This window comes from Mustela nivalis (genome assembly GCF_964662115.1).
Source record: "Mustela nivalis genome assembly, chromosome: 6".
Taxonomy (NCBI): Eukaryota; Metazoa; Chordata; class Mammalia; order Carnivora; family Mustelidae; genus Mustela; species Mustela nivalis.
In genome coordinates, this window is record NC_139025.1 from 89,602,379 (window position 1) to 89,674,467 (window position 72,089).

At 37.3% G+C, this 72,089-nt stretch overlaps 1 long non-coding RNA gene across 1 annotated transcript; it reads left to right on the forward strand.

The window, feature by feature from the left end:
• The first annotated feature begins 20,242 nt into the window (after positions 1–20,242).
• Positions 20,243–54,426, forward strand: LOC309867195. Its single transcript, XR_014313036.1, has 3 exons — positions 20,243–20,378; positions 20,505–20,664; positions 54,307–54,426. It is a non-coding gene; the product is annotated as an uncharacterized lncRNA (long non-coding RNA).
• Positions 54,427–72,089: the final 17,663 nt, after the last annotated feature.

The following is a 72,089-nucleotide window of genomic DNA, read 5'->3' on the forward strand; positions in this document are numbered from 1 at the left end:
CAGTTTACATTTGCTTTCGAACCTTATTTGACATTCTTGGTAGAAAAATACAGGCAGAACACTCATTAAGGATCTTAATAAAGGACAGTCTCCATAGGGCAGTTACCAAAAAAACCAAAGTCGAGGTATGTATAAAAATGTTCTTTTGGACTTGACTTTATGTCATGCTGCTTCATTTTCAGTTTTCTAAAAAGGAAAGCCCTGAGCCAAAATGCAGATTTAAGGTTCTGTTTATAAAAATCTTTAGGCATCAGTGTAGCCTACTAATAATTAAAGTAAAAGCACATTTTTGAGGGTAGGAATTTTCACACAGCAACAGGTAAGTGCTGCCATGCCTAAATAACTATTATTTTTTCATAAATTGTATATTCACATTAAAGTGAAAATTAACTTGCTGGAGAAGTATAGTACAATGTTGTGATTTTCTGCAAACCGTTCATCCGTGAACAAAAGTGCTTGGAAAACCTTATGTAATGTTATGAAATATGTCATCACACATAGATTTATGGAAAATACCATGTTATATTTCAAAATATAGATGCGAGGATTAAATATTTGCATTTCGTCTAAACTGAGTTTCTTCTAGAGGTTTGTTCCACGTGAGAAAGGCCAGTGCCTTCCATAGTGAGAGAGACCCCCCCCTTCCACTTGCATGTACAAATAAGGAATGAAGAATTCACCTCCTTTTGTTCATTCTCAAAAGGTATTATATCAAGAGGAAAATAGTAGAAAGATAAAACGAGATACATATTTAGCCACTTTGTCATGTCTTTTTCTTCTTTGTAAAGGGGAACGCTTTGATAAGGTTAGAATGTACAGGAAACCTGAAGGGACACCCTGCTCCATGCCTCGTGGTGCTTTCTTATTAATCGGGTTCATGTAAAACTCCCTAGTTAAGGAAATTCCTTAGCTGTAGACATCATTGAACTGAGCCTTATAAATAGAGCTCAAATTCAAAGGTAAGAAAACAGACAAGAATTTTACACCAACCACCCCTGATAAGATATGTTTTCAAAGCAAAAAAACATGTCTACAAAGTGTTGTGGTATGGAAATGTCTGATTAAATACTTAAGAAAACACGTTTCCCACACCAGCAGCCTCTTTTTTTCTTTGCATGAAATAATTCCTTAGAATAACAAAAAAAAAAAAAAAAAAAGTAACTTGGAGCAACTGCGGGAGCTTATTAAAATTCAGCAGACCACTTTTAAACCTGAAAAAGAGATTTCTATAAAATTATGGCTTGATACATTGCTCTCTGTGAACTTGAGTACAATTGAAAAGAGAAGATGATACATTTGGGCTAACAGTAATATTCATCAAAACTGTTGAAAAAAATACAAATTAAGGCACTTTGGGGGGTTTCAAACAGCTTGCTACCAAAGAGTCTTCTAAGAAAGTAGGTTTGTAACTTGATCAGTGTTTTTAACTAGTTAGAGATGTTACTACAGCTACCTGAAAAACATGCTGTAAACAATGCCTCTGGTTAAAAAATTGCTACAGATGAGGTTTTTAAACATTTGAAGCTTTAAATCATCCTATTCCTTAGGCTTTGCAGTGCAAAAGAATTGAATTTTTATAATAAATTTATCAATTACTAATTAGTTTGGTGGTGAGTGCCTAATTCAGGTTTCTATATAATATAAGGCTGGTTTCAATTTCTTCTAGCACCGGTTTATCCTGGCCTATTTAACATATGAATTAAGCCCAAATATCTTGCAAAATTCAGTGCTGTACTTATTCCTGCCAAAATAATAAAAAATAATTTATTGTTGTAATCTCGATTTATGGTTTAGTTAGGCAGAGTGAAAATATGACCTCTGTAGGAATCCCTGTAGCCCCTTAAATTCCAGTTTGCTTTACAATGAGTTCGTGTGCTGGTGAAAGTTGGCACAACTAACATTGAATATGTCAATTTAAAAATAAGCTGCTTTTGATTTTAAAATAATGTTTAAATAAAAGAAGAAGCAAGACCTGAGTCTCCTCAAATAGATTTTGTTCCTTGTAACTTTAAATAACCAAAAAAAAAAAAAAAAAAAGAGAGAGAGAAACCAAGTCGTCTGATAAATATATTACAAGCAGAGACAGATGAGACATTTTTCAAAATTAAACTGCTATGACAAGCAGTTGTAAAGCAGTCTGCTTTCTTATTTTTTGGTGGGGGGCTGGAGTTGGAAGTTAGGGGTAGTATAATTGAAAATGCATACCCCCAGCAACTCAAATCTTCTTTTAAGGTATTCAAGTTCCTCTTCTCTTTACCAAATATACACACAATTTTAAAAAATAATTTTGCTGATCTTTATTTTCCAATTTTGGTTTTACGATGTTTTACAACATTTGCATTACGTATTATATATTTTTGTCCATAAAGCATTCTCCAAATGGTAGTTATTTATGTGAATAATAGAAAACATGAAAATATGGCTTTTCTCCCTATTCCATTATTGAAATGGAATATGATCATTAGCCAGGGCTGTGGTTTAGTGGCAACATTTTGAAAAATAGCCTATAATAAATAGGTGTCAAATTAATCAAGAAAGGACTATTATCATTATTTTTAAAAAAGATATATACCATTAGGATTTTTTAGCTATATATAATTGTCATGAAGAAAATAGAAGGTTGTGTCTTTTAAAAATTAGCATACTCTACCTCTTCAGAGTGTTGAAAAGATTTGGTACTCAACTTGGATTTGTGAAAATCGTGATTAAGGAACTGTTCATGATCCTAATAAAGTTCTATGATTCACCCTGAATTTAGAAGTTGTTGATGCGGCAATAGACAATCCTGTGACTAACGCAGTGTCTATCTCTTTCTTTTGTAATTTGGAAAAAGTGTTTCTGAATCAGCTTCCTCGCAGCGGAGGTGCCTCACTTTTGAGGCAAAGAAGTTTACTTTGTCCAAATTCCTTCTAGTGCTTTCACTTTGTTACTCAAGTCAGAGACAAAGAATATTTTCTCAGGCATCGATTTTTTTTTACCCTCTTGTGGTTAGTAAGAATTTATCACGTAGAGGTCCTGCAGGTTGAAATGCATATAAAAATCAGTTTTGATTTCCAAAAACCATTTACAGTGAGAGCAGAAGGAACTTCAATCATTTTATCATGTGGTTCATATCATCGAGGTATACTTTTAATTAAACACTGCTCCATAAATAAGCAAATAATAGAAGTTAGCAGAGAAGCACTTGATCTAAATCATGACAGGTGCTCATTTATCTTTGTCCTAACGAGACAATAGGAAATGACACTACGCTGTTGTTTTCTATGCATTAAGATTTCCTTCTTAAACAAATGCAATTGAGGCCGTGTGTTTTCCGACAGCCCGGCACACACTGCCAGTGGCCAGAGTTTTGTCTCGTCTTCATCCAGAGGAGGATTAATCTTGGGGATGGTGCAAACAAAATGTATGTCTGGGGTCAAAGTGCAGACTGCCTTTTGGGATCTGCATTACATTAATGTCATTTTTGGGTTCCTGACGTTAATCAAAACCAACACCATAAAGCGTCACTTAGCTAATTTGTGTATTATTGTCAATGTTACCATTAATTATGCGTTTGTGAGGAAAAAGAGGATTAATGAGATGTCACAGGTAATTTACAATGATCAGGCTCCCCAGGACATTAAGAAAACACTAGCTGGGTAAGATTACCATGCAATCATAATAGTATGCAAGAAGCAAAAGTCTTTGTTGACGGACCACACTAATATTGTCCATTGTTAACAAAACCTCTCTTCACTAGAGTAATTCCTAACTTTTAAATATCTTGCATGAAGTAAATGTTTGTTTTGGCCCAAAATGTCATGCACTATTGTACTCATTGTGAGACTTCCCTGGAGGTGTGTCTCTCTCCAAGTTCCAAGGATAAGCTATTATTTCTCTTGAAAGGTAGGCAAGTCACAGAGGATTAATCCTTACCGTGCCCCCTGAACTCGGGTTCACATGTATTATCTCTATGAAACCATTTTAGGTTGTTTGAGTGGTTGTATTTAAATCAGGCTGGGAAAATGATCTCTTAAATCACATCCTTTTCTCCAGACTAGTCCTCACTTAGAGCCCTGTAAATAAATGATTTTGCTCTCTGTCATCCCATTTGGGGAGTTGACTCAGTGAGGAGAGACAGAAGAGTCTAATGTAAGAACTGTACCAGCCCAGGATGCCTGGGGACAGATGCACTGAAGTGTAGTCCTCTACTGTAATCTGAGAGACCCTGCAGGAGCAGGGGTGTTGGACCTCAGTTTCCCTCTGTTGCCCACTTGCCACGTGCTGACTTGGCGGTCTGCTCAGAGAACAATCTGGAGCTGCTGGTGTGAGGAGGGGTGGGGATCAGCATGGTTGGTCCAACCTGTTATTGGAAAATCAGCCCTGATACAGATGTTCACTTGGAGCCCAAGAGGCTGCTAGGGGAGGTTCTCACAGCTGGAGTGGAGGGAGGAGCCAGAGTTAGGAACCAAGGAGTACTCTAAAGGAATCAGGAGACAGGAAGATGGGATATGTTGAGAAAGCAGGCAGTTATTTATTTCATAGATATCTGTTGATCCCTACTCATGCATGAGGCACCATGACAGAGTTAGGGATATAAACTGGGGAGCAAAACCAGACATTATCTCAGGGAATTCAGAGCTCAGGGCTTTGGTAGCTCAATCTGCTTGCTTTTAGAAATGATCACAATGCTATAGGGTTGAGAAGAGATCAGAAGAGGGTGTGGATGGTTTATGGAAGACTTAGTAGAAGGGGACTATTTGGGGCAATCATGTGCTATTTCAATTAGAATTTTCACTGACCCGTTTTAATTTTTGTCTTAGCCTTATTTTTGTTTATTTGAGGAATTACTTAATGAAAATATAGAATTACATATTTGCTTTCATATTCATATCTGAAATCTAGGTTTGAATTCCAGCGCTGAACCTGTTATTTAACTTCTCTATGTGTCAGTATCTTCATCTGTAAAATGGAGATAATTAAAATGCCCAATGCAGTTACGAGGATTAAATGAGATAATGAATATGAATCACTTAGCATAGGACTCAGCACACAGGGAGTGTTTATCAGTCAGTGGTTTTCAACATTAAATTTGTAACAGCAATATTTGGAAATTTAAAAAAAAAAAAAGACAAGTAAAACAAAACAAAACAAATACAACATGGCCGTACTCCAAACCTATAAAATCTGACTATCTGAGTTTGGTCTCGATGAAAATTATTATTATAAATGAAAATTATTATTATAGTCTAGATGAAAATTATTATTATAAAGATTCAATCTTTATCATTTATTATTAATTGCTACTAGTGTTAATGTATGCGTGGAAACTTAAAAAAAATGTACCTGGTAGTCCAGAGGGTACATACATTTTTATCATGCATTTTATCAGGTACTTATACAGATAATGTTTAGGGCCATATCATTTGAATTATGGTGTATAAAAATCTATGAAATAGTGTTGTATTGCAATTACTCTGTGTGCGTATATACATGTGTGTGTATAGATCTATTTCCCTGGGGTGAGCGCAGAAGTTTGAGATGGCTAGTGTTATATGAAAGCTGTATTTAAGAAAAATTGTCCATGTACTAGAATAAGGTCAAACCACAAGTGAGCTGAACTTCGCCATCTATTAACAAACGAAAATAAAACATTTATTACATTGTCCACTCTTGCTTTTTTATATTTATGGTATATACCAAGGAGATTTCCCTGTTGGGATAAATTTCAGAAGCAGAGAGGGGAAATCAGGGGGAAGTTTAAATAAAAATGTTTTATTATTGATTTGGTTGTTGCTGGGGCTGACCATATAGATTGTGGAAATAATATAGTTTATTTCTTTTTTTTTTATTGGCTCTACAAAGTAATAGCTTAGCATAGCTATTAGTTTATCTTGTAACTAACCTTTGAACTACTTCTGAATTTGTTGTTTTCCAGAAAGTGGTATACTCAATAGAATAAACACCGAATGATTTTTAATAATGCACTGAAGGAGAAGATGCTAAGGAAAAAATCTGCTTTTCCTCTGGTCTATGACATTTTATGGATTTGAAATTTCTTACTTTATTATTGGTCCTTGTAGTAACAAAACCCCTGCTCTGACTAAAATTAGGGCCCATGTATAGCGTTTATTTATGTTCTGAAATTAAATGGCTAGGGTGCTTTGTCTATTCAGTATAATGTCATGTAGGAAGAAAAAGCTTTATCAAAACACTCCAGACTGAAAAAAGTTTATCAAATGATTAGATGCAATATGTAAAGAACTAGCCATTATTCCTTTTCTATGTAAATGAAGATAGGTGTATAAGATCCACTGAAATTATTATTCAAGACCTCATAAATATGTATATGTTTATGGTCATATATTTTACATAAATGCATTGTAGTGATCAGAGACCCTGATATTAGAATTGCTAAGATCCAAGTAAGGAGGAGAAAATGTTCCTCAAGTGACCACAAAAATTCTTCTTCAAAATAATTATGAAAAACTTTTCAAGATTAAGAAGCTTCCTTTGGCATGTCAAGCAAAGCTGGATAAGTAAGTATCACAGCATTTCTATCTTTCCCACTGCTGGTCAAAATATCCTAGTAACTTTATGGACCTATATTGTCAATCAGGCATTACCAAACCCATAATGTGCTTATGGAGTATAAATTCATAAATAGTTGGGCGCCTGGGTGGCTCAGTATGTTGGGCATCTGCCTTCAGCTCAGGTCATGATCCCATGGTCCTGGGATCGAGTCCCACATCAGGCTCCCTGCTCAGCAGAGAGTCTGGTTCTCCTTCTCCCTCTGCCTGCTGCTCTGCCTACTTGTGCTCTCTCTCTAGCTCTCTGTCAAGTAAATAAATAAAATCTTAAAAAAAAAAAAGTCATACATAGTTAACATTTCCAAAAGAATAATCTTTTCAACACCAGTCTACCAAAAGGGCGGGTATCCTCACGTTCAGTACCTTTGAAAAATAATGTGTCTATATTTCCTCTTTGAGATTCATAATATTCAAAGATTATACAATGTTCTTTCTGTAAATAACACTTTTTAACTTCAAAAGTAATTTATCCCCAGTAAAACATTAATATAACTCAGAATTTCTATTCCATAGAACATGCTCTGGTTCTATGGAGCATGGTCATTACAGTGGTTCATGATCTACATGGTACACTCTATAATTTCTGGCTCTATCATCTGGGCCAAGAACAACTCAGTGGGAGATGCGAAGTTTTAGGAAGTATGTCCAGCTTGAAGCAGAATAACCAGAGAGAACCCAGGGTTATAGCTGGTACATCAATGCTGGTTGTCAGGTCTGCAGGGTCTCATGAAGAAAGTCAATAATGTGGAAAAACCTAGAAGTTTTGAGGAAAACATAGAGTGAAGGGTGAGAAATGGGAGTAGGCCAACTTCTGAATCAAACTGCAAGAAAGTTCTAGAGGTTCTTTTTGATGTGGTATCTATGACAGGTCATAGGGGAAACCTTTAGGGCACAGAGATTGAGGAAAAATGGTTTGCGCATCACCCCCAGCATTTCACATGTTGAGTAGACCAGGACTTTGGAAGCTTCTGACCAAGTCTGATGACCTTGAGAAGTTCTCCAACATCTTTTGATGGCATGATTAGAAATCTTTAAATTAGTGGTGCTTCTGTTGCCATTTCTAAGGAATAAGTAATAAAACTGGTGTTGGCCAGTTGGTGTACAGAGTTATATTAAGGAAATAGTTAGGGGGCATGGAGGCCTTTTGCAAAACATGCCAGCAGAAAACTTTAATCTCCATAGATCAAGGAATAGCAATGAAAATGCTCTGAATGGCCATCCACGAACCTCTATATAGTGGGAACAGTGTTTCTGAAGAATACATGCCACAGTTATTGGAGGCCTTCAACTACTTTAGCTAAGGACACAAACTCGTTGAGGTTGATAGATGAAGAATGGATCCCAAACAATAAATTATTGGTTATTTCAACTTTGAGGAAATGGTCTGGGCTAAAGAACAATTTATCTTTGTAGTCTTGGAATCTAACTTTCCCAGCCCACAATAAGTAAGAACTCAATAAATGTCCATGAGATTGAATGAATATTTAATTTATGAGGTGATCTGAGTAATATAATTACAAGCAGGAAAGATAAACTAAGTGTATTAAAAATATCCAGAAACCATTTTTTTTTAAAGATTGTATTTGTTTATTTGACAGAGAGAGACAGAACGAGAGAGGGAACCCAAACAGGGCATAGTGGGAGAGGGAGAAGAAGTCTTCCCGCTGGGAGCGGGAGCCTGACTCGGGGCTTGATCCCAGGACTCTGAGCTGAAAGCAGATGCTTAACAACTGAGATACCTAGTCTCCCTGAGACTTTTTTTTTTTTTAAGATTTATTTATTTATTTTAGAGAGAAAGAGAGGGAGAGCAGTACCTATGTGCGTGGGTGTGGGTGGCAGAGGGAGAGAGAGAGAAGCAGATTCCCCTCTGAGCAGGGTGCCCCATGCAGGGCTGGATCTCAGGACCTGAGATCATGACCTGAGCTGAAATCAAGAGTCAAACGCTTAACTGACTGAGCCACCCAGTGTCCCTCCAGAGGTTATGTTTTAACCATATGACAAAATTGTGACAATTAGGTACACATGAAATTAGGTCAGCTTGATAGCTTGATGTGCATTTGTCAAAAAATTGTATAGTTTTTTTTGGACAACTGATCTTGTTTCTGAGAGATAGAGACAATGTAAGATTCTATACATAGTGACTGTAACAACAAATTAAAGAGCAACCTTAATGAATTTACGGTGGGATAAAGACCATTTTTTCATCTGTTAGTCTTTTCTATATAGACATATATATTGGTCAGTTCCATCTTTGAAAATGGAAAATATCAATAAAGCAAATAGATCCATATCCTTCATACTTCAAGATGACCTATGGGTTAAGTAGGGATGAAAAGACTTTTAAGAGTATACCTTCCTCATTTCCTTTTTTTTTTTTAAGATTTTATTTATTTATTTGCTTAAACAGAGAGTGAGCAGGAGGAGGGGCAGAGGAAGAGAGAGGGAGAGAGAGAATCTCAAGCAGACTCTGTGCAGAACATGGAGCCCCACGTGGGGCTCGATCCCCTGACCCTGAGATCATGACCAGAGCCAAAATCAAGAGTCCGAGGCTTAACTGACTGAGCCACCCAGGCGCCCCTCACCATTTCCTTTTTAACTGTATAATCTATCTGTACTGAAATCTTTTTGTATTTCAAAACTCTGTGAGTAAGCAAGTGGCCTGAGAAGGAAGGATTTTTACCTGTGAAACATTCCTATGGAGATAGAGACACCATAAAATGTTGGTACAGAGAGATTTGTATAAGACCCAGATATTCTCTACATCTTCACAGAGGTGGAAACACTGGGCTTTCCTCACTCTGTGAACGTTTCCTGGACCTTTGTCACCTATCCTTTCTTTGTTACCCAATTCTGGATTTTGGTGAGTCTTCATGTTCATTTTGTTTTGTTTGCTCTTAATTTCAATCAGGGGTTCTGATTCTGATTTTTTTGTTTAACTCATTTATTTGTCAGAGAGAGAGAGAGTCAAGCAGGGGTAACAGCAGGCAGGGGGAATGGCAGGCAGAGGGAGAAGCAGGCTCCCCTCTGAGCAAGGAGCCCAACTCAGGACCCGATCCCAAGACCCCAGGATCATGACCTGAGACAAAGGTGGACCCTTAACCCAGGCATCCCTGATTCTGATTTTTAATAACACTCTTATTTAATAGTTTGGTTTTATATTATTGATGAAGAATTGGTCAATATAATTTGATTAACCCCATAGAGACCTTCACTCTCTGCCTGTCTGTGAAAAGACTTCCTTATATGCCTGCATCATATCTCTGAGGAGCAAAGACCGAGGAGCTCCCCAAAGAATCCCTTTCTTATTTACTTTCTCCCTGTGGCGGCTCCTCTTCCACCTGGTCTTCCTCCTTTTCCCCCTTCTTTCTCCCACTCATCTCCTCCTTTCACCCTACCACTTTTCTTCAAATCACTGGGGCTACAAACTCATTAAATCTTGGGCTCTTTAAAATACATCAAAAGTGAATAAACGTGTTCTAAAATTAGTTAGGATCAGTTAATGGATCAAGGCACCAAGGACAAACACAAGGAAGACAAAGTGGCAACTGAGAAAATGATGGTGTTCTGAATATCGTTCCTTCTTTTCTCTTTTCTGCCTTGAGCTGTTCTCCCTGTATCTGGATCTTCACACACCCATAGCTCACTGCACTATCCTTCAAGTCTTTGTCTAAAAGTTAAAATTTCTTGGGGACATCTTCCCTTACTTTCTAGACTTAGACTTTTATTATACTCTACAGCTAGAATGTCTCAGATTTAATTAATAATCTAGACATAGATAAAACACGAGAGTCAAATGCCAGCCATCCAGAAATTTTGTATAATCCTTGGGCAATTAGAAACGTGTGCCAAATTCCTTCCATACAGAAGGTCACTGTGGTAGGCAGCCTGTCACATGGCTTTCTGGAATCCCCACCTTGCGGCATCCATGCCCTTCTGGAACATGCCCCTCCTCACCTTGGGTGTGGGCGGGATATCGTGACTCACTTCTAAGGAACAGAATGCAGCACCAGGGATGAGGTGTCATTTCTGAAATTAGGTTGCAAGAAGACTGACTTCCACCTTGCAGGCTCTCTCACATTCTCTCTCTCCCTCTGAGCCCTCGCTTGCCTGGAGGGAAGCGAACTGCCATGTTGGGAGGAGCCCTGTGGACAAGACAGTGCAGCAAGGAACTGATGTTTTTGGCCAACAGCTAACAAAGACCCCAGGCGACTCACCAGCCACGTGAGTGACCTTGAAAGATGTTCCCCTGGTTCAGCCTTGAGCTGCAGCCCCTGCTGACACCTTTAATTGTAACAATGTAGAAACCTTGAGCCACAGCGCCCAGCTGTGCCAAGGCTGGATTTCTCACCACAGAACCAGTGAAATAATATTTGTTGTTTTAACCCACTAAGTTTTGTGTTGTGGGGTAAACTGTGGTAGAGCCCTACATCACTAATACAGATTTTGGTATCTAGAAGTGGAGTGCTGTTGTGACTGGCTGATGGGTTGAGGCTGAAAAGATTTTAGGGAGTGTGTCCCAGAAAGTCTAAGCTTCCTTGAACACCTGGCCAATTTCATCCACATCTATAAATGACAGCTACCAAGAAAGCATTAATAGTAAGCTCTAGCAAATGTAACCAAGTACATTTGATTGTGTTCTCACAAAAAAATTGCTCGGATCAGGGTGTCTGAAGTATCATGAAGAGGCAGGCTAGTGCATATCTGTGATTTAACATATCGGTAGCCTTTTACATGCATAATTTCCATCTTTCTCAGACAGATAATGTACACCACACACAACGGATGTGTATGGTGATTTGATGTGGGGCAGGATGCTCTTCTATAGCTTTTTATGAGGTTCTGAATCTGCCCATTAACTTTTTATAGATATCTGGCTTGAATCTGTGCCTGTGAATAAATGATCACACATTTTTTTTTTTTCTCTAATAGAGGCAATGCATGGCCATCCCGCTTCAAATCTTGATTCCATTTACTAAATAATTTCTATTATAAATACATTTTAGGTTGTATGTAATTTTCTCAGGAAAATGGGATCTTTGTGCATAGGTAAAATCCCTTGTACAAAGTATTGGACTATTTAAATCTATTTAGTGTTTTTGCTTTACATGATTGGGGAAAAAAAAAATTGTTACCTACCCTGAAGAAATTCTCACTCATGGGTAATGGAGAAAGAGATAAAAATGGTTTAAGTGCCTAAGGACATCTGAGTCGAGATAGCTAAGAGCTTAATGTTGTATTGTTTTCTAGATGGCATTTCTTTGAAAATAAACATAAATTTCTTTTTATGTATTATCAGTAGTGTATATGTATGTATGATGTATATATGTATACACTCTCTATATACATATATAATAGTATATATTCACAATAATATATAATTATATACAACATATATAATAATAACAAAATATAATGTACATTTATATATATAAGATCCCTTGGTAAAAGAAAACATAAGTCCAATCAATCTGTATTTTAAAATAATGTTTCATCTATATTTGGCTGTTTGGAGAAGACATTCCTTTGGTACAAATTCACTTCTCCCATGCCACTTGAGAAAGAGGATCTTTGTAAATTCCTCAATTAAGTCTCAATGGAAAAAAGAGGTAAATAGGGGAAAATGTTCCTGGTTCCACTGGCATGTGATTATTTAACAGAATGTGAGTGACTTAGCAGTAACAGGGTCCAGCCTCTTAGAATCAATCCGTTCAGCCTCAACCACCACAAAGGACTTATATACATACATATTGTAAAAATTGCCTTTATAAATGAAAATTTGTGTATGTCCAGTCTTGCACATTAAGTAAGGTAGAGTGCTCTTGGGTGCTGTGCCTTGAAGAAAAGTCTCTCTGATCAGAAATATCTTCTTCCATGGCATTCTACAGAGGTCCAAATGCCAAATATTCACGTCACCTTAGAGGTCTTTCAGGAAGCTATACATTTCAAGTAGGTTTTGCTATCATTCTAGGAGTAGTTACCAGTAACTAGATTGTTAGCAAGGATTAATTAGTCTATATGAATAATTGGTGCTCATTGTTATGCAGCAGAAGAAGGGCCTCAGGCAGTTTGACACAGATTAAATCAGGTTTGATGGCAGTGGTTAGAACCAACGAATTGTATTTAGTGTTACTGAGAGTAGTTACCTCTTTGCTCCCACTGTCTGTTGATGAGGGCTCTGGAAATCTAGGAATAGGGTAAGAAAGGAGAGCAGGGTGGTGCCACAAAGAGGCATGGCAAGTCTTAAAGACACATTTTATTTGTATCAGTCTTGTCTAAAGCTGAAATGCGTTAACTTTTTCCTTTTTTGTTAAATATAAACAATCCATAGACAAAGCTTTAAAATATAATCTGTGTAAAGAAAGACCCTATTGTCTTAATAACCTAATTAAAATAAAGAACTCTCATGTTTTAGATTAATTCTGATAGTTTTCAAGTACATATTTTATGATTTCACTGCTAGAATCTTTTAACATTTTAATGGATATCAGATGTATAAAATTAGATCACATAATCCTTGGTCATCATGAGTCCACAAATAACTAAGTTCCTTCTTTCCTTCCTTTTTTCATTCCTTCCTCCCTCCCTGCTTCCCTCTCTCCTCCCTTCTTCTCTCTCTCCCCCTCTCTCTTCCTCCCAGGCCATATTTGTTCAAAAAGTCAGACAGTTAACCCAAAAGTGGAGACCTTGCCAGGAGCCTCTGTCTAACTCTGTCCCTCTGTGTCACTTCACCCCATCTTTTCCTACCTGACATAACCACTGCTGTAAGTCCTGTGTTCCTTGTTTTGCTTTTTATATCATGTTATCCCATTTAACTATATTTATAAAAAGTATATGTCTATATTTTATTTTAGCCATTTTTAACCTTCAAAAACAATAATGCTTTACACAGTCATCTGAGACTTTTTTCATTTCATATAAATTAAATGTATTTAATTTATTAAATTAATACACATTTATTTGTATTGTTATACAAATAATTAATACAAAAATTACTTGTATTGTTGCATTGTGAACAAGTATAGTGCGCATTCATTCATTTTGATCACCATATAATATTTTTCAGATATTTTTATATGTGACTGAATAATTTCCCTCCTCTTTTTTCCTTGCCTCTTTTCCTTCTGTCTCTTTTTTCTTCTCTCTAGTGTCTCTCCCATTGGTCCTCATATCCAGGACCTTTTTTTTTTTTAAGAAGATTTTATTTATTTATTTACTTGAAGGTGGGGAGGGGGCAGAGGCAGAGAGAGACTCTCAAGTAGACTCCCTGCTGAATGTGGAGCCCGACATAGCTTGGTCTTAGGACCCTGAGATCATGACCTGAGCTGAAATCAAGAGTAAAATGCTTAATCTTAACCTACTGAGACCCCAGGCACCCCTCCAGGACTTTTTTTTTTTTTTTAAGATTTTATTTATTTATTTTATTTATTTTATTTTATTTATTTGAGAGAGAGACAGTGAGAGAGAACATGAGCGAGGAGAAGGTCAGAGAGAGAAGCAGACTCCCCATGGAGCTGGGAGCCCGATGTGGGACTCGATCCCGGGACTCCAGGATCATGACCTGAGCCGAAGGCAGTCGTCCAACCAACTAAGCCACCCAGGCGCCCAACCCCTCCAGGACTTTTTAATTGCATCTACTTATTACACATTTCTACCTGCAAGTACTGCAGACACCTTTAACTATATTTCCAAAACAAATTTTCTCCCCACATTCCTTTTCTTCTCACAACTCCCCATCAGAGCCCTGGGACAAATGCCCAGCATTCCAGAGAAGAGAATTTGAAAATAACTGCATAAAGCAGTAACCAGATGCAGGCATATATTAGGGACTTTCTCTATTAGTTCACTTCAGTGGTTCTCAAACTTCAATGTGTACCAGAACCATCTGGACAGCTTGTTAAACCACAGATTGCTGGACCTCACCCCATAGTTTCTGATACATTAAGTCCAGGTGGAGGCTGATGATTTGCATTTCTGAGTTCCCAGATGCTGCTGGTCTGGGACTTTGAGAACTAATATATTTAAAAACATTTTTTTTTTTTTTTAAGTGCTCCATGCCCAGAACCGTGTATTAGTCTCATAGTCTCATCTTACAGGATGGGTTTGGAAGCTCACGTGCTGTGTGCCCAAGATCAGTAGTCTGGCTCACAATCCAATAATCTCTCAATTATGCAGGAAACAACACTGGTATTTCCCTTGAATTCTACATATAAATTTAAGTTAATACTTGCCTTTCTTAAATACTGTACAAAGATATCTCCTGAAATTTAAAAAAATGAGCAGTTTTAAAGAATTTTTATTTTCATACTTTTATGGAATACCTTCTGATTATACTCTTTAAATTCTACTTACAGATATACCTCACTTTACCTAATAGATGTGATTTTGATAGATTGCATGTAGGTTATGGATGTAGATAAAAAATAATTTTTTAAGTGCACTAAGTGAGCTACTTCTTTAAAAAACACTTAGGTTTATAAAGTCCTTCTGGATTGTGCATAATTATCCTCCAATTTGTATCTACTATAAATTTAGGATTCTCTGTATGTCTTCTTGAACAAGAGCATGCATGCACATGAGATATGGAACTACCATTTAGATGCACGAGAAAGGTATGCTGTAAGAGAAATAGTGACTTCCCTTAGATACCCATGTGCAATTTTAATGACAAAAGTTGTGCATTTTCATTGTATGTCATGTACAACTTCATGCTATCTTCTTTACCAGCTCATAAATGCTACTGATTTGCATCTTCTGGGCTGCTACAATATCTCATAAACCTCTCTTAGAAGAAACACAGCTTCCGTCAAAACAAGTCTTTAAAAATATTTACCTAGCTGTAATAAACAACACTCCTCAAATCTGCTGTACATAAAAAAAATAACCTCTTGAGGGGAAACACTAGTTTTATTTTTACTCATTAGGCTCTGAACCTTTGCCAACATTAGTAAATGATGTGGTCAGTCTAGCTCATGAAAGTAAGGCTTTTTTTTTTTTTTAAATTTGAGGTGATGATTTATATTCCTTTCCCTGTTGCTTCAGATAGATAAAAATATCAGCTTTTCAAAATCTGTTCCCTTGGCACTGTGAATGAGAATCTATAGTTAAGTAAACGGAAGGGTACCAGATCAAAGTATATTGCCTTTAGCAAATAATAACAATGTTAGCTCCTTGGTACTGACCAGGTCGTTCAATACATTTATTAATTTGTGTTCTTTTAAAGTAAGCATTCAAATAGTGGAGTAAAAATTTTGTCTGGAGTGGGGAATGGATTATTGCTCTACCAAGAGGGAGGACAGCTTGGAAGCTTGCCCAATATTGCTGTGGGCTGGAGATGGCCATGAACTTAGATGAGTCTGCTAATAACAATGGTGCATTGATTGTGTTTGAGAAATCCATGTGCAGATTGGTCCGCTCCATAGATGCAAAAGAAACTGAAGCATCAGGAGTAATCTTGATAGGAATTAAGCACAAATAATAGAAATAACCACAAATGAACAATTCCTGATGCTCTACTTTTTACATGAGTATGTGCTAGTTTAGTTACGGATTTCTGAAAATCTCTGAAAAGCTCTTCATATTTTCTCATTTTTTTATACTGCTGGGTATTTTTGCCCTGTGTATTTTACCTACCCATTTCTTTCTTTCTTTCTTTTTTTTTTTTTTTGCCCATTTTTTTCCTCTCTCATCTCTTTTCTTCTCTCTTTCTCTGCCACACTTTGTCTTTCCTATCTTGCCAGTCTTTTTTCCTTTCCTTTCTAGCTCCTTCTCTATACATCTTCCTTCTTGTTCTTTCTCCCTTTTTGTCAGGCATTGTCTAAGTACTGAACAGAGAAAGTAAGTGATGTACAGATAAGCTGACATAACCTTCTAACCGGACTCACTCTTTCACAAAGCAGGCTTCACTATTTAGTACCTGCAAAATAGTCTCTTAATGGTCTCTTCGTTTGCCCTTCTAGTGCATGCTTCCCACAGCTAATCTGCATTCTTATCCTATTTCTCACCAGCTTAAAATTCTTACTTTCAGTCAAATCACTCATCCATCCAACCAACTATCCATTCATCTAACCATCCATCCATCCATCCATCCATCCATCCATCCATCCATGTACCCAGTGATGAATATGTTGCTTCTTTCTGCCTGTAGAGGGAAGTAAAATCCCCTTAATGTAGCAAATGTATCTATCCCCCTCTGGTCCATCTTTTATCTTTACCCTTCCCTGCGGTATGGTGGCTCGCCTCCTTCTATCTGTCCATTTCTTATTCATTCTTTGAATTCACTTAGATGTACTTTCTCCTGTGAAGGCTTTTCTGACTCTTTGCTCGCCTCGAAGAATCTGGTGCTTCTTTGCTTTTGAAGCCTTAAAAAAAATGTGTCTTGTGACACCCACTCTTGGCGTTCAGTGTAATGCAATTATTTTATTTACATTTTTTTGAAAAATATTTTTATCTTAAAGTTAATATATGCTTCTTTATTGCCTTTGGAAGATGCAGAAAAGGTGAATAAAGGAAAAGACTGTTCATAGTTCTACCACTCAAAGACAAATGCTGTTAATATTGGGATATGTTTCTTCCAAAATATCTTTCTGAGCATAAATTTTATAATTTGTTATATCTTTCCAAAGGTAAAAAGTTTCTACCCTGAAGGTTTGCTAAATTTTAGTTTATATTTCCTTTTTTATGGCTTGCTTCTCTTTCTTTATTTTTTAATTTTTAAGTTTTACAATATATATATGTTTTTAAAAGTCCAATAATAGCCAACCTTATATAGAACTGAAATTTATTTTGGATCCAAGTTAATTACAAATTACAAACTCAAAATAGCTAAAAAATACCTCCAATACATATATTGACTTTTTCGTCATTGCCTGGACATTGTACTGCATTCTTCAAGTGGGCTACTTGGAATCCTCACATAACCCTGCATGACGGATGTTTTGATGTCTGTTTTATATGAGGTACTCAGAACTCTAAGAAGCTAATCACTTCTCTAAGGTCAAGCAAGTTGTGGTGATAAAATGGGGCTCAAATTTTGTTTTAATGCCAGTAGTTACAGTCTCTGGTTCACTAGGAAGCCTAAATGTAAGGTTAGTCTTCTTTCCTTATTTCTTTTCAAAACTCTATTTTTGATTCTTGCCTGATTTTTTTTTTTTATCAACTTTAGAAAGATTTTGTTAAGGTTTAAAAAATATCACAATTGGGGCGCCTGGGTGGCTCAGTGGGTTAAACCGCTGCCTTCAGCTCAGGTCATGATCTCGGGGTCCTGGGATCGAGTCCTGCTTCGGGTTCTCTGCTCAGCAGAGAGCCTGCTTCCCTCTCTCTCTCTGCCTGCCTCTCTGCCTCCTTGTGATCTCTGCCTGTCAAATCAATCAATCAATCAATCAATCAGTCAATCTTCAAAAAAAATCACAATATAATTCTGATTGGATTTGTGTAATGTGTACATATGAATTAATTTGAGAAAAATGGGAATCTTATTATATGTTGTCTTCTATCCAGAAATAGTTTATCTTTTATGTAGCTCAACAAATGTTTAAAATGATTTTTCTCATTTGGATGTTTGGATCCAGCATATTTCTCAATAAGGCCATTAATTTTTTGTTGTTAGTGCAAATGATATCTATTTCATTATATTCTCTAACTAGTTATTGATTATATATGAGAAGATATTGACTTTTAAAAATACTTGTGTATACATGCTTAAGTTTTAGGAATCAAGCATTGTAATGTTTGTAGTTTTCTCTTAAATGCTTTAACAAAAATAAAAAGAGAAAATATACAAACACTCAGATATATGGATAAAATGAGAGAAAAGCAAATGTGGCAAAAATTTTAACACTTGATGAATCTTGGTTTAAAAAATACAGATAGTCATTATATTATTCTTCTGACTTTTTTGTAGGTATAAATGTCCAAAATAAACAGCAGAGAAAATAATCCTACATTTGATCATTTGATTTATTTTACTAATTCTAACAGTTTTGTGTTGATTCTCTTATGTGGTGATATCCTATCCACTGTAAATCATCATAATTTTGTCTTATATTTTCTAATGTAACATCTCTTATTTCTGCTTTATATCTTCTTGAAATTAGCCAAAATTTCAAGAATGATGCTGAATGAAAATAGCAGGTATCATTTTGATGCTGTTCTTCCTATATTTGACAAGAACTAAATTTAATTTCCCTTTTTGGTATAATATCAATATCTATGTATCTGCTTATCATTATTATTTTTAAACTTTGTTCATGAAGTTATTTTTCTATTTTTTTATTCCCAGTGAGGTTTTTTCCAGCATGACTGTGGAATTTTATCAGTGTATTAAATAATACATTCTTTTCTAATATTACTAATATTTAATTTTCAATAGTCTCTTTTTACCAGAAATTAGCAAATGGTCTGAGCAAAATGACAGGGACTTAGTAAATGCACAATAAATATTTGTTAAGTAAACAAGAAAAGGCAAAACAATGCAAGGAGAAAGATTACAATGAAGAAGAGGAGTGTCAAAAATAATTTGCATATTTTACCCTTGATGCTGTCTTTATTCTGATTTTTATTTTATTTTATTTTATTTTATTTTATTTTTTAGAGTGAGAGAAGGAGAGCGAGCACAAGTGGGAGGAGCAGCAGAGGGAGTGGGGAAGCAGGCTCCCTGCTCAGCAGGGAGCCTGATGCGGGACTCGATCCCAGGATCCTGAGATCATGACCTGAGCCCAAGGCAGAGGCTTAACCCATTGAGCCACCCAGGTGCCCCAGTCTTTGTTCTGATTTAAGAGGGATTGGTTTGATTAGAATTCTCGATATTGCTATGATTCAATTACATTGACATTTGGAGCTGATATTTTCCTTCTAATCCTGTGCAATGAAAATAAAGATCTAGAGTTTCTCAGACCATAGGGAAGGGCTGCAGAGAAACCCTGATACTTTTATGATCACTCCTGTGATCCTATGTTAATATATAGAGTATTATGACCCTGAAAGGAAGCTGTTCAGCTAGGTAAAGAAACTCAAGGTCATGTACTATATATACTATCGGGAATTCCAAGAGAGACAACTTCAAACTTGAAAGCATCAACACCGTGGAGATTAATATTGTTTACTTTAACCACAGTGATATGGGAATAATTATGCCCTCTATAAAAATATTTTTGAATGTCTTAAGATGTTTCATAATATCGTCTCAACAGTTTTTTACTTTCTTCATGAAAGACCATCTGGTAGTTGAGAGGCAGCATGGTTAATGAGAGAGAGCTTGAAATCTGAAGTTGGAGCTAGCCCACACCACTTATTACCTATGAGGCCTTGGGAAAATGGCTCCACTCCTCTGAGCTTCTAATTCTAATTAGCTTGTAATTTTTGTGAGAGTTAAAAGCAATGTCAACGTCGTAAATGCTGGCACATAGGAGCTCAATGAGTGTTGGTGTCTTATCTTCACTTTTCTTCTTTTCTTCATATACAGTTTCTTTACCAGGTATAAATGCTCATTTACTCTGTTTTGGACAGCAAGGACATCATCACAGTGGAAGAAAATGACAGCCAAAGATTCTACTTAACATTACAGTCTCCAAGTCATACAAACAGAACCTGTAAATAATGCCTCAATGGTTGTCCAATGGTTTTCTTTTCTTTTCTTTTTTTTTAAGATTTTTATTTATTTCATTTGAGAGAGAGAGAGAGCACAAGCAGTGGGGAGCAGCAGAGGGAGATGCAGATTCTGCTGAGCTGGGAGTCTGATCTGGAGTTCCAGCCTAGGACTTGGAGATCACAACCTGAGCTGAAAACAGGTGCTTAACTGACAGAGTTACCCAGGTACCCCTGTCCATTGGTTTTCAATGACTTTCTCATTTCAATATGCTTAAAAAAATTAAGGTAATACCCTTAACAGTGATTATCTAAGCCAAATTACTTCTCTCCCCTTTAATATATTTTTCACAGAATACCATGTTGAAGACAAATTATAAGAAACTTAAACTTTGAGATTTTAAAAAATGAAAGAAAAATTAAAATGAAGACAAGTTAGAAAAAGAGATCAGAAAAATTGCAGAGCTGCTGTAACATGCTGGATGAGGAGGCCATGTTTTCAAATGTTGCAAAGGTAAGGAAGATATCCTTTCATTATTTTTTTGCATACTGTTTAATTTTTGTCAACCTTATTTCCATTTTCTAAGAGTCTGTGGAAGAACAGCTTAAGACCACTACTGAGCTGGGTGTTCCTACCCTTTCAGTGACCTGAAGAGTGGGAGCTGTAGAGCAGACCTCGGTGATCAAGCTAAGTGCTCCAGTCCTCTGCAGGGAAGTGCTGACTAGGAACAGAGGACACCTGCCCAACTCCAGACCCAGATGTGACCTCAGGTTGAGTATTAGTGTAGCTTAGGAGCTGGAGCTGTCCACTCACCTTGAAATTCCTCCTGGTCATGGTCTTTTCTGCAGCCGTCTGCTCTTCTTTTCCAATCTCTTGGAAGTAGGAACTTTGTGGAAGGAGAGATGAGGCATGACCTTCAGCTGGATTTCATAGGATGGAGCCACGAATGCTCAAAACTTCCCCAGTCTCATATCCACCATCTCAGACCAGCTGAGTGTGCTTTCTTGTTAGGGTATGGGCTGGCAATGCCTACATAACACACAGGAGAGTCTGTGTTGCCAGAGGCAATGGTAGGCAGGCTAACATAAGGCTGGTGGTCAGCCCTGGGATCAGTAATGTTCAGAAGACACAACTCCAGGATGGCTTCCCAGATCTGGTTCTTGAAGCTTCTGGACGCTGAGCACTGGCAGGAGGACTGGCTCTGATAGCAAACCTTTAAGAGCTCCCTGGCTAGTATTCTTGGAGGATATGATACTAACATTATTGTGGCAACAATGGCACAAGCTGCCAGCAGGAGCATTGCCTAGGTCTCTTGAGATTGATAAGGTAATGCCATGACTGTTCCACTTGGAAATCAAGCTTGGTGCCACCTATGTGGTTTTCGGTAGCAAGGAACCTGGGAACATCTTTCTTCATTATTTGTAGGACATCATGGTCTCTAGTTATTATACAAGTTTCCCTTTAAGTTATGATAAAAACCCAGAACAACATTGTATGGACTCTTCTGGGTGCTGTAAAAAAGCTACTTTAATTTTGTCAGGCTTTTTTGAATCCATCATAAGAAAAAATGAGTAATTCTTTTAAAACTCATTTTTAAAGCAGTGTTTTAAAAGGGAATAAATGATATTTTAGTGATAAACTAATACCTGAAATCTAATTTCACTTGAAATTATTTTTATTATATGAAAAATTACACTTGCAGAATACTATCTATCCATTGAAACATTTCCATTATTAAAGCAGCAAAACTAATAGATGAGAGCTATTCTTTTAGCAAACATGTGCTTTCATAAGTCTTGCCTGTCAACCCACAGCTAAAGCTCAATGGATGTAGGACAATGTACTATTGACCATAAAAGATTTAAGATGTTGTAAATATTTTTTAATAAAGATTTACTTATTTAATTTAGAGAAACAGAAAGAGTACACATGCAAACAAGGGAAGGAGCACAGAGAGGGAGACAAACAGACTCCCCACTGAGTGGGGAGCCTGGGTGCAGGGTTCCATTCTAGAACCCTGAGATTGTGACCTGAGCTGAAACCAGGAGTTGGATGCTTAACTGACTGATCACCCAGATGCCCCAAGGGCAGAGAATGTTGCCTCCTTTTTTAAAAAATTTAAATTCAATTAATTAACATATAGTTAACATATAGTATATTATTAGTTTCAGAGGCAGAGTTCAGTGATTCATAAGTCTTATATAACATCCAGTGCTCATTACATCATGGGCTCTGATCATGTCCATCATCTAGTTATCCCATCCCCCAAACCCCTCCCTACAGCAACCTTCAGTTTGTTTCCTATGATTCAAAGTCTCTTATGGTTTGTCTCCCTCTCTGATTTCATCTTGTTTTATTTTTCCCTCCCTTCTCCTATAATCCTGTTTTGTTTCTTTAATTCTATATATGAATGAAATATAATTGCCTTTCTTTGATTTGACTTATTTCACTTAGCATAATACCCTCCAGTTCCATCCAAGTCATTAAAAATGGCAAGATTTCACCTTTTTGATGGCTGACTAATATTCCTTTGTATTTATAACCATATCTTCTTTATACATTCATCTGTTAATGGACATCTGGGCTCTTTCCATAGTTTGGCTATTGTGGGCATTGCTGCTATGAACATTGGGATTTTTGGATCATTACATTTGTATCATGGGGTATATACCTAGTAGTGCAATTGTTGGGTTTTAGGGTAGCTCTATTTTCAACTTCTTGAGAAACCTCTGTACTGCTTTCTAGAGTGGATGCACCAGCTTGCATTTCCACCAACAATGTAGGAGGGTTCCCCTTTCTCCATATCCTCACCAACATCTGTCAAGTTTCCTGATTTGTTAATTTTAACCATTCTGACCTGTGTGAGGTGGTATCCCCTTGTGGTTTTTGATTTGTCTTTCCCTGATGGCAAGTGATGGTGAGCATTTTTTATGTGTTTGTTGGCCATTTTTATGTTTTCTTTGGAGAAATGTTTGTTCATGTCTTCTACCTATTTCTTGATTGGATTATGTGTTCTTTAGGTATTGAATTTGATAGGTTCTTTATAGATTTTTGGATACTAGTCCTTTATCTGGTAAAATATTTCCACATATCTTCTCACATTCTGTTGGTTGTCTTTTGGTCTTGTCAACTGTTGCTTTTGCTGCCCAAAAGATTTTATCTTGATGAAGTCCCAATAGTTCATTTTTGCCTTTGTTTCCCGTGCCTTTGGAGTCAGGTCTAGCATGAAGGTGCTGTGGCCAAGGTAACTGAGGTTGCCACCTCTGTTTTCCTTCAAGATTTTGATGGATTCCTGTCTCACCTTTAGGTCTTTCATCCATTTTGTGTATGGTGTAAGAAAATGGTCCAGTTTCATTCTTCTGTATGTGGCTGTCCAATTTTCCCAACATCATTTGTTGAAGAGACTGTATTTTTTTCCATTGGATATTCTTTCCTGCTTTAGTTGACCATAGAGTTGATGGTCCATTTCTGGGCTCTCTATTTTGTTCCATTGATCTATGTGTCTGTTTTTGTGCCAGTATCATACTGTCTTCATGATTACAGCTTTGTAATAAAGCTTGAAGTCCAGAACTGTGATGCCACCAGCTTTGGTTTTCTTTTTCATCATTCCTTTGGCTATTCAGGGTCTTTTGTGGTTCCATACAAATTTTAAGATTATTTGTTCTAGCTCTATAGAAAGAGTTGATGGCATTTTGACAGGGTTTGCATTAAATGTATAGATTGCTCTAGGTAGCATAGACACTTTAACAATATTTGTTCTCCCAATCCATTAGCATGGAATGTTTTTCCATTTCTTTGTGTTGTCCCCAATTTCTTTCATTGGTGTTCTATAGTTCTCTGAGTACAGATCCTTTGCCTCTTTGGTTAGGTTTATTCCTCATTATCTTATGGTTTTTGTTGCAATTGTAAATGGAATTGACTCCTTAATTTCTCTTTCTTTTGTCTCATTACTAGTGTATAGAAATGCAACTGATTTCTGTGCATTGATTTTATATCCTGATGCTTTGCTGAATTTCTGTGTGAGTTCTAGCAATTTTGGGATGGTCTTTTGGGTTTTCCACATAGAGTATTATGTCATTTGTGAAGAGTGAGAGTTTGGCTTCTTTGTTGATCAGGATGCCTTTTATTTCTTTTTGTTGTCTGATTACTGAGGCTAGGACTTCTACTACTATGTTGAACAACAGAGGTGATAGTAGACATCCCTGTCGTGTTCCTGGCCATAAGGGAAAATCTCTCAGTTTTTCCCTACTGAGAATGATATTCACTGTGGGCTTTTTGTATTTGGCTTTTATGATATTGAAGTAGGTTGCCTCTATCTCTACACTGTGAAGAGTTTTAATTGAGAAAGGATGCTATACTTTGTTGAGTGCTTTTTCTTCATCTATTGAGAGGATCATATGGTTCTTGTCCTTTCTCTTATTAATGTAGTATATCACATTGATTGATTTGTGGATGATGAACCATCTTGCAACCTGGGAATAGATCCCACTTGGTCTTGGTGAATAATCCTTTTAATGTGCTGTTGGATCCTGTTGGCTAGTATTTGGTGAGAAATTTTTGCATCCATGTTCATCAGGGATATTGGTCTATAATTCTCCTTTTTGGTGGGGTCTTTGATTTTTTGGATCAAGTCAATGCTGGTCTCATAGAAAGAGCTTGAGAGCTTTCCTTCTATTTCTATTTTTTGAAACAGTTTCAGGAGAATAGGTGTAATTCTTCTTTAATGTTTAGTAGAATTCCCCTGGAAACCTTCTTGCCCTGGGCTCTTGTTTATTGGGAGATTTTTGATTACTGCTTCAATTTCCTTGCTGGTTATGGGTCTGTTCAGGCTTTCTGTTTCTTCCTGGTTCAGTTTTAGTAGTTTATATGTCTCTAGGAATGCATCCATTCCTCCCAGATTGCCTAATTTGTTGCCATATAGTTGTTCATAATATGTTCTTATAATAGTGTGTATTTCTTCAGTATTGGTTGTGATCTCTCTCCTTTCATTCATGATTTTAGGGGTTTGGGTCCTTTTTCTTTTCTTTTTGATAAGTCTGGCCAGAAGTTTATTGATCTTATTAATTCTTTTTAAGAACCAGCTCCTAATTTGATTGATCTGTTCTCCTTTTCTTTTGTTTTTTATTTCATTGATTTCTGCTCTAATCTTTATTAATCCTCTTCTCCTGCTGGGTTTGGACTATATTTGCCATTCTTTCTCCAGCACCTTTAGGTGTAAGGTTAGCTCATGTATTTGAGACCTTTATTGTTTCTTCAGAATGGCTTATATTGCTTCCCACTTAGGACTGCCTTTGCTGTATCCCAAAGGCTTTGAACAGTTATGTTTTCATTTTCATTTGTTTCTGTGAATTTTTAAAATTCTTTCTTAATTTCCTCATTGACTTATTCATTCTTTAGTAGGATGCTTTTTAACCTTCATGTATTTGATTCTTTTCAAATTTCCTCTTGTGTTTGAATTCCAGTTTCAAAGCAGTGTGGTCTCTAAATATGCAGGGAATGATCTCAATCTTTTGGTTCCAGTTGAAACCTGATTTGTGACCCAGTACGTGATTTATTCTGGAGAATGTTCCATGTGTACTTGAGAAGAATGTGTATTCTGTTGCTTTAGGATGGAATGCTCTGAATATATCTGTGAATTCTATCTGGCTCAGTGTGTAATTCAAAGCCCTTGTTTCCTTGTTGATCTTCTGCTTAGATGAGCTGTCCATTTCAGTAAGTAGGATGTTAACACTCCCTGCTACTATTGTATTATTATCAGTGTGCTTCTTTAATTTTGTTTTAATTGGTTTATATTATTTGCTACTCCCATGTTAGGTGCATAATATTTACAATTGTTATATCTTCTTGTTGGATAGACCCTTTAATGATGATATAGTGTCCTTCCTCATCTCTTATCACAATCTTTTGCTTAATACCTAATCTGTCTGATATAAGGATTGTTACCCCAGCTTTCTTTTGATGTCCGTTAGCATGGTAAATGGTTTTCTACCCCCTCTCTTTTAATCTGGATATGCTTTGGCCCTAAAAAGAGTCTTGCAGACAATATACCAATGGGTCTTGTTTTTTAATCCAATCTGTTACCTTGTGTCTTTTGATTGGGGAATTTAGTCCATTTATACTCAGACTAACTTTTGAAAGATATGAAGTTAGTGCCATTGTATTACCTGTCAAGTCACTCTTTCTGTATATTTTCTCTGTTCCTTTCTGGTCTATGTTACTTTTGGGATCTCTCATTCCTAAAGGATCCCCTTTAATATTTCTTGCTGGGCTGGTTTAGTGTTCACAAATTCTTTTAGTTTCTGTTTGTCCTGAAAGGTTTTTATCTCTCCTATTCTGAATGATAGCATTGCTGGATAAAGTGTTCTTGACTGTACCCTAAATATATCATGACAGTCCTTTCTGGCATGCCAGATCTCTGTGAATTGCTCTGCTGCCAGTCTAGTGTTTCTACCTTTGTAGGTTACAGTGCTGAGCTGCTTTCCAGATTTTCTCTTAGTCTCAAATTTGCAAGTTTCACTATTACATGTTGAGGTGTTGACCTATTTTTACTGATTTTGAGGAGGAGTTCTCTGTGCATCTTGGTCTTGAATGCCTGTTTCCTCCCTCACATTAGGGAAGTGGTCTGCTATAATTTGTTCCAGTATACCTTCTGCACACCCACCCCCCTTTCTTCTTCTTCTGGGGTCCCAATTATCCTAATATTGTTTTGCTTTATGGTATAACTTACCTCTCACATTCCCCCCTCCTGATCCTGTAGTTGTTTATCCCTTTATTTTCTCAGTTTCTTTAATCTCCATCATTTTGTCTTCTGTATCATTAATTCTCTCTTCTGTCTCATTTATTCTAGCAGTTAGAGTCTCCATTTTTTCTTTCATGTCATTAATAGCCTTTTTTTTATTTTGACTTAATTAGATTTTAGCTCTTTTATTTCTCCAGAAAGGGATTCCTTAGTGTCTCCTATGCTTTTTTCAAGCTCAGCCAGTATCTTTATAAACATTTTTCTAAACTCTAGTTATGACATCTTATTTATATCTATAGTGATTAGGTCCCTGGCAGTCAGTACTCCTGCTTATTCTCTTTTTTGAGGTGAGTTTTTCCATCTTGTCATTCTTGCAGAAAGTCATCACTTTTTTATTTGTAGAGTTACACAATGCTTTTCTTAGCTCTCTAGTTAAGTTCACAGGTCTTCAGAATGATTTGATAGTTATCTAGCTGAATTCCTGGGACCAGACAAAACCAAAGTCTCCTGCTCCTCCTCCCTCTTGTCAAACTGTCCATAATGTAGTAAACATTTTGGATATTATATTCCATCCATCCATCCATTCATCCATGCGAACACCCATACTTTTATGTTTAAGAAAGAAATTACCTAATAATTTTTTGTGCTTTTATTTTTACAATAATAAATTTGATTCTCTAGGCAAAGTTATATATTTTTTTGCCATTGAGAAACATACATGGGTCCAAGGCAATGTCCCTAAAAATAACTCTCTAAATATTGCATGGATAAATACCTAGGCAGTAGAAATGATATAGATCTGATTGTTAATTCATATTACCTATTATTTTCTATTTTATCATTTTTTTTTAAAAAGTAGGGGTTTGAATTCATGACCCTGAGATCAACACCTGAGCTGAGATTAAGAGTCACATGTTTAACTGACTGAGTCATCCAGGCATACCGCTAGTAGCTATTTCAAAATAGTTTAATTCTAAAATTTGAAATATGGTTGCAAATTCCATTCAATTGTTTGAACCCTTTTAAGATGAATCTACCTTGTCATAGTATAGTTTGGAAGGAATTTTACCATCTTGTTGATGATATAGAGACAGATACTGTTAGTAATATTTTTACCTATTTGAACAATGTTCCCAGATTTTTCATTAATGAACCAATATCAAATTGGCATGTCTCCAGTGACATGTCAAAATGTCCTAGATACTTCTACCTCAAAGTTCATATGACTAATTTGAATGAAGACTTAGACAAATTATGTTTGTAGAAGTTGCAAAACTGTGAGAAATATACAAAAACTTTGGACCCACTGAATCAATTTGGAATAAAATCAATGCAATGAAGTTAAATAAACACACACATATGCACAGACACAAACACACACAGATCCACCCAAAATGTAAGATAAGGTATTTATGGAACCTTTCATTTTAGTCAACAGTATCAACTGAAATATATTTATCAAGATTATTTCTTTTTAAAAAAATCTGAAAAAATATCCGAGCTCTATTCTAATAAAAATTAAAAACAGAGTAATATTTGTGAATGAACAGGTTCATTACATAGGTGTTTATAATAGTGAACTATTCAAATAAGTAAACATCCAAATGAGATCAGTTATTAGAGTCATGGCATATTCACATGATCATGCTTCCATCAAAATGAAACTTATGAAGAGGTAGTTTCCAATGATATGGTAAGACACCTGTGTATTAATGCTAAAAACCCAGAGCTGGATGATCTTCATCTATATAAACAATTGAAATTCTATGCAAGTAAAAAATGCAACAGATATATACCAAATACTATCTTTGTCTTTCTGATACATGCTGTCTCTTGGTTTTATTTTTTGTTTCAGCTTTTTATGCTGGATATGTATTATTTTTTATAATTATATAAACATTTTTAACTCAGTTGCATAAGTACTAGATTGAAGATGCCTGGCTTGAAAGCAGTTAATGCTGATAGGCAAATGACAGTCTCCATTTGTTGAAAATCCTGGTGCTTTCCATCCTTTACCTAACTTAATTCTTACACCAAACTCTAATTCACTTAAGATTTGCAAGACCTATACCAGGCATGTATCAGCATTCTCATTTTAAAATTCAAGCTTAGAGTCCACTTTATTATTATATGATAGAAATCATGTTCTGAAACGTTAAACATAAGCCCACAGTGAAATTAATAATAACTTCATAAGTTATGATAAGAGAGATAATACATGTAAAGTACTTGCTTCAGTATTAATAGATAGAAAGCTCTTATAATTAGGTACACACATGGATGTATGCACACACACACACACACACACACACACACACAGGTAGTGGTGGTAGTAGAGGCTGTCATGGTCATTTTACAATATTTAAAGAGTTATCACTTGGAAAGGAAAGACATTTGTGTGTGTGTGTGTGGTTTTCAAAGGATTACACCAGGACAAACATGGTGGAAATTACTGCATGCAGATATCCATTAAAGGTAGAATTTCTAAGGTATTGGCTTCCTTAGCTCTTTATCTCTGGAAATATTAAAACAGTCTGAATGTTCATGTATCAGAAATATTTTATAAGGGAGATTTATACTGAGTGAAGGCTTTTTATTAGATCTTTTATTTATTTAAAGCTCTGGAGTTCTTTTAAACTACTAGGTTCTATACGTTATATTTTATCATCCTTAATTCTTAATTATTTTTCCATATTCTTCATGCATTCTATGACGAAGTACATCCTTTCTTCTACTGCTTTGTTTCAATATAGGCACTTGTTCCTGGAACCAAGAGAATGTTCTCTTCACCTTCACAGGTAGAAACTTTTTCACATTATTGCTGTCTGGGTTTTAAATGGCCATTACAAACAAATGTGAAATTTGCATGAACCTGATAAGATGGATGTTTTCCAAAGAAATCAAATATGATCTCCTTTCCACAAGACAGGGCAGGTGGTGTCTCAGAGGCTTAGTCTGGGCAATGATTTAGAATTTGGAGCCAAAGGAGGCGGAGACAATTAGCAGAGGCAAATCTTAGGGGTTTCCAAGGTCAGTACACAAGGTAAACAGTGTGGGAACAGTTGCCAAAGCCAAATGGAACAAAACAAGGAGGATAAACCAATTCTCAAAGCCAAGAGGGTAAAGAGCAAGAGCAGATGATTTCTGAAATGGCTTAGAGCAATGTAAAAAAGGCAAGAGTGGAGAAACTCTCCAATCTGAATTTCAGATTATGCCACACCCACAGCCTCAGGGAGTGTGGCAGGAAAAGGCAGATGCCTGAGCTCTCACTAAATTGATGTTCTGAGACAACATTAGTTTATTTAAAAATATTTAATGAACACATGAGTAAATAATTTTGCTAAGTACAATTAAAATAAAAAGAAAGAAATGGGCATGGCTCTTGTTCTCAAAGAGCTTACTTTCCAATGGAAGGGAGAGAAGTAAATAGAAATATAATAAAAAATGTAAAAATATATGTTATCCATAAATTATTCAGTAAAGAAAAATGGAATTGCTTTTTGCCTGGTTAGGTAAATATGTAAGTGAGCAAATATGAGAGGAAGAATGGAAGCAATTCAAAAGAAAACATTTCTAAAACTTTCCATTACACTATTTTTTAGATTTCTCATTAAGTACATTTAACTTGAATTTAATTTATGAAAACAAATACATGAAATGACAATTCAAAACTTTCAAGGTTAGGAGGACACTGCAAATCAAGCAATCCATGCATTCTGCATGAAGTCACTGTGGACCAGAGTTGTGGAAGGATTTGCCCAAATCTCATAGTAGTTTTATTTGTTAAGTTCTACTTGTCTAATTAATAAGCATTCACAGGAAATGATTGTTTATGTGAGTCCATATTAACTAGTGTTAAACTACCCTTTATTAGGCACTTTTATAAACTAATTAAATTGTATGTTAATGAGTTTGCTTAACAGCTGAAAGCATTAAGACTGATAAACTTGCTAAAATTGATACACAGAAATTTATACAATTCTCAAGCTATGTGATGGTTGACTGATGTATACACTAACACTGTGAGAAAATGCCTTTTGGATTCAATATTGTTTCTTTTGGTGTTTCTTCAGTAGGTAGTATTAGGACATGTTTTAAAAAAATCTTTATTATTTAAAAACATTTTTTATAGATTTATTTATTTGTATGAAAGAGCAAGAGAGCAGGGGGAGAGGCAGAGGAAGCAGGAGAGAGAAAGAGAATCTTTTTTTTTTTTTTAAAGGTTTTATTCATTAATTTGACAGAGAGAAATCACAAGTAGACAGAGAGGCAGCCAGAGAGAGAGAGAGAGGGAAGCAGGCTCTCCGCTGAGCAGAGAGCCCGATGCGGGACTCGATCCCAGGACTCTGAGATCATGACCTGAGCCAAAGGCAGCGGCTTAACCCACTGAGCCACCCAGGCGCCCCGAGAAAGAGAATCTTAAGCAGACTCCATGCTGAACGCAGAGCCCAGTGCTGGACTTGATCTCATAACCCTGAGATCACGACTTGAGACGAAAACCAAGAGCCGGACACTTAGCTAACTGTGCTACTCGGGTGCCATTAGGACATGCTTTATTACAAATATTCTATCTATCTAATCAAATGGTAGTGTGAATCATGCCATCCATCTCCTTTCCACTGCCTTTAGACCTAGTTGTTTAATGTTTTCTCTTATGACAAAATGCTAGCTATACAGAATGGTACTGAAACTTGTATTCATCTGTGATGCTGTCTACATTTCTTTTCAAGAGTCACTGAAAAAAACAAGTCACTGAGGACACTAAAATATAAAATATGATCTACTTAGAGATGCACAATGGCTTTTGTTTTACAGTATCCTACTTATAACTTTTTTGGTAATGAACTCAGAGGATGAACGGCACCATTTGCTTGGATTTCCGTGAGAAATCTCACACACAGAAAGGTCACAGTGTGTTAATGACAGAATCACCAAAAAACACAGATGTGAATTAAATACAAGATTTTTTCCTAGAAGCTCATTCTTTTCCAATAACTATGGAATTTATAAAGCTCAATAAAGACATAAATTCTTTGTAGCCTTCATTTGAGTTAGTATAAAAAACTATTTGCAGAACCAGCAAGGTTTTAAAGGAAAAGGGTATTAGTATTATGGATATATCTGCCAATGCAAAGTAATCTTGGGATTAAAGTTTTTCTATTTTCAGCCATTTTCTTAGACAACGCTTCAATATTCAAAAACATATGGTGTTTACAATTTTACCCACAGGCTATTTTTCCAAAATGACTTCACTGATGGGCAATCACAGGATTTTCAGAATAGATTTTCATTTCTGAATTCTATTTCCTCCCCTCTTGTTTGACTCTTAACCCTTTGCTACAATCACGTCATTCACCAAGATAAGTTAATGAATTTATTATATTGTGGGAGTAGTAAAATCGCATGTTTCCTTTAACAACCTATGTAAAGTAGGAGTAAATTAATAATTTTATTTCTACATATAAATATATAAACACAAGGATGTTGTGTATACATGTACAACTACTTGTTTTCTATCTACAAATAGATATTTTACGAGTCTGTAAATTGATGGAAGTTGGACCAGTTTTACTTAGTGTGAAAGTCTAGCACAACATTTTAGCCATGAGAACTACTCATAATAACAAAGAAGTTTAATAATCCAGTAGATATATTTTCATGTATTTTGAGTGCCAAAACATCTATGATACTACTCTTGGAGTCCAGAGCATTTCTAATTGGTCAACAGACGTGGATTGATGGTTTTGCTGACATTTGGGAAGTAGTAATTTCTAGCTGTGCTTTTGTGAACCTGTGCTCTTTCTGAGACACATGAAATGCATGTTAGTTAATTTCTATATTCTGCCAGCAACACAAACTGAGCATTATTGGGGACTAAGCAATGTGGAAGCAAAGTCATTTGTCCATTACACAGATAGGAGACGCTGGACTAGAATTTGAATCCAGATCTGTCTGAATCCAAAGAACCAAAATAAAGAGACTGGGAATGACAGACTTGTATGGCATATAGTGATGCTCTATTGAGGTAGCCTATTGATTATTTCTACTAGGCCACTATTGATTATTAGAGTGCATATTGATGATTAAGGAGTTGGAAGATTGTCTTCACTTACAGGCATGCAATCTGTCCAAGTGCCAGTAGAGCAGAAGGGATTCGAGGTAGTTGATGCACTATTTCTGGATACATTCAGATCTAGGTTGGGACTCTGGTTATGTTGCATTTTAATTACACAAATGGGCAAGTTATTGACCTTTCAGTTTAAACATTTCTCATCAGTAAAATATGCTTCTTAATAGCACCTCACAAATATGATTAGTGAGCTTTTTTGAGATATCCCATGTGAAGTCCACTGTAAAGATTGCTTAGTATACCTTAAAGCACTAAATAGTGTGGTGTTGTTATTGTGAAATTTCAAAGTTATAAAACCATGGCTTTATTATAACACAGAAATAATAATAATAATAATAATAATAATAACATAATTTTTAAATAGGCTCCATGTCCTGCCCAGCATAGAGCCCAAGGTGGGGCTTGAACTCATAACCCTGAAATCAAGACCTGAACCCCGATCAAGAATCAGATGCCTAGTCAATTGAGCCACCCAGGCACCCCTAACAGAGAAATTATTGATCTTAAATATTCCTAAATGGGACAGAAGTCCACCAAATTAGCATAAGGGATAATTACCATAAAAGATAAGTGAGTGTTCAGGATTGGAATACCTTAAATGGCAGTTGATGGAACATAGTTTAAAATTCACGTTTTGTGCTCTGTTCAAATGGTAGAAACAGTAGACAGCTGCTTTTAGCAGCCCTGCCTAGTGACCTGGCACAAAAGAAAATTGCTTGATATTCTAAGGTGGCTGGAAGGAAATGAAAACCTAATGAAAGTGCCTATTTTTTTAGTGGAAAACTTGAGTTTCCAGTAAATTTAATAGCCTGCCCCAAGTTTTGTAGGTGGCAGAGCCACGATTCCCGCTCAGGTCTAACCTGCCCCTATGCCTCTGTCCCCTCTATGATGTCATGAGTTTAAGTGAACTCTTAACCTGCTTGTGGAAGGTACCTGCGTGTGTCAACCCAGGTCAGTTTCTAGAAGTGTGCTTAGCCTGGGGGCAGCAAGTGCCAGCGAGTTAACCTTTTAGGATAGCCCCGCAACCAGTGTGGGACAAGAGTTAGTGGTTAAATAGTCCAGCTTTACCACCGACGGTGACACAATTTTAAGGCATGTGCCGCAATGTCTCTGAGGTTCCCCAGCCAAAAGGAGCCTCATTTTTCCACAGCGGTAGCCCCCATACCAACGCCTCTATAGGTTTTCATTCTCTTCCCCATTGTTTCTCCTCCATTTCCCTCACAGTTCTTCCTAGGCTCATCTCCAAATAAAATGCCTGCGCCCACATCCTGGCTTTCTTTTGGAAGACACTAAAAGATCCAGTGTATAACACGGTTGAACGTGGCATTGCGTTAGCAGAAGGAGCTGCGCATGCTCAGTGTCCTTGTTCTCCTAAGGAGTTTCCTCTAAACAATTGCTGAACCAGTCATTCCATTGCATTTGCGGTGGAAATTCTGGAATGGATGATCCCTGGGGTCCACCCAATTTTAAAGCCATCATTCTGTGGGTTTTGTTATTCATCTCAATTCTTAGAACTTGTCCTTGGTAACCAGAAGAAGCCTGCAAGCTTGTCGTGGGTGAGTACAGGTCATTGAAGTAGCACATTCAGTCTTATGAGAAATAAATTGCCTTTTTTTTTTTTTTTTCAATTCAAAACCAGGTATAGTCTTTAAACTATTTCCTTAGATAAGTCAGTTAAGATCGCTGGGCCTATTCTAACAAAATGCATTAAGTTTTTAATAAAAAAACTACGCCAGATGGGATTTCTTTTGGTTCCAAGATGTATGATTTTAAAATTCCTCAGGATATCCAATTTTGAAAGTTTTAATATACTTTTTTACATTTATCTTTTTCTAATTTTAACATCAATCTGTGTTCATTGTAAAAAATTTGGGAATAACAGGCACTGTTGAAGTAGAAAATAAAAATAGTATTTTTTCTTTCCATTCCATTTTATTCCATTTCCATTCCATTTATACTTGTATATATAGATATAGATCATCACATACACATAAATACACATATATAAATATGTACTTAAAATTAGAATCAAGTTTATAAATAGTTTGTATCATTTGAAAAACTTAACATTGTCTCACTGTATTTTCCAATATTAATCAATATTCTTCAAAACATTCTACCCCACAATTGATTTGATCCTTTTTTCACTTGTGAACATTAACCCCATTTCTTATATGTCACTATTATATTAAAAAACTTTTAGAAATGTTTGTTTGAATTTCTGATTTAGAATAAATTTCTAGATACAGAATTACTGGCTCCAAGGGTAGGAACACCTCTGTTTCTCAATACATTTTGATTTGAAAAAAGTCAGCATATTCCAACTAGGAGCGTATGAGGTAGATTTCTTTTTTAATAAATAATTTTAATAGCATTGAAGAAAAAGATTAAAAAGTGAACCCCATAATTAGCTGAGTTGTAGAAAGCTGTGCCCAGTATTTTCAAGAGCTATGCATTCTAAAAAAGTCACTGAGAACACTGTTCTGAGCTTCCTTTGCCTTTGCTGTTGACGTAAGCCACAATTTAAATTTAATGTTCTTTCCCGGGGAGGACCCAATTAGGATGCACATCCTAAAAGCATTGTGGTCTGGTAGAATTGTAGGGAAGAATTTCTTATTCACACATTTTTGTTCATTTGAGGAGGAGGCCGAGTTGGCGCTCGTTCTCTGTGACCCTGGAGGAAAGCAAGAGAGCGATGGAAGCTTGACCCTCTGCTTTGGGCCAAAAGAAAAGAAAAAAAAGAAAAAAAAAAGACACAACTTGGTGTTGTACAAGCAGGTGGCTGAACATAAAACACAAATATGGAGTTACAAAATTTTCTTTCACTCTATAGAAAAAAATTTGCTGATATCTCATTTGGATGTTTTCTTTTTTTATTATCGTATTATGCATGGAAAATGGTACTTAAAAAGCCATAATCCATTGCTAAAGGCATTAGTTTTCTTTTACAGTTCAGGCACAAATGCAATATGCCACGAACGACGTGTTACCTTCCTCAATGTTTCTTCTAATAAACAGGGTAAGATAGTGGTCCTTGGGAATTTTGAAGCTCGAAATTTTCAACTGGGAACTGTGGTGAGGAGAGAGAGAGTTAAAACCACAGAAGGAACTCCAAACCCGGCTAACATAGTCCATTATTAAAGGAGACACTTTCCTACATGAGAATAAACTTACTAAATGATTCTCTCCTTCCGTGAGGTATTTAAGGAACCGTTTAAGTGCACAAAAAAATATTTTGTGGTATCAGAAAGCCTTTGAACGTTTCAGCTGAGAAATTTAATAGCCACCTTTTTCAGAGCCACTCAGGGATTTTTCAGCAATTGGGTTTGAACCTGTAGGCACATGTCATGTGGTGAGCTGTCCTCTGCAGGCCCCAAGTCCTACCCTGTAAACCTCAGTATTTTGTTTCTCCTCCCTTCTTCCCTCTGTCTGCTCTGTTTATGTATGTGGGAGAGGCCTGTTGAGTGTGGCTGATGTCTCCCAGCTGTGGCCTCTCCACTCACCCTAATTTCTTTCTCCATAGCTCATTTGGACCCAAGCAGTGGTGAAATTGCTGACTGGTGAGTGTGTCCTGCCACGGAAGCCATAGGCAAGACATGGCCATCACCAAAAGAGCATGAAGGATGGAAAACACCATCTGGACCATGCAATTTAAATACCATAAACCTCTCTTTTTTCATTTAAGAAAAATCAGCCATGCAGCCTTTTGTTGCTTTCTGCTGTGGCCAAAAACCACTTAGGTTGCAATCCTCTGTTAGTGAAAGAGAAAGTCCAAAGGGACTCTAGAAGATGCATTGCCCTCTTTTCAAGTTTTATGTGCAGCTTTTTTTGGCCCATATCTCTGTGGACCTTTACTCTGCTCAGAGCATGGAAAGTGCCTCCCAACTGTACATCTGTCATCGATCACCCTGAGAGAGCTCACTAGGCTTCCTGGGAATTTGTGTTCCAGTTGTCGTGAGACCAGGAGAGTTTGTTTTCTGTTTATGTACAACCAATAACCCAAGAACAAGCGGGGCATTTTGGAGAGTTCTATGCATTTATGGAAAAAAAAATCACAAAAGTGCTCCTTTCTGATTCTTAACCAGATTTAGTCATTCATTGGCTTTTATTCCAGAGAGTTATGTTATTACATTTTTATTTATTTTTATTTATTTTTTAAGATTTTATTTATCTATTTGACAGACAGGGATCACAAGTAGGCAGAGTGGCAGGCAGAGAGAGAGGGAAGCAGGCTCGCCGCTGAGCAGAGCCCAATGCAGGGCTCGATCCCAGGACCCTGAGATCATCACCTGAGCCAAAAGTGGAGGCTTTAATCCACTAAGCCACCCAGGTGCCCCGTTATTATATTTTTATAGTGGTATTTTTATAAAAGATTTTATTTATTTGAGGAGCACCTGAGTGGCTCAGATGGTTGGACACCTTGGCTTTGGCTCAGGTCATGATCTCGGGGTCCTGGGATTGAGCCCCGCATCAGGCTTTCTGCTCAGTGGAGATTCTCTTTCTCCCTCCTCCTCTGCTGCTCCCCATGCTCGTGCTCTTGCTCTCTGTCAAATAACTAAACTTAAAAAAAAAAAAAGATTTTATGTATTTGAGAGAGAAAGAGAAAGAGCGAGCCTGTGTTAGCAAGGAGGGGTGGGTGGGGGGGGGGAAGAAAGAATCTGAAGCAGACTTCCCACTGAGCATGGAACCTGACATGGGGCTTAGATCTCACAACCTGAGCCGAAACCAAGAGTCAGATGGTTAGCCGACTGAGTCATCCAGGCACCCCTATAGTGGTATTTTATAACAAACAATGATCTGGTTGCTTTTTTTAAATTGACATTTAAGACTGAGTTCTCTAGCCATGAGGGTAATTCAATAATGGTTTTCTCAGTGATTGGGTTCATCATAAATAGCATTCATCTCTGTTGAGGGAGGTAAGAGAAATATTGCCCTAAAGTAAGGATAATACTGGACTCAGGGTTAGAGACGCAGCTCTGTCACCAACCAGATGTGTGACCTGAAGGAAATCACCTAACTGTTTTGACCTCAGTGCCCTCATCTGTGAAAGGAGAGCTGAGATCCTCTTCCCTTCTTTTCTATCATTATGCTCAGTTGGCCCACATACAGTACATCATTAGTTTGACAAGTCATTGGTTTTATATAAGACCCAGGGCTCATCACATGTTGTGCCCTCCTTAATACCCATCAGATCTTCTTCGTTTCTGCAAACCCAAACTTCTTCCTAAATCTTCGGAAGGCAGGTTGAGAAGGAAAGTAATAATAAATAGTTGCCATTAGATCAGGCCTATGAAGTGCCAGCAACCTGGAAGAATGCGTGAAATGCTCTACATGCATTGTTCTTTGCTGTCATTAAAGGGAGCAGGTACTGCTATCTTATCCATTATAAGTGATGAGATTGAGACTTAGGACATTTAAGGGATTCCCTAATGTCACAAGAGGTAGACCTGGAATAAAAGCTCAAGTCTCTCCAGGACCAAAGCCTGACTCCTCAAAATTGTTGAGCATTTATTATGAACACTGGTTTCCATACATTATCCCTTTAATATTCAGAATAACGCTAAGTCTAATAGCATCATTCCTATTATGGAGATGAAGGAACTGTAGCTTAAAAATTCCAAAGCCTACTAAGAGTGACATGAAAGGTGTAGAGTAAGAGAACCAGGATTCCTTCCTTAGCAGCCACAATCTTTCTGTCACATCAGAAGATAGCTTGGACATACTCTATGTTGTTGGATAACTAGCTAGCATTTTGTTTACTTTTAAATTTTGGCTTTGATTTTAGATGGGCATGTTTGAATTCATTAAGCCAAAAGTTAGGTAACATCATGGAAAATGTTATTTATTCTCATCATCTTTGGACAAGACAATAGAACAAGTTTAACTTAAGCTCCTAGACCCCAAACAAAAACCTTGGAAGACCCAAAGGATTGACAGGTGGGCTGGTGGGGAAGAATGAAATCACTAAAGTCAGATTCACGCTCTTCATTTTTCTAGAGTAAACTTCTGAAAGTCAGATAACTTACTATCTTGAAATCTGGAGAATATGACAGAACATTTGCTCTCTCTCTCTCTCTCTCTCTTTTTTTTTCACCATGACAGTTTTTATAAAGGCATGAATGAAAGTGGGTATTGTATATTGGAACCTTATCAAGTGATCGCTATCAAAAAGGGAGACTGCAGTGTGAACATAATGCGTTAGTATCAGCCAGAACTTGGCTACTTGGTCAACAGTTGGAGCAGCATTTATCTCTCATTGTTGATGGTTTCCAAACCAAAACAGAATCATTTGCGAAGTGTGAACAAACTCATATTCCTGGGCCCCCACCGGTTATACTGAATAAGAATTACTAGTGGGTGTGCCCAGGGCACCTGCATTTCTAAAAAGCTCCCACTGACTATACACCGATATGCCGCCAGGTTGGGGAACCACTGAGCTAGGTTTGCAATCCAGCCTCTAAGCAGTCTGTCTCTGTCTCTGTCTCTCTCTCTTTAAATTTAATTTATTTATTTTTTCCTCAGTGTTTCTAAGCAGTCTCTTGAAGGAGGTCTCTGAGAGGCAGTAGCGATGCTGTTCTCAGCTACATTTTGATATTTTAAGGAAGGCTTAATGAGAAAAGTCACCAGGAAACTCATTTAAATGCCACTATTTAAGACTGAGACCTGAGTCACAGAGAAATCCCCAAAATTTTTGTAATTTTTTTTTTGTTTTGCTCAAAAGCATAATTCTTCCATTTTTTTTTCCTTTTGAAGGAATAGGCACTAAAAATTTAGTCCATGCTTTCTATTTTCTGTAGATGGAGGAGAATGGAAACAAAGAAAATGTTTTGCTTTTCATTCTGAAAGTATGGTGCATTCCTTTTATGAAGAAACTTGGTTCAGAATGCACTGTAAAGAAAATTAAGCATCAGTTTTCATGAATTCTCTAGAGAAATATGTTTTAGAAATGTGTGCACCATATATCAGAGTATTTTACTTCCTTTAAAGTCAAACCATATATTTTGATATGCTCTCAATTTAACAAAGTGCATCAGTTCTAAAGGACAAACATTTCGGTATTATTAATTTGCTTTAGATTTATAATGTCTTTTTTCCATTATGGATATGATTTAGGTTTTAATTTTTTTCCCATATTCTTCTCTTAGCAATTAAATAGGTTTGCCATGAGGTTTTTGTTTTTTGTTTTGAGTTGATGAGAAGGGCAAGAATTATATTTGGGTCAGTGTGTGCAAAGAAGGAATAGGAATCCTCTGTGGATTATAAAAGAATGAGTAGATTTTTACAAAATGAAAGGAGAAACTAATATTGCAGATGTTCAGGATAAAATCAGTTTCTGGGAAAAACCTTAAATCAAAGATTGTAAGTTCTGTAAATTTTTGAAGTCATAGTATACTTCATTTAAAATAAAACTTTTTTTTTTCTCTAGCTAGTTATGGTTAGAGTTATTTCTTATCAATTAAGTCAGTTAAGGAAGTACTAATGGCAGGTCTAAGGAAAAATCATTCTTTTACCACTTTTTTTGTGAACAGTTTGGTTTAGCTGCTGTGTCTTTTTCTAATAGCTGCATATTCCAAGATCAGTATCTAATTTATGTGTGAGAAACATACTTTTTTTTTTTTTAAGGCAAAGAGAAAATCAGAATGTTATGCGTCTATTCCATTGATTTCAGAAAAATAAACATACCGACAGCACAAAATGCTGCCAGAAGAGTGAGGGCTAATGACTGTGGGTCTGTTTGCTTTTAATCATTTAAATTCCATCCGGGAAAAGTCCACTGGAAGGAGTATTAAAATCCAAGCTGAAATTGTCATTTAGAATCAAGTTCTCGGGAAAGCGGGTGGGCAGGGTAGAGATTGACTATTAAATGGCGAATCATGGAACATTGATTTAAGATTTAACTGGATTTTATACTTTCCAAGAGGCCGTTTGGATCAGAGCATTTCTTTGGAGAAAGCGTACCTTGTTTCCCAGGCCTGTATCTGCTCACAGTTGGCTGGTGTGGTGATCATAGCACGTCTTGGGTGTTCTTCTGTGTGTGTTTGAGGAATGTCTCTCCAGTTTGCTCCTGGCTTTCCAGCCACATCGCCACAGAGCTGTGAGTCAGGAAAGGAGATTTTACTGTGCTCAGAGAAGATACTCTCCTGTATATTCCTGAGCAAAGTGACCCAAAGATAACGTGCACCTTTAACTTGGGTGAATTATGTCCTTTTACATTAAAGACGTTCCTTTCCCTGAGCTTAATCAAAATACTTTTTGATATGAGTTCCCATGCAAGCCTCACTTTGCTCCAGGGTCACATCCTCAGCTAACCATAGCTAGCTTTTTTGAAAATTCTTAACCAGTCTGTATGCTATTCTAGGGAGCATGTTAGTCTAAGAAAATACTCATCCTCAGCTAACCATAGCTAGCTTTTTTGAAAATTCTTAACCAGTCTGTATGCTATTCTAGGGAGCATGTTAGTCTAAGAAAATATTCATCCTCGCTACCAGTAAAGTCACTTATTAATTTGTGTTCCATGATTGCAAATGATATTTTGCCAGTAGGAGGACAACGTGGAAAAAGAAATGTTATGTTTAATGAATTCTGATCAATCTTGTGATGGATTATTTACCAAAAGGATGAACCCTGAATGCATAGAATTTTGAATTACTTGAACTACCTGGGGAGCAGTTTTCCTCTGTGTTGGGATCTGGATGACCAGGCACCTTCTACTCTTTGCATGTGCTTCAGCCCCAAGTGAGCTTCCTAACTCAGCTCACATCCCTCAGATATGTTCAAAGTCCCTGATGAGGACATGATGATTAAGCCAGTATCTCAGCAAAATAAGCCAATAAATCTGTGGAAATGACAAAATCGGCAAGGTCATGGTGCATCAGGTTTTGGGTTGGGCATCTATTATTGAATCATTATGCACATGAGAATCTTCTGGACTGTAGTTATGCAGCGGTTCTCTAAGTTTTCTGGAGAATGATGGATGGTCCCAGCAAAATCATGAAGAATTCACCTTTGATGAAAATATCACACTTGTATAAGTTCAAGCCCTTACGTATTAGAAATATATAGATAGAAATTTACACAGATCTCTATAGAGAGTTAGTATTTATTGGAAAGAAGAAGAAAAGAGAACCTTGATGTCACCTCCCCCCACTCCCGGAACACTCTGTGAAGGAGTTCAGGCACTAAGTCAGATCACAGAGCATTTTTCCTGTTGAAGACTTTCTTTTTCCTTATTTTATAATTCCAGTGTTGGTGCATTCCAAGTGATGTGTTCCTTTTTTCTACAAGGTGAGACCTAAATGGAGTTACTGTTTGTGTAAGTGTGCATGCGTGTGTGTGTGTGTATGTGTTTTAAGAAGGGAATCACCGTATACTAACTGTATAGTTAGGAGGTAAATGAATCTGGAAAGTGCTTCTTAGACTTAGTGACAAGGAAAAGTTTAAAAAAAGCATAATCACCATAGAAATAAAAGTAGAACGCTGAGATGGTTTGAGGTTTGTGAAAAATTTAGAAATTGATAAAGCATTAGGGAATTCTGTCTTTTTAATGGAAATAAAAATGAAGCAAGTGGATAATGTGGCCAAAGATTCAGGGCTATGTTTTCCACTTTCAGCATTTTGGTTTCCTTATTTTTAGTGTAACAAATTATTGTGGTTAAGGCTTGAGTATTGGTATTAATGTTTAATGAAAGTTATATATTTTTCCCTTCAAATATATAATTTGAAAAGACTTGCTGCATGCTTAGGTGTATAGTCTTATTACATTGAAGAGCCATTTTTTTTTTTCCCCAACAGAACACATCTGTGATTATTATATGATGGGAAAACAGTTCAGAGGAAAAGTGTTTTCCCTCAGTAGGCCTATCCTGAACAGTCCTTCTGCTTGTATAGCCTCTGCTCTGGGAGGAGTTGTTGTAGGGAGTAGACCACACTTTATCTGGTCTGTTCATCTGAGCAAAGATGCACTTCTTAAGTGACTACCTCTAACCAGAAAGAAGAAAGACTATAAATAGTGACTCTGCTTAAAATGATATTCATAAAGATCACCTATGCACTTAAAAGAAAGTAGGTGCTAAATAAATCTTCCAGCCTGACTCCACACTTGCCTGCTATATATATACATTGTAACTATGCGATATAACCCCAAATAATAATAACTTGCTTGTACTCCTGACACCAATTGATTTGTTTAGAGGAATAGGGAGGTTACAACAAACTAACTTCTTCTTTTGGGGTAAGTATATTTTGAAATGCTCTTCACATTTTATTATTATTCTGCTCCTAAATGATCAGTTTTCTTCTTCTTCCAAAACTATTTTTTTTTCCTTTGGAGAGGGAGAGAAAGAGAGAGTGCGCGTACATGCGATCAGAGGGAGAGTGAGAGGGAGGGGAAGAACAAGAATCGCAAGCCGACTTCACTCTCAGGGTGGAGCCCGACTTGGGGCTCGATCTCGCAGCCCTGAGATCGTGACCCGAGCTGAAATCAAGAGGCAGCTGCTCAGCTGAAAGATCCATCCAGGCACCTCTCCAAAGCCATTTTCTTTTCTTTCTTTTTTTTTTTTTTTAAATATTTTTATTTATTTATTTGAGAGACAGTGAGAGAGAGCATGAGAGGTGAGAAGGTCAGAGGGAGAAGCAGACTCCCCATGGAGCTGGGAGCCTGATGTGGGACTCGATCCCGGGACTCCGGGACGGTGACCTGAGCCAAAGGCGGTTGCTTAACCAACTGAGCCACCCAGGTGCCCCTCCAAAGCCATTTTTGATTCCACAATATTCTGAAGTAAAAAATCAGGTTGAAAATTAATTAATTATGGTTACCTTACAGAGGGTATTGGTTCTGAAGTCATGAAGCATATAGTTCTTTTAGGGGGTGTGGTTTAAGCAAAAAAATGCATATATATATATATATATATATATATATATATATATATCCTTTTGAAAAGCAGATAGAAATATCAGAATACATGATTAGTCTCAGGGGAAGTAGCAGGCAGGATGATGGCCCCCAAAGATGTCCGTGTCCTAATTCTCACAGCCAGTGAATGTGTTACCTTAAACTGTGAAGATTAATTAAGGTTGCAGATGGAATTAAGTTTGTTAATCAGCTGACCTTAAAAGAGGGAGATTACATTAGATTATTCAGGTGAGTCCAATGTAATCAAAAGAATCTTTAAAAGTGAAATGGGCAGGGAACAAGATCAGAGTGATGTGACAGGAGAGGAAATTGACCCACCACCACTGGCTTTGAAGATAGAGGGAAAAGCCACAAGCCACAGAACAGAATTGGCCTCCAGAAGCCGGAAAAGGCAAGCAAACATATTCTCCCCTATAGGGAATGCATCCCCCCCCCCCCCGGAGTATCTAGAAGGGAACACAGCTCTACTAAGTGAGATTTTAGCCTTGTGGGACCCATTTTGGATTTCTGACCTACAGAACTGTAAAACTGTGAATTTGTGTTGTTTGGTGCATTGTGTAGTTTGTTACAGCAACAGTAGTAACTGAATGCAGGAGGTGTCTCAGCTTCAGATCTGGCTTTGCTAATTCATTTCTCTCAGGTGTGATGTGAGTGGACTGTGATTTAGCTAAAGGCGAAGGTACTAGTATTCATCTTCATCCCCTCCAATAACTGGCACATTCTTAGCACAAAGGCATTCAGAGTTGTGAATATGTCCGTGAGATTTATAGACCTCATCCTTGGCTACATGTTCATAAGATTGAGCTGCACATTCAATTTCTTAATAGATTTGGGGAATATGTTTAGTGGCTTTACTTACACTAAACTGTACAACTAAATGAATTATATTTTCAAAAAACGTATTTTGAGTTGAAATAATTTTGTCCCACTCAATCAACTTATGGTTGGCTAACTGGCAAGGAAAACAATCCATTTCTAAGACCAGTGAGTTCGCATTCTGCGTTTAGCTGTGTAAATATAATGAGGAAGGGAGAAGGGGAGTTAAGGAGAGAGAGAGCATGCAAAGGAGGGGGGGGGAGAGATTGATTCTCCAAAGGTTTGACAATTAATATCCCAACCCCAGTCAATCTTGGTGGAAAAATGCTCAATTATGCAGTACCAGTTGAGGAATAGTTTTGCTGTCAAAAAGCTTGTACTTGTTGTGATTGAATGTGATTCAGGTAACCCCAGTGGAATGGTAAAGTCAGATAAAGTTGAGATTTGACTGGGTTTGCATGACCAATAACCTTTCCAATTTAATAGAATAAATAGTGCCTCTATGTGTGCTTAACATATTGACATTATCTATACCGGAGTGAATTATTTTTGAAGGAACGGAAGGATTTTCTGAAATCATGTTAGAGAAGACCTGTGATATGATAGCATTTGATCATCTGGATTTAAATATATCAAATGCAGGGCATGAAAACCTGCTAGGATTAGCCCAAGGTTCAGGTAATGGTTCTGTCTTGCTGTTCTTGTATGATAGTGGTGTTCCCCTGTACAGTTTATGAATGGAATCCAATATAATCTAATATAAAACTGCAAGATTAAAGAAAATCCAGGTCATTTAGAATTTTTCTTCATTTTTAAGTCATTAGTTCATTATGTGTACATGTATGTATCTAAATCTTTTTCTCATGGTAATTTCGCTAGTAGATTAGTGATATCAGACTTTTAAAGCATTTACAGAATTGACATAATTTTTGAGCTTTGCAAAATCATATTTGGGAAAATGTGTCAAAGCCATCAACAGAACTGATTTGGAATGTATTGTATTTTGGAACGTAAGGTATTTTTAGCATTACAAACTACAAATTAGAAGAAAGAAACATGCCAAGTATTTTAGCTTTTCTATACAGGCAAAGATATACAGTTGGGTCACTGACTATCTGGAGGGGATTTAGTTGCTAGGCCAAACAATGTACCTTAATATTTTGTGGCTCACTGACTCCTTTAAAATTTCGATGAAACCCACAGTCCCTTTCCTTAGAAAAAGTACACATACATACATATGCACACATACATGTTTTTATATTATGCATTTTTCCAGAAAGCTTATATAGACCTTGAATCCCCTTCATGAGCTTGCAAGGGTAAGAACTTGTTCTTTGAAACATCGTGAGTTTCTTGTCTGGACTATACTAAGACAATCACCTTGAACTTTGGTTTCTCAGAAGACTTCAGGAATGTGGCACCTTCATATTCTAAGGAATGAATTATTTTGGATGTACCGTAATTTAACATTTTAGCCAGTTGATGACCTAACGTCAGGTAGACCCACCCAATTATTTCTGCTCAAGGTCAGGGTTTTAAAGAAAGCAGAAAGTTTTAGATGGAAAGTGGATTCTAGGACTCAGAGTAAAGAATTCAGACAAAACCAAAGGTTATAAAGTGGAAGCAGATTCTGATTTCCCCAATGGGGTTGTTGAGTAAAAGTTGATGAAGGTAGGAAAGAACAAGAGTGGTCCTTACTGCTACGTCATCAAGGCCAGCAGGGTTGTATGTACAGGAGGTCTGCCTGGAGGTCCCAGAGGTACTGGGGGAGGTCCCTAGAACCTGGACACCAAAGTACTGGGCCATGGATTTAGAAAATGATCAAGAGACACAGGTGAAAGGGATGGGCTTGGGGAATGTCTATGCAATGTCAGCATTATGGCTGACTTGATTTTGAAACTTGATCTTTGGACTTAGGTGATTTTTATGCATCTTCTCTGTTATTGGGACAAAAAGCAGGCTGGGTTGATCTCACAAGGAGGAATAAGCGTGCAAGTCTGGCAGGAGTAGAAAAGCAATGCTAATCTGGGTTCTTTGGGAAAAGCACATGCATTTATATGGTCTATAGGTATCTAAATAAAATCATTAGCAGGCAAATTCTAGCATGACCTAATGTTACTTGCTCTATGGAAATCTTCTGGATTGCTCCTCTTTCCCTAATTAAAATTGTTGGTAATGTGACTGAGAAAGATGAGTTCAAATCCCCAGTACAATTTCTGATGACCTTTGATGACTTTCATCTTCGAAGATTTCTTTGTGAGTTCTTGAAAGATTTCATCAGGAATTCGGGTTCTCCACTCCAAGACTTTGTGGCTATTCTTTGATCTTGTTCTGGCATCAACCCAAACATGGAAATTTGCCTCTTTCTTTACTTTGCATGCACACACACACACACACACACACACACGCTCAAATGTTCACAAACATTAGCCATTGTAGTGTAAAACTGACTTTGCTGATGGTTTTAGGACATGAAGGTTAATATATTTCAACAACTCAATTGAAATGAAATGTTCAAAAGTTGGTGTGGACAACAAATAAGGGCATTTAGGAGAAATCTAGCCTTTTTCCTCCATAAACCAAGCCATAGACAGAGCATGGAGCTGTGTCTGCCCACAGGAAGGGTAACCTTTTAAGACTCATGCAAAGACACCATGCCATCCACTTACCAACACTTTTACTGACCCTATCCAGAGGTGGCATCTTTTCTGGCTTTGTACAAGGTTCCATATAGATTAGCTGCCATTCTGCCTGTGTTAGAGTCCTTTAGCTACTCTGCCATATTGTTTAGGTCTCCTGAAGAGCGCTGGAGGCAAACTCCATGGGTTTGAATCCCAGCTTGCCAAATACAAGCTGTGTGACAGAGGGGGAAGTTATTGAATCTATCTGTATCTCATTTTCCTCTTCTGTTAGGTTGGAATAGTAAAGCTTCTACTCACTTTATAGGGTCATTGTGAGGACTAAGTGACATATAAGCATGTAAAGAGCTTAGAAACGTTGTCTAGCGCATAGTGCTCAATAAAGGCTAGTCATTAATATTCTCCTAAATATGTCATTTATGCAATAAATGACAATATTTTATTCACATAATAAAATTTCTAGTAGTTTCATGTTACTGACAGAATAAAGTTCCAACACTTCAATCTGACATTTAAAGTCTGCTCACCACATCCCTTCATCCCTCTTCTTTGACATATGATGAAGGGTCAACGTTAGCCACATGGTTTGCTCCTGGACAGCCCAATCTCACTGTTCACCCCCAACTCCAAGTCTCCTCTCATGTTGCTGGATACACCTGATAGTACAATTCACGTGATACATTCTCAGAAGGCCGTTTACAAATGCATGTGAAGGTCAAAGAAAATATTTCCTTCCCCAGTGACTGAAAGAATAAAGGAAAGAAGAAGAGAGAAATCTAAGCATTCTTTAGCTGGTAGTCAATGAGAATTGAAATCAAAGGCTGAATTTGGGGTCTTCATTATCTTTGAATAAAATACACCCACCAAAGTATGTCTACTTGTAAACGAAACTACAAGGCAGATACCTCTTCTAGTTCCTTTTTCCTACCACTTTTCACCCAAATTAAGGAATCAATGTCTCTCCCAGAAATAGCTGATTTTCAGTAAGGAGGAAAGCCTAGAAGAGCTGATTTTATGAAGAGTGACAATTTAGATTATAGCAGGAGTGGGGTGTGTCATTTTTTTTTCTAAGTTGCCTTCAAATATCACCCTTTGGGCAGTCACTTAATTTGTGGGAACATGAGCATAGTTTGAATGCTAATTAATAAAAGAAGAAAATGAAAAGATGAAAGAGGGAGGGCATCCTGACCCCTACTGTTTATTTTCCTGCTCATGGTGGTTGTACTACTACTTCAGACTATTTAATTGGCCTCTTTCCCGTTCTTATGATCTAGTTCCTTCTGCTTTGTGACTGTCGCTTTGGTGTGTGAGAGAGGCTAAATGCCATTGATTTCCTTCTTTAATTTTGGTGATTATTTCTACACCCAGAGGAAAAAATCATCTGAGAGGCAATCCTAAAGACTGCTGACAAACTGGCAAGGCACTCAAGAGAGCAGATGATGCTACAGAGAAGGTTTTGTGTGCCCATGGGTAAATGAAATGGTTGGCTTATCTGACCTTTTGCTTTTGAAGCTGGCATCTTGACAAAGCATCACACGGCTAAGCAGGAGGGCTTGATGCTCTGACCAGGAGAGACACTGGGCCGTTCCACTCCTTAAAAACGCTCAACTAGTAACTATAAAAAAGAATGAGATCTTGCCGTTTGCGACAACATGGATGGACCTAGAGGGTGTTAGGCTAAGTGAAATAAGACAGAGAAAGACAAATACCATATGCTTTCATTCCTAGGTGGGATCTAAAAAAGCAAAACAAACAAACAAAAACACAGAATCATAAATATAGAGAACACACTGGGGTTGCCAGAGGGGAGGGTTTTGGGGGATGGGTGATTAGGTAAAGAGGATTTAGAGCTACAAGCTTCCAGTTATAAAAGAAATAAGTCATGGGGACAAAAAGCACAGCAAAGAGCATAAAGTTAATAATATTGTAATGTTCTATGGTGACAGACAGTGATTACACCTATCGTGGTGAGCATAGTGTTATGTATAGAATTATTAAATCACGTTTTACACCTGAAAATTATTGTAACATATGTCAATTAGACTTCAATTAAAAAAAATTACTGTGCTGGAAGGAGGAGACCTATTTTCTATTCTGCTCTGTAAGTTTTTCGACTGCTCCACATCATAATTTTTCATCTGTAAGATGAAGGGTCATTCATTGAAATAACCCGGCATTGTTTTAAGTACCCGGGATGGGTCAGTGAACGAAACTGACAAGATTCTTGCTCTTGGTGTGTTGGGGTGGGGGGATACGGGGAATGGAGGCAGTCAACAGACACATGAATTAATACAGAAGAAAATTCCAGATACTGGTAGCAGCTGTGGAGAGAAGAACACTGGGTGGGATGCAGAAAATGACTAGAAGAGGTGGATTAGGGGAGGTCTCTTTGAGGAGACAAGCATTTAAGCTGTACTTGAATGATGAGAATGAGTCATGCCATAGGGCAGCAGTTCTCAGAGAGAAGGCACAGTTGGTACAAAAAAAGACTAGAAGGCAACAATTAGGTGAGTGTCTTTGAGAGCCTGGCAGAATGCCAGGGTGAGGAGAATGAGAGGAGACTGACAAGAGATGTGATTAAAGAGGTGGGCGGGGGCCAGGGAAGACTTCGCTGATACTGTGAGGGGTTTGAGTTTATTCTCATCCTTGTGTAAACCCATTGAAGCAGCATTGTCCAGCAGAAATATAACATGAGCCACATATGTAATTTTAAAATGTTTAGTAGCCACGTTAAAAAAGTAAAAGAAATAGGTAAATTAGATTCAGTAAGTGTTATTTAACAAAGTATATAAAAGTATCGTTTCAACATGTAGTCACAATTAAAATTATTGAGATATTTTACACTCTCTTTTTGAATTAAGTCTTTGAAATCCTTGTGTATTTTACATTTATAGCACATTTCAGTTTGGATGCCAAATTCTCATTGGAAATAATTGATCTACATTAGGATTTCATAAAATTTACATTTGAGATGGTAGATTCACATACCCGGCTTGTTTCAAACACTTAAATGCTTTCCAATAATTAAATCCAGAATCAGTTCTTTAAATTTAGAATAATCAAAATTAAATAAAATTTAGCATTCAGTTCTTCAGTCACACTAGACTCAAGTGCTCAGTAAACATGTGGCCAGTGGCTGCCATATTGAATGGGTCAGGATTGGAGGGTTTCAAGCAATGAATGACAGGATTTGATTTGCGTTTAAAGGACCACTGGTTGCTGTGTGAAGAAAGGAGTGTGGCAGAGAAAGTATAGGTATTGGGAACTGATTACACAGAGGTCAGCAAACTTTTTCTGTCAAGGGTCAGATGATAAAAAGGAGCAAGATAGTAAATATTTAAGGCTTCGTGGGCCTTATAGCCTTTGTTGTACATAATTCCGCTATTGTAACACAAAAGCAGCCATAGGTGATACATGAAAGAATGAGCATGGTGGTGTTCTAATAAAACTTTATTGATGGACACTGGAATTTGAATTTTGTAGGCATTCACATGTCATGAAATATTAACCCTTTGATTGTTTTTCTTTTACAATCATTTAAAAATGTAAAAATGATTCTTAGCTTACAGGACATAAAAAAGAGGCAGCAAGTGGAATGGTGAGCTGGTGTTTGCTGACCGCCCCCCAAATCAGGGGTATTTGGCAGGAGCCCAAGTGGGGAGGTGATGGTGCTGGGGAGTTGCAGCAGTGGGAAGAATGTGATTCCTGTGGTTGAACTTGATGATAGTGTGGGGTTGGGAGCCAGGACAGAGGAGAGTCAAGAATGAAGGCATTAGGCTTCATTTTGAGTCTGACTAGATGGTTCCTAAAGTTGTCTTTAGCTCCAACAGTTTGTGATCTATGATTGTTAAGAGGAATCCACTTTTTGACTGGAGATTGGAATGGTACTCTACCTCCTCCTTGAGTGGATACATTCCAGTATCTGGAAATTATAAACCTGGGAATTTTCTCTGATAAAGGATTATTGTCTATTTCAGCTCCTCCCTGACAGCATCATTAAGCAATTTTATAATTTTTAATTTTTATTTTGTGGAATTCCATGGATCTCAAGATAAAGTTTTGTACAAAAGTATACTTTCGTACATGTACCAGTGATATGCTTCATTTCTGTATAGCTATGACAGTGTTTAAATTGATTTAGCTTGCTTGTTTTAAAACAAGTTCTATAGGAATTCTGGATCATTTAGGTCCTTCCCTCCCCTCTTGTTGTTCTGTCCTATTGTAGTTATCCCTGGGGAGCAAAGTTTTCATGGATTAAAACAGGAATTGATTTTTATTCTTAGCTTTTATTTGAATGTATCCTTTCACCTCAAATATATTATGCATCGCCAAAGAAACTCATAAATTATAGACTAAGCAAAAGTTAAAATTAGATCTGAGTGTGGTGTAAGGCCCAAAGGAAACTATTTGAAAAGGTTACAAGCTGTCAAAAAACAATTTGTATGGCTAAAAGCCACACAGTTAGATGCTGTTAATGGAGTATCTGCGATGATTATTTGGGCATTGGTTGCTTATTACATCTCTGTGGCAACTAATCAGTGTATTTCTTTGGAAGCCAGAGACAGCCGGAATTCGGCACCTCTAATACCAAAGAAGTGTGTGGTCGAATGTGCTGTGCCACATCAAATAAACCGCACCTCTTCTCTGTCCAGATTTTAATAATTCCCCACCCTTCCCAAATTGTCATTGGTGCTGATTGCAGGAATAAAGACTGGTTACTTCAGTGAAAGGATCATAAAGTCAATCATGTGGATAAAATTACTGAGCCATCCAGCCAGCTGGTCTCTATTTGGCCCCACTTTGGTTCATTAGTTTATGGGGTGAATTCACTCCATATTTAAGGAAAGCAAAAACGGCATCAAAACTCGTTTGTAATTAATTGCAGCTTTTTAGAAAGGAATGCATTTGCAAATGAAGAATATGCAATGCCAGAGCCTGATTTCTGATTATGTTATGCATCTGTCTAAAATGTAACTTTCTTTTCTGTTTATGTTAACGCTGGGTATAGGTTAGACACTTTTTCAGACCCTTACCACTATTTTCCGTGTTTTCAGAGTTTCTCCTTGCCAACTGCAGAAACTTTAAACTAGCGCATCATTGATTGGCGGGAGCCCGTGCATCTCCAAACAGTCATTTGAATGCCTGGCCATCTAATCTGGTGCCTGTCGCAATGTATTGTCATTCAGGTGATTAGATGGGCTTGTGCAACTGTAAGCTGAAGTTGAAATGACAATACATCACAAAAACATTGTGGTTTCCATGCTTTGTTAGTGGCAAAATGGCTAATGTTAATTACTTGGGCATTTAATGGACCCAGAAATAACAAATACATGATTCTCTTGATTTGGAAACCTTTTACAAAAGGACATAAAAGCAGTCAAGCAACTCTGGAGCTGTGCCTTGACACGTCTAACTCCTCATAAGGACCAAAGGAAGGGCAAAGGACACAGATGCTTTTAAACAAAAGGAACCCAGTAGGACAGAGCACTGATACTTAATGCTAGCTCTCGTAAACACAGAAAGGAAAAATCTGTTGAAAGAAGAAGCCAAATGTCATAAATATGCCTCCCTATGTCAAAGACTGGAATTAGTTCTCACAGAACACAACAGGCAAAGGCAAAACAGAACTTCAGTTGGCTACTTCTGGTGGAAATAATCTGCCCCAGAGTAAGTCAAGCCACTGACAAAAGCATTTTTTTTGGAAGTGATGGGTACTTGGGACGGGAGCCCTGTGGCTACAGAGCAAAAGCTCAAAATGTGTTTGGAGGGATGTCCAAGTATGCAAATCCCTACCAGATGCCATGAGACACGAGGGCCACAGGACTCATCGTGACATTTGGACCACCTTTGGATCATATCTCCTCTCCTTCCAAGTCCTGCCCCACCTGAACTTGCAACAAATTACCCACAAAGTGAAAGTTAAAGAAAAAGTCAGCAACATGTAAATGGACCCCTAGGAAAAAGAATCTGTTTCAGATGAGGGTGTCTCAAGACCCTCATTTGACATGAGGAGACTCAGACTCAGAGAAATGAAAATGATGAAGGAACTTACTCAAAATTACCTATGTAGTTAGTCAGTTGGGGTAATTAGCAGAGTATTTTACAAAATGACTTTAATATGTGTTTTAACTAATCCTCCAAAACAAATAAAACAAACAAAACACAAAAACTTATGAGGTAAGTAGAGAAAGTATGATCTTCAAAACATTTCGGGTAAAGGAAGTGAAATCCGGAGAAGTAAAGTAATTTGCCCAAGACCATCTAGCTAGGAAGTCCTGATCCCTTCTATGTAGTTCTTTTTGACTCTATGAACTTTCCATTACTATAAATTGCCTCCAGATTTAAATTCCTTTTTCTTCCCATGTAGTAGCCAAGCATAACGAAAAGCTAAAGCATGAGGAAAGAAAGAAAGGAACAAAGGAGTAGAATGAGCTTTGTGCCTAATTCCTCAGATAATAGCTTTCTCAATTAGAGTAGATAGGCTGAATACCTCCTGAGCACATCATTTGGGGAGAAAAACCTACACCTCCAATAACACTTCATAGATGAGCCAGTCTTTGCATTCTTTGAGCCTATTTTCCCTCTCTTCAGGTCCCTCAATATTCCTCCCCCCAAAATCCCCTCAAAATTAATACAGGCTCAAATAAAGTAAAAATGAATTGTTGCTTTCAAAAAATGACATAGGGCCCTGAGAAATGTATCCTGTCAGAAATGCAATTTTAATGGCCTAAGTTATATAAATGACACATAATAAAACATTATAATTACCTATTATTTACATGTGTGTTCTAAGAATTACTTAAAATTAATTGGGAGCAGGATTAACAATTTTAATCACTTTATGAAATATTCATGAGCATTCATAAAATCCACAAGGCTTTTCTTTAATGAATTAATGATATTTAATATCTTTTCACAGAATTTAAGGGCAGAAAAACCCAATTTGATAATGCAGTGTAAGGTTCTGAAGTTACTCTCCGTCTCGCTGAAGAAATGACTGCGGGCACATTGTTCTTAGCTGTCCATTCCATCCATTGGGACACAAATGAGTCTTTTCTGCTTTTGATCATGAACCAGGTTCTCCCAGCTGAATCTATTTGATGTGACAAAAACCATAACCAGAATACCTTTGCAGCTAGTACTTACAGTTTCTAAAATATGCGTTCTGATGCTAGGGGCAGGAAATCACAGCCACTGTGTAGACCACTCTGGGCACTAAGCTGAAGGGATATCTAGAATCTCAGGGCAAGATCTGAAATTATTTCTTTCTATAATGGAAGTGAAAGAGAGTCAAGATGAGGTGGTTGGGGTTAGTCATCTGGAGGGGGACAACTCACTATGTGTATATGGGGGTGCCAAAGTATATTCTTAAATCTTTTTTTTTTCTTTTAAGATTTATTTATTTTATTTGCAAGAGAGAGAGCTGGAGAGGGAGAGGAAGAGAGGGAGAGACAGAAGCAGGCTCCCCACAGCTGATCAGGGACCCACCTCACAAGGCTTGATCCTAGGAACGTGGGTTCATGACCTGAGCCAAAGGCAGATGCTTAACCAACTGAGCCACCCAGGTGTCCAAAGTATCTTCTTAAGTCTTAATTGTTTGTGTTCTCCAACCACCCGTACACTTTTCCTCAAATCCAGCAGGGAGGTACCAACTATAGCCAGGACTAAAGTAAAGTAAATGAGATAATTAAATCATAACATATTGTCAAGGAAATATTACTGGCAAAATGGGGGAGATTATTTTTATCTTTTCCAGTTGTAACCCTGACATTTATTATATAACTATAGTTAACCCAATTAACTATAGTTAAATAAGACATGATGCTTTGTCTAGAAGTTGAGTCTAAAATTTTACAGTTAATAAAACAACCTTTATAATATTATGATGTGAATTGTAGAATGCAATAGTATAAATGAATGCTCAGGGAAAAAACCAATAATGAGCTCTATGTCACTAAATCCCTATGAAGGAAAATAGTCTTAGCAGAATACATGAAGGGATGGCAGATTCTCTGTTAGATTTCTTTTGCTTTTTTTTCACTTCCTTTCACTCATACTCAGTTGCTAGAGTTTCCTTTTGTTTTAGGTCATCAACTAACTTGTGTTTTTCATTTTCCTTGAATATCCTTCTCCGTAAATGGTGTTTATAGGAGTGGGTTGGGTATGTGGTAAGTTTTCTGACTTCCTGACTGAGAATTTTTTCCTTTTGTTTTTACACTTGAGTAGAAAATCAGGAGTTCAAAACTATTTCTCCCCAGGCCATTGGAAGAACTGATCCATTGTTTACAACATTCCACAGCAATTCAAATTATCATTCTTTTCTATGAATCTTGGTTTTGTTGTTGTTGTTTTTGTTTGTTTTTAGTCTCCTTCAGTTCACAGAATTTGTTCTCTTTGTAAAAAACGTTTTCTTTTGGGGCGCCTGGGTGGCTCAGTTGTTGGGCGTCTGCCTTTGGCTCAGGTCATGATCCAGGGATCTGGGATCGAGCCCCGCATCAGGCTCCCTGCTCCGCGGGAAGCCTGCTTCTCCCCCTCCCCCGCCTCCTGCTTGTGTTCCGTCTCTTGCTGTCTCTGTCAAATAAATAAAATATTAAAAAACAAAAAGTTTTCTTTTACCCCTTTGCCCCTCTCCAACTCTTGATCTCTTGCTAGATGGATGTTGGATAGCCACATCTTTTAACATTTCACCCATCATTTTCATCTCTTTTTCTTTTTGCTCTTCATTCAAGGAAATGGTGTCTATTCCGTCATCCTGATCCACCAGTTTGGTTACAGCACTCTGCTTTCTGTTATTTAGTTTGTACGCTAAGGTTGTCATTTGTCACCCATACTTCTAATTATCTCTTTACTGTCTATAATAATTTAGTGTCTTAAGTATTTTTTTCTTATTGTGGTCTATTCTAATTTTCTGGACCTATTAACTTCTTTATTTTCTCTGAGGAAATTAATGAGAATTTTCTTAAAGTATTTTTCTGCTTCTTCAAAGGTCAGATTTTTTGTTTGTTCACTTTCATCCTTCTTGTTGATGCCATTGACTTTTTCTCAATGGCCCCTGCTCGGTGATTCTCAGTTCATATTTGGAAATGATGGGCCAATGTAATTGATAGGGATTAATTAAAATGAATTGACTCTGTAGTCACAAATAGCAGCATGTAAACACACTTTAGTACTATGGTTTGGTTATATTTTCTTTAGTAAAATCCACGAGGAAATAGAACGGGAGGGCGGAAGACATGAAGGGAAGGCCGCTCATCTCAAGGAACAAATATTTCCGACTCCAGCTCTAGGTCTCTGTGAAATGTTTGTCCCTTTAGATGTGACGTGAAACTATAACCAGCACACTGCATATTACAAATGACAAAACAGGCAGGGGGCTAAGTGACTTGGCAAAAATAGTAATTATGATTTTCCTTTTGCATTAGTAATTAAATTTAGAAAGGAAGCACATTATACATTTCTTTGAAGCCACATTGACTTTGCCCCGCATGTGGATTCGTCTTTCTAGAAGGTGGTATTGAGGTGATAAAGCACCCTGAGATGAGGGTGGATATGGTTCTCTCAACTAGTTCTCTCAACTATGGTTCTCTCATCTAGAAACTAGATGTTTCTCAAATGGTTTTATTCATCTGCTCAGAAGCCAGTCTCAGTTTTTATTCTAGTGTTAATCTCTGTCCCATTCTCCATTGTTTCTGTAGAAAAGACATTTTCAAAATAGAATTCAAGAGACATCTGCGTCTCAAATAGACCACACTCAGAAGTAGATAGAGGCTGACCAATGACCATGGTTTTGCAATTTCTAAAACATAAAAGTAAATTACTTATGACAACTGGCCAAGTTTCTTCCAAACTTGTATTGCATCTCATTTTGTGATTTTAGGTCTCACCCTTGGAAGCAGCAACTATGTATTTCATTTTAAGATGATGTGAACAATTCTATTATCAAAGATGGCCAAAAAAGAGAAAAAGACTCAGGTTTTGCGTGTATTAAGTAGGACGGCTGTAGACGGGCATCCTGACTCGGTCATGCATTAACTGATTTATTGTGTATAAATTGCTTAGCCATTCTGAGCTTCAGTTTCTTTATCAGTAAAATGATTATTCAACACACTTACCTTAGAGAGTTATTTAAAGATTAGAATATAGGAATTCATTAAATAGTAAACTATTCTTCTTAGAATAGTCAGTTGCACAGGCACTGAGTGTTTATTGGGTATAAGATTAGGCCTTAATCCTTTAATTGAAATATATAGCCAGCAGAGTTTTAGGGAACTGAATCACTTGGGAAGATAATGCAGCCTATAAAATATATGTGCCATTCTGCAAAGTTTATAAGTCTAATCATGATTCTTAAATTGGCGCATGAAGAAAAGACAAATGAAATGCTATGAGTAATGTTTTAGATTCTTACTAATTTAACAGATTGTTAAGTGGGATTTACTTTCTGTCCTGGAGTCTTGGGTGGGACCCAAAAGATGAGGAAATCAGTGAAAAGGCTGCCCATTCTAGGAAAAGAGGCTAGGCTCCATGTGTGGGACCAACCTTTTTCTTCTAGTCTGTAGAAGAGAATTCTGCAGAGGGTTTTTTGTTTGTTTGTTTTCTGTTGTTTGTTTTTGAGACTTCTACAGAGTTTGAAGGAAGCAGGTGAGGATATACTTTTTAACAAAGCTCTATGATTGTACAATTCATAACACATAGAATTCACCAGTATAGCATGTATAATTCAATGGCTTTTGCATCAATAATTAGAAAGGAAGCACATCATAAATTTATTTGAAGCCACATTGACTTTGCCTTGCACATGCATTCATCTTTCTAGAAGGTGATACTGAGATGCTAAAGTACGCTGGGATGAGCATGGATATGGTTCAGTGGCTTTTAATGTATTCAGAATTGTGAAGACATCCCAAGAATCCACATAAAAACATTTTCATTGCCCCCAAGTGAAACTCGTCAGCCCCTACCTATCACCGTAAATCCCCACCTGCCCTTCCCAACCCACTAATCCTAGGCAACCCCTAATCTACTTCCTGCCTCTATTGATTTCATATGAGCGGAATCATACAATTTGTTTTGTTTTATGAGTAGTTTATTTCATTTAGCATAGCATTTTAAGTTTCATCCATGTTGGAGCATGTATCAGTACCTCATTTTTTATGAGACTGACGCACTACCTACTGTGCTAATAAGGCACCTAGTACCTCATTTTTAAAATTAGCTAATACTATTCCATTGTATAGGTACATTTTATTTATCCATTCATTAATTGATGGACATTTAAGTTGGGGTTACTTTTGGCTATTATGACTAATGCTGTCATAAATAGTTATATACACTTTTTGTGTGTGTGTGCATGCACATGTTTTCATTTCTCTAAGGTATATGCCTAGGAATGTATTGCTAGTTAGAATGGTAACTCTATGCCTAACCTTTTGAGGATGTGCCAGACTCTTTTCCAAAATGGCCAAACCATTTTCTACTCCCCCCACAGCAGGGAGTGAGGGTTCCAAATTTTCCATACTCTTGCCAATAATACTTTTTTTCTGTCTTCTTGATGATAGCCATAATAGTAGGTATGAAGTAAAATCTCATTGTGGTGTTGATCTGCATTTCCAACATGGCTAATGATGTTGAACGTCTTTACATGTGCTTATCAGCCATGTATATATCTTCTTTGGAGAATGTCTATTCACATCTCTTGTCCATCTTTTAACTGGTTGTCATTTTGTAGTAAAAGAAAGCTTATAATATTCCCAGTTTCACCCAGCCATGTGAGACTGCTCCAAATGAATGATACAAAAACCCTGAAGGTGTCTGCCAGAGGAAAGACTGACATACCATTCTCCACCTAGGATTTTGTGATCTTCAGAAACTTCCAGATCTGAACTGTTGAAATGGAGCAGAGTCTGGAAAGAGAACTGTGTTGTGATGGCCTTAACTTCTAGAGTTTGGGAGGCACTGGAGTTCATTTTACTCTGGGCTATATTGTTCATGACTAGAACCATTTAGAAAGGACCCTCCAGTCATGAGTGCTGCTTATGAAGGTTCTCTGGTCTGAATCTTTATATTCCTCCCAAATTCATATGTTGGAATCCTAATGTCCAATGTGATAGATTTAGGAAGTTGGAGTCTTTGAGTGGTGACTATTTCATAGACAGAGCCTTAAAAAAAAAATTCTCTTATTAAAGAGTTCCAAGAAAGCTCCCTTAGCCTCTCCACCATATGAAGATGCAGTAAGTCTGGGACCCAGAAGGGCACAGTCACCCTGCTTCTACTGAACTTGTACTTCCCAGCATCCAGAACTGTGAGAGATAAATTTCTGTTATTTACAAGCCACCTGGTCTATGGTACATTGTTAGAGCAGCCTGAATGGGCTAAGACACAGGGTTAGCAGTCCCAGGAATATAGCACTAAGTTAAAAGCTGAAGCAGAATCAGAAGTTATTGGCTTGAGCGTGTGTTCCCTATGTATGACAAAGCAGTACTCACGTCCCAGTCCAGGGATCTCCAAAGACACCCCTCTCTCTGGCCAAAATAGTCCGTGAAATAAAGTCTGAAGAGAAAGAGCCACATTGCTTAAGCACTGATCAAGAAAACCTTTGTCCTTATCTCCCTCCTCGGGCTGCTCCCTAAGCCAATTTTCCCATTTCTGGTACTCAAGTTGCAAGGTTTGTGTGTGTTGGGGCAGGAGAGAAAGTTTTGAAATGATTCAAATTTGATTTAGATTAGACTGGATATTTTTACACCTGAAAATAATACTGTTCTAATACTCCAGAGTGACCACAAAAGCCACAGGGAACTTTCTGAGATATTTTTCAAATGAGTAGAAAGAACATCTAAGAGGGGATTTCTAAAAGTAGAGAAAAGGAGCCTAATTCTTGATTGTACTCCACCAGATATAGCCTGTTCAATATATACGTGCAGGACACACATATACGTATCTCCATATTCTCACAGTGTTGTATTCATTCTAGGTGGACAAGATATCTTTAGGCCCTTTTGTCTATGTGTCATAGCAAATAGTGAAATGGAGTTGTATGGACTTTCCAATCACAGAATGCGGGGCAGTGGCAGAGCCAAGGAACACGGCCCAAGACTATGACTAATAGTTCACAGCTAGAGTATGCAACCCTATGGTTTGGAATGCTCTCCAGGGCTGTTAATATTTTCAGTGACTCTCATAACTGACTGCTTAGTTCACATTATGTGATTAAAGATCTTCACTCTCCTAGGAGACCTCAGATCTTTTAGTAAGAGTCATTTTGGTAAATGAAAACACTCAGTAAACAAAATGGCTCTTGGAAAGAATAGGATATGCAGAAATGATTTTCCAAACTTGTATATTAAAATAAACAACACGTTAGCTGCAGAAAGCCAACTATTTACGTAGCAGACTCCAAGATGCCAGATTGGAGCAACAATATGGGTCAGTCCCTGAGAACCTGAACCCTTGCGTTCTGGTCATGTCAGGCCCAAGTTCAAGAGAAAGCTCATGTGCTGAAAGGCTTGGCATAACATCTTAGAGACCCAGAGCACGGAGGCCCTTTACACAAACAGAACAAATCCTTTTCAGTGCTTTTGGACCTTAACAAACATGAGGTGATGTATAAAACATCGCTCCTCCCCACCACACTGCCAGCCCCCACCCCGCGAACCCCTTGCACTCTTTTCAGCATTTCTTAAATGTGCCCCATTGAACAATCTGTATTCATTGTAACAAATACAATCTCATTGAATTAGATTCTGAAGAGACTTTCTAGGGAGAAAAAAGAGGACTGATCCTGTATTCTCTTTAGTTTAAACAAGGGACAGAGCCCCAGCAAATGAGAAATCTTGGGTGAGCTAAGTTCCCTGGAATGGGTAGGGAGGGAAGGAATAGGGTGAGAATTGGATGGAACTTGCGCTGGGGAAGGAATCCGTTTCTAGAAAAATCAGTTTTTCAGGACTAGAGAAACAGAGCTGTTTTATGTTTGTGTGATTGTTAGTTATCACCGGGTATGTTTTCATTTTCCTATCACCATGTGATACATTTCCTTTTAATTTAAATTTCCTTGGGTGGAAGGTAGGGCTTGGAGTCCAGATCATCAGCATTATAAAGCGGGAGAGGAAAAACATGCCAGTAGCTATTTGCAGATGTAATAAAGATTTGACTAATGTGCATATTTATGGCTTGTGTTAGGTCACTGGGCATCACAGTCTGATAAAAGCTCTACTATCCCCCAGGCTCCTGCAATTCATGGCCTGGTATCATTGGGATTATCTATGTTCCTCTCATTACTCACCCATTGCTTTGGTTGTATTGGGAGTAAAAAATAATAAGCTGTAAGCTTCCCTGCTGCATAACCTAACAGAGCATCCTCCATTCCAAGCCCAATGTCAACAATACAAAGCAAATGAGGAGCGCGCCGACAGATTTCTCCTTCCTTCACCAGGCAGCTGACCTCTCTCCCCTCGAGCTGTCGACCCACACAAATGTTACATTTAGGAACTTGTCCTTGATTTTTAGGAGTTAAAAATCCCTAATAACTTAACAAGCAAAACATAGAGTTACCCTTGTAATGCATCAGCACACAAATTAGCTAGACAAATAAAAAGGATTAAAAAATTCTTGAAAATAGCACTTATCATCAGTCTCCCATTCAGAAATAATGAAGGAAGATGGTTTATACAGATTTAGTAATAAGACATGACATAAATGTAAATATAACATGTTACGACCTTTCTTCTGGTGAACAATAAGCATTTTGTTCATTCTTCAGAGCCTCTTTGTTTACAATGAGTGTGGTGATGAATCGAAGTGATGACATCAATTAAATCACAAGTTTATATTATTTTCAAACAGACAAAATGCAGATATTTTAAGGCAGGTAGCAAAAATGATGAGTTACTGTCTATTCTTGGTCTCTAAATGAGTTATACATATTCAAAAAAAGAACATTAAGGATGCCCCACAAAGCCAGGATCGTATATTACTTTTACTCTGAACAAAGATAACATTTGTAGAATCCCATTAGCAATAAATCTTTTAGATTCTTTTCACTTAAAATCTTATGATCCCAAAGGGGAGAAGAGATAATCAGTAAATAGAACTCTGATATCTGTCAGGAATTTGCCTGAATTAGAGCTGAACTAACTTGACAGAGAGATTGAGAAAAAAATTACCTTTAATATTCTGGTGAATCTGTCTGAATTTTTCTTTAAACATATCACTAAAATGGAAACAAAAACACAAAATATGTTGTTCATATCTCAACAACCCGGGATGTGTACTATATAATTACCGATGATACACAGCAAATATCCTCAGAAGAAAGATATTCACAGACTATAGAAAAACCTTTGAAAATACTGAACTTTAATGTGTTTTTAGAGGTATTACATAATAAAGTACAGAAATTTCATATTATGTATTTCTCCTTTTAGTGATTTTAACATTAGAGAAAAAAATTATATGAAATTTGTTTTATAAATCCTCCCTTTTCTTAACTAACCAATGGATATATCAGGAATTTTTTAAAAAAAGAAGAGATAGGAGAAAGTTAAAAACATTCTGGAATACTGTATGTAATATACTCAGCAACACAGTCATCATTGACTTTTTGGAGCAGTGTTGGGCGCTGATTTGGTTATAGAGGCCCTACGGATTGAATACCCATTTCCTAGTGTAGTAAAGTTTGGATCTTTTCACCTTATTTATCTGAAGAAAGGGATTCCCCAAAAGAATTTGGACTATATCAGGCAAGAGACTTTTCTAGAGACCAGGGTTGCTTCATTAAGATCTCTGCAGAACTCTCTTTGCTTTTCCCTTTAAAAGGTGCACTGCCCATGAACTTGAACTAAAGCATATCCTGTTAACATCCTAGGTGTCCCTGGAAATCATGACAGATGGTGAAACACGGCAGCTGCGGCACTACTGGTGTCAAGATCAGGGAGCAGTCCTTTCCCTCAAACCAGCGAGTAACTGGAAGCAGAAAAGACCCCATAGAGTAAAACTACTTAAAATTGAAACCAAAATTTCAGAGACAATAGCAGGAAAAGGGAAGTTTTGGTTGGGACTGTATCTAGAACTATAAAAGGAAAAAGTAGTGAACATATTTTCAAATACAATTTACATTACAATAAAAACTGTTCTCTAATTCTTAGACTAGTGAAGAATTAACCAAATATTAGATTTTTGGATAATCTTTCCAACATAATTTTAGGATATCAAAGTCTGCATATTTGACTTTCAGTCATGCTGATAAGGATCAATCTTGCAAAGACATTCTATGGCTTTATTAATTTTCAAACAGGATTCCTAATCATTTGGTTTTCATATTGTTCTTTTCTGAATCTCATCTTTTTCATTTTTCCCTTTTTCAGTTGCTTGACCTTGATAGATCCACAGTGACTTGAGTAGATCTCTAATATCACCTTAGTTTTTCAATTTTAAATAATTTTTTAAAAATGTGTTTATTTATTTATTTGTCAAAGACACAGAGTAAGAGCACAAGCAGGGAGAGTGGTAGGCAGAGGGAGAAGCAGTCTCCCTGCTGAGCAAGGAGCCAGATGTGAGATTCTTTCCTAGGACCCTGGATCAAGATGTGAGCCAAAGGCAGATGCTTAACTTAATAAGCCACTCAGGTGTCCCTCTAATATCACTTTAATAAACTTTATGCAATTTGAAGATTTTCAATTTAACTTTTTTTTTAAAGATGTTATTTATTTGTCTGTCAGAGGGAGAGAGAGAGAGAGAGTACACAAGCAGGGGGAGAAGGGCACAGAAGGAGAAGCAGGCTCCCCGCTGAGTAAGGAGCCCGATGTGGGAACTGATCCCAGGACCCTGGGATCATGACCTGAGCCGGAGGCATATGCTTAACCAACTGAGCCACCCACGCGTCCCTCAATTTAACTTTTAAATTTGCATTCTATATGCATAGGAAGTTGTAGACATTAGATTCTCAACAGGATTATAACCTGTTGAGGTTATAATCAAGATATTGATTCTCTGGATTAAAATAGGTGCTATATTAATGGCAGAGGGGACTTTGAATTGGAACTAATCTTACAAATGGTCAGTTCACCACTGAAAATTTTTGTGCTATGACAATTTTTGATATCCATAGTTCATTCATTTTCTGAAGATTTAGTTATTTATTTGAGAGAGAGATAGAGTGTCAGAGGAAGGTGTGGGAGAGAGAGACAGAGAAACTCAAGCAGACTCCCCACTGAATACGGAGCCCAACACTGGTGTTGAGGGGCTCAATCTCATGACCCTGAGATCAGACCTGAGCTGAAACCAAGAATCAGGTGTTTAACTGACTGCCACTGAGGCATCGCCCAGTGAACAATTTCTTAACTGATGAGAATCACGAAATGAATATTCAGATGAGGAATCAGACACCTGTGTCCACTTGACAATCTACAGGAGATGCAGAGAAAGCAATATAGGTGTTAATAATAGTGAAACCGCTAATTTTTTTGAAGTTGATCTATGTAATAAGCACTTAGCATGTATGGATTTGTGCTTCAGAATTCCTACTGCCATCTGTAAGAAGGAGGGGAAATTTGATTTCAGTTTACCTATTTTATAGGCTCTGGAAATGCAAAGATGGGTCATGTGTCTCTTTCCACAAGTAGCTCACATCTCCCAGCAGGAGAAACATGTGAACAGTCAAGTACAGTAGAGTGTAATTTAAAAACATTACTAATGGTTGTAATACATTTATGATGTGTCAGCACTAGATGCTTTACTTAGATAATTCCATTGAATCCCAACAGCATAGTTGCCAAAGCTAGACTCATACCCAAGTCTTCCTGAAGCCACAGCTGTGTTCTTTACTCCCGTGCCCCCTGCTTCTTCCCAGTAAGTGCAAAGCAAAGGTTTATGCCCATGTGCTGTCAGAATATCCAAGAGGGGCCCTTCGCCTCATTTGAGGGTGCTTAGGAAAGCTTTCTTGGGGTGTTGCTGTGTGAACTAGAATGCTGGAAGACAAGCCCATAGTGCTTTGCTGAGACAGAGCAAAATGGAGATGCAGTGGAGGAATGGGCTGGGTTCTGGAAATTACTCTTTGTTTTCTTCAGTATTATAAGCACAGTTATAGTATAGACCATTTTACACTACATTACCTAGAATATAACAATGCAATTTCATTTACAATCGTGCTTAGTGTTCCTGACTAACACCAGAAAATTCCAAATAAAATCTTATGTCTAATCATCATCCTCATTTTTGTGTAAAAGATTTCAAAAGCCCGCAGCCTCAGGCAGTGTACTTAGGAGGGATTGTTACTCAACTGATCACTGCAGCTTCGGATTCCTTCTACAACGTATATTTACCCAGAAATGTCACATGGGATTTTGCATTTATATAATGCTTTTTAGGGCAATGAAAACCCAATAAAATCAGCCGGCTTATTTAATGTTCAAAGTGTTTAATAAGCTTTTTTTTTTTTTTGAATGAACCATTTAAATGAGTTTTTTTCTTTTTCCATTAATTAACTCACCAGTGCACCAAATACGTATCAGATAAATGAGTTGATAGGGTCCCCAGTTTAGTTGAAGATGCAATACGGAAAGCACTAATTAGGCAGGCAAGGGCTCCAGATAATTAAATAGTGATTAATAGATTTTTGTGCTACCAAAATTAAAAGTAACTAATTGGTTGAAAAAATATTTAAAATTGTGTGCTCGGTACTTACATGTTGAAAGTGATTCTGAGGGATACTAAGATTTTCTTGGTTTTGTTAAGAGTGAAGGTTTTAATTTTTTACTAGTTTTTTCTCCTTCTGATATCTTGTGTCAAAGTGTTCCCATGTTAATAGTAGAATATAATGGAAGTTTATGCAATTAAATACAGCAAGAGAGTTTATAGACCATTTATCATTGGATAAGGGTCATATACTGTGAATTCAGAAAATAAAAGGGAATTCCATTTGTAGCCCACTCTTGCCTGAAGCTCACCTAATGAAATCTTTCTCACTCATAGAATTAACAGTGTATCCAGCCGAAAAGTATTTAACATTCTCCGTGCATACTAAGCATGCAAAACTAGAATAAAACCTTGCATACTTACAGGGGATTTTGGTTGCTTTTTCTTCAGCCCAAATTAGGCGGCTCTTGTTCATTTAGTGCATTTGAAAAGAGCTGAACTTTTAAAATTCTGAACTGTCAGTCGCCGTCATTTCATTTGACAGCTGACACTTTCAGAGTGAAGAACACACACATCATGGGAGTAGAGTGAAATGCTGCTAATAAATGCTATTGTTTTTCCTGATGGAAAAGGAGCACCTTAAACAACTGTTTGCAGATCCAGCGGGTTTGTTATGATGCAAAATGCATGTTTGACTGTCACCATTTTTGTTTACTACCTGCAGAGCATAAAATTGCTGATTAAAAAATTGAAGAAACATAAGGCCAGATTCATTAAGAAAAGAAGCAGGCTTTTCTCCCCTCCACCCACCTTTACACCCCACTCTCCCATTTTAGTGTGATAAACATAGAGTCTTCCTTCATTAAGGCATGAAGCTAATAAATAATGTATGGTTCTGGAGATTAATTATAAGATTTCTGTGTTTATGGAAAATAAGAACTCTGAAAATGTGTTTGTCTGCTTCTACTCTGCTTGCTAAATTGGGGAACTTAGGAAAATTGGCTCTGCCATTTTGGAATTTTATGGAAGATGACCCATGATAGTTTTAGAGGCTCTATAGTTTTGTTTTCTATCATTAAACTTGTGAGTGAGGCTAAAGTGTTTGTGGGTAAATTTGAAGGAACAACCTTCTGGATACAGAAAACCTCTGTGTATCTTCTAGGGCTATTGACCTGACCAAACTATATAGCATGACACATTATATTTTATTGAAGCCTTTGTTAAGATTAGTTAATAATCTTCTAGCAAGAAGATCATTCTCAACTTGTTTAGTATGCAATCTTTCCCCTACCATAAAGAAGGAGAGAGGAATGGCTTGAGAAAAAAAATGTGTTTGGTCTGTCTCATGGTCTATTATCACTAAAACACTTTTACTGCTAAAATATTTTATAAGTATTGCTATCAAACTTAATAATTGTCTTTGACTAAGTAACCTCAGTAAGGTGTGTAATAGATTGAAATTAGGTCTGACTTAAATAATGAACTAGAAAGGTTATACAGTATGAGATGTGATGGTTAATTCTATGTCTTGATTTACCTGGAGTACCCAGGTATTTGGTCAAATATTATCCTGGGTGTATCTGTGAGGATGTTTTTGGATGAGATTAACATTTGAATCAGTAGACTGAGTAAAGCATATTATCTTCCCTATTGTGGGTGGGCCTCATCTAATCAGCTGAAGGGCTGGATGGAAAAAAAGTATGGCTTCCTTTAAGTTAAGAGGGAACTCCCCCTGCCTGATTACTTGAATTGGGACATTGGTCTTTTTCTGCCTTTGCACTTGAAATGAAAACCAGCTCTTCTTATGTCTTCAGCCTGCAGGCTTCTGGACTAGATCCTGGTTCTCAGGCCTTTGAACTCCAGCTGGAACTACACCATTGCCTCTCCTGCTCTTTGGCTTCTAACTACAGATCTTGGGACTACTCAATCTCCATAATCACATGAGCCAATTCCTTATAATAAATCTCTTTCTATATACATATATCCTGTTTATTCTGTTTCTCTGGAGAACTATGATTAATTCATGGGGTTAAAATTCTGGAAAAAATATAGTAGTGAGAAAAGTTCAGGAGTGGATCATATTTCTTTTTTCTTTTTACATCATGACTTTGAGTTTTCAATGCCAATAATAGGAAAAGGAAGTTATTTTCAATATTGTTTCTTACTGATGAACTGACAGAGATAACTCACTTAACTGTCTAGACAGGAAACATACACACATAAATTGGAAAACATTAAAAATCTTATTACCACATGGCCTTGAACAATGCTAACATCTTATGCACATATTTATGTCATGTGTATACAAAGTGCAGTTGATTGAGAAAGTGTTCAATGGAGCATCCATAAATTAGTCCTACTGGTATTCTACATATAATTTTCTTGCTTCTCAGTGTATTTATAAATCAGGAAATGCTTTGGACTTTTATGGAAAAGTAACCTTTACATTCAAAGGACTGTATGTGCAGATATTAAGTACGTGATTTCCATGGTTTTCAGAGGAAAGCATGGAGAGTCTGTGCGCCCCACTGGGAACCTGGAAGCTCGCTCCTCTTGGAAAAGCTACTCCTCTGCTTTCTAGTTTCACTGCTCTGACCTCTCCTCCAGGTTTCCCTTAAAGTGTGTTCAAACTTGAGTCACCATCTCTACTGTTCGCTTACTCACCTTCTCAAAACCAACAGATCAGAAGTCAATGGGTGCTTTTTAAAACTCATGACTGTCATCGGATGTATGATTCCCAAGACGGCTGTGGCAAATAACCAGTCTTTCGAATGGATAATATCCAGAATGTTATGCCATGGCTAAGATTTTACCGGAGTTGCCCGTTATGCCCACAAATAAGCTGTTTGCTTGGTTTGTCATTCCCTTCCGAAGGTACTTAGGAGGGGTGGAAGCCTAGAGTGAGCAGTTAAGTTCTTCCTTGTGAGAGCACAAGTGAATTAAAGTTCCAGTGACTCAAGTCTCAGAGGCAATTACAAAGGTTTTCAGTAGTTAAACCAAGGTAACTTGCAAAGAGCCCAATTCCATTGCTGACTTGATCTTTAAATCAATATGTTTCCACGGACATTATATATGATAGCATATGTAGTCTGGGAAACAAGGAACTGAGGCCTCGGAACAGATTTAAGGGGGAGAAAGTGAGTCTTTATATGAGGTTGGATTTTCAAGTATTATCTAGGGCAAAAGTTTTTTAAAATCTTAAATTACCTGTCACTCTCTGGCAGAGAACAGTTCCAGAGACTCGGGTTGGCTCTTACGGAGTCACTCCACATAATGTCAGAGACCCCTGAAAGGGTACTTTGAAAGATATATTGCAAATTGTTATGCAATTCCCTACTCCTCTGGCCAGGAGAATTAGGAATTTGGGAGGTTTTTTATGTGGGATAGGGGAAAGAGAGGGTAAAGAATTGACATGGAAATTTATTTTTAAGGACACTAAAACCTGGGCAGTTTTTACTGCATAGCCACAGGATACTGGCTAAAATAATTTGAAAGAAGGCAGTGGAGGGACTGAGCTAATGGCTACAGAGACTAGGTTCTGGAAAAACCCTTTCAGTACAATTTAAGTGGAGGAGGACCTCATGGGTGTGACTATCACATGGCTGGGTCACAAAGCAAAGCCAGTTAATAGTACCCTCTGAGCCATGACTCGGACAGAAGGCCCATTTTATGGATTGCAGTTGAGTCAACGTCTTTTTAAATGTTTTATGTGCCTAAAACCTTGGGCTTTGGAGAGAGACAAGCTTGAGTTCAAATCCTAGCTCCTTGGCTACTAGCAGGATGCCCTGAGAAATGGACTAAATCTTTTTAGGCTCCATTTTTTTTTTCTTAAAGATTCTATTTATTTATTTGACAGAGAGAGAGAGATCACAAGTGGGCAGAGAGGCAGGCAGAGAGAGAGAGGGGGAAGCAGGCTCCCTACCGAGCAGAGAGCCCTACAAGGGGCTTGATCCCAGGACCCTGAGATCATGACCTGAGCCCAAGGCAGAGGCTTAACCTACTTAACCACCCAGGCACCCCTAGGCTCCATTTCTTCCCCCTGCTAAATGGGTTTCATAATAGTTACCCACCTCATATTGAAGGAGATTCTAGATGGAACCTGCTTAGCAGAGGTCCTGGCACTTAGCAGGTGCACCATGGAGTTGAGCTGATTAATTACTTACAGAAACTATGAAAGCCAATATCATTAGAGCAATGTAATGCAAAGTAGGTAGAATAAGGCAGCCCCAGAAATCTGAATTGGCTTCATGCAACTGAAACAGTACTGGTGGTACAATGAGTTTGAAAGAAAGAAAAAGTTTCATCTTTAGTTTTATCAGCAGTGAAAACACTGCAAGGGGGCCACTTTCTAAATGCTTTCTAACAGTGGCAGCTAAGATATTACAATTAAAAATGGACAAACGTAAACTATTGCATCTTCTTGGATAGGACTGATTCACTGAGTGTTCCTCTAGTGTGAGCGTGTCTTGCAATCTTGATACACTTAAACAAAATTGATAACAATACTTGAAAATAAGACATTCCCCAGTGACTTTAGGTGGTGAGAATGAATCTTTTGTGAGTGAAAGAACGATAAGGATGTTCTAGCTCTCTTCCATTCACAAAGCGTGGTGTCGGGGGGGAGATACCCAAATATCAGAAACATATGGTTTTAAAATTCTGTGCCTGAGCCTGCAACATTCACGGAGTTTTATGTAAAGAGATAAAAATCTGCGCGAGGACTGTCACAAGTTGTTTGGGTGAACAGAACCACTGTTGCTAAACCACTGTTGATATTCTTAAAGGGGTTGTAATGAGAACCACCTGTAAGCCCGACAGGTTTGGGAATGGTGAAAATTATCAAGGGATCCAGGTCAAAATAATGTAAATAAGATGGGTAAAGAGAGGTTGATTAGTATCAGTGAGTCACAGGGTGACGAAAACCTCAAGGATGAAGAATGCAGCAATAGGTGTGACTTCTTCCAGAAGCATGGCAAGAGTAGGTTTCTGAGGGATGAGAATATCACTCAGTGGTATTCTGGAGAATTGGGATTCCTGAATCCATGCACTTTCCATATTTTTTAGCCTAATTATGCTAGGCATAAAGTGGTCGGGAGACTTCACAGCTTCAGAAAACATATACAGCATTGAGAAATAGATTAACCAGATTTGGAGGTGAAGAACTTTCTGGAAAAGATACTTGGAATTCTCCTTGCTATCTTGTTGGAGCAGGGCAAGTTGAGGTGGGTGATACAAATTTATCAGTTGCTTTATACTTGCTAGGTGAATTCCCAAATCTTATCTCATTTGACCCTCATGCCATAGGCACCGTGAAGGAAGTCTTGATCAGTAAAAAATCTTCATGAGCTATGTTGTTCTAGATGAAATTGATGAAGCATAGTGAAAATAAAGATACCTAGAGATCAAATGAATTAAATTTGAATCTCTTCTGAGCATTTGAGTCTCAAAGATTCTGGTCTCATTCTTTGCAGACTCACATTAGTATATTTTCTAGATATTTATTAAATGGTTGAAGCACCAAGGCTGTTTGTATGGTGGTGGTGGTAGAGTGTGAGCTGAAAAAATTCCTAACCAAAGAGTTTTAGAGAGGAGAGGAGAAATGCGTGTTAATAATTAACCTTAAAACTGGATGGAGAAGGAAGGATCAAGCACACAAACTCTGTAAGCAATGGCCTGGTCCTGCTACTTATTAGGTGGATAAAATCAGGGAAAATTCTTTTACTTCTTGAAACCTCAGTCTCCTCCTTGGTAAAGGAGCACCTATAACATGTTTAAAGCACTTACCGTAATGCCTAGTGTATACTGATTATTCAAACATGGGAGCTTTCATTAATCATTATAAGCTATGTGTTATGTTTAGGGGCATTACGGAAGACTTGCTGGCATGTTACTTGATCTGATTTTTCAAAGACTGAGATTTCAACCTTAGAAAGTAGGGTGGTATAGTTAATGAAAACAAAGGGAAACAAATGAAAAAAAGAAGTCTTATACTTTGCTGTTAAAAAACGTCTTTGCTGTTAAAAAAAATTCTATTTGTTAAAAAACTTGGTTCATTCTCCTATTTCTGGTCAGTTT